General features: G+C 39.6%; 3 protein-coding genes across 4 annotated transcripts; all 3 read right to left on the bottom strand.

The window, feature by feature from the left end:
- Positions 1-12,484: 12,484 nt before the first annotated feature.
- Positions 12,485-16,517, bottom strand: LOC147487220 (O-methyltransferase family protein). The gene is made up of 3 exons (XM_086571465.1): positions 15,568-16,517; positions 15,404-15,468; positions 12,485-12,960 (listed from the first exon to the last, which is right to left on the bottom strand). The coding sequence occupies exons 1-3, from the start codon at positions 16,262-16,264 to the stop codon at positions 12,661-12,663; spliced, it is 1,062 nt and encodes a 353-aa protein (XP_086427591.1). The 5' UTR covers positions 16,265-16,517; the 3' UTR covers positions 12,485-12,660.
- A 3,860-nt stretch (positions 16,518-20,377) lies between these two features.
- On the bottom strand, positions 20,378-21,560 carry LOC147487219 (RING-H2 finger protein ATL57-like). Its single transcript, XM_086570500.1, has one exon. It carries the CDS (start codon positions 21,265-21,267, stop codon positions 20,476-20,478), a length of 792 nt encoding a protein of 263 aa, XP_086426626.1. The 5' UTR covers positions 21,268-21,560; the 3' UTR covers positions 20,378-20,475.
- Positions 21,561-22,296: 736 nt separating this feature from the next.
- LUT1 (Cytochrome P450 superfamily protein) lies at positions 22,297-35,555 on the bottom strand. 2 transcript variants are annotated; one of them, XM_086570499.1, is made up of 9 exons: positions 34,967-35,555; positions 33,438-33,734; positions 33,146-33,343; positions 27,386-27,487; positions 26,646-26,786; positions 26,443-26,550; positions 24,282-24,364; positions 22,952-23,114; positions 22,297-22,525 (listed from the first exon to the last, which is right to left on the bottom strand). In XM_086570499.1, exons 1-9 carry the CDS (start codon positions 35,507-35,509, stop codon positions 22,463-22,465), a joined length of 1,698 nt encoding a protein of 565 aa, XP_086426625.1. In that variant the 5' UTR covers positions 35,510-35,555; the 3' UTR covers positions 22,297-22,462. The 2 variants fall into 2 exon arrangements, with proteins under 2 accessions (XP_086426625.1, XP_086426624.1); XM_086570498.1 differs by having other exon boundaries at positions 26,646-26,768; positions 34,967-35,543.
- Positions 35,556-54,015: the final 18,460 nt, after the last annotated feature.

Raw genomic sequence — 54,015 nt, 5'->3', positions numbered from 1 at the left:
TTAAGTTGCGGAGAGTATGAGGACGAAGAAGCAGTAAGTATTGGCGTTGAGGCTGAGTTGGATGAGGAAGCTAGGGTAGATGAGGGAAATACCCGATCTAGGTCAGAAGGTGGTGTGGCCAATACGTCAGGTCGAGGGGAGATGTCGTCATCAAGTGACGTGCCCCTTAGAAGTGTAAACCGTCGTGCTGCAAACTTGTTCCCCGAACTGAGGGCAGCGTATGGGATTAATGTCCCCGACCTGGAGATATACGAACCACGGTTGAGTGAAAATGTTCGTAGTGAGGAGTACAACCTGCCGAATGGTGGAATAATAATCTGTGAGGGCCAGCTGAGAGCGCATATGCAAATACCGTTCTCGAAACTGGTATGTGACTTCTTGGCCCATTGTTGGAAGTCTCCATTGTCAGTTCGTGGGTAACACCTGGCGATTGTTTAAGGTGTTTGACCTGTTGAATGCGAGTGGGGAATACGATATAGGGGTAGCCGACATAGTTGAGCACTATGTTGTAAGGCGATCTGGTAATTTGAACTTTAGCTTGCAAACAATGACGACGCGTTCTGCTGTGATCGATGGTGTAAGCAACAAAGCCCGACAAAGAGGCCGTTGCCGCTAGTTGGCAACCATCGCGCTTAACGGGTGTAGATTGCAAACTAGGATTTGTAACATATCCGGTGGGTAGGAATATTTTTCTGTTGTTACTTTATTTAACGACTGATAGTTGTTCTAACAGGCCCTTGTCTTGCGTTGGCTGCAGAGTTTTCTGTGAAGAAGTGAACTGATCGTGGGGAGATAGAGAGGTTCGCTCGGCTGACGCGTGAAGAAAAACAAGTGAAGTTGCCTGAAGTTGCACATTTCTTTGTGGAGAAGGGTGGGCCTGCGATCCGGGAAAAAAGGAAGGCGCAAAAAGATCGAGCTCGAGGTCAAACAAGGGAAGAGGCGATGGAGGCGCGAACGAGTGACTTGGTAACGCGAGAAAAGAGGCAACGGGCGCATGGCGGCGAGGCCGCTAGAGGTGGTACCTCGTATCCTGGAGGATCGAAGCCCGCCCCGGCGGGGGTTCGATCGATGCGCTGGAGTTGGAAACGGTGGTTTTCAACCCTCGAGCGAAGAGCAGTGGAGGAGAAGAGGGTATGCTTATGCCTGGGACGATCTATTTGCTCGAAAGTTACGAAAAAGTAGCGCCGCACGCCTGGGAAAGCTCCAGCCGCCAGGGCGGTTCGGATAGTGGCTCGGCTGGGGCTATGGTTTCTCGCCGTAATGGAGCGGCCTGAGAAGGTTATGGACTTGGCCACTTTTGGGGCGGGGTCTAGCGCCTCGACGGGGTGTGTGTGAATCCGATCGGTTAAAGCGAAGCCCGTGTAAGGCGAAAGTGGAAAGGCCGTTGTGCGGGTGACGACGAGCTAGAAGAGGGACAATTTGTGTTCCTAGACGAGCATGGGGCACAACGAACTGTGAAGTGAAATGATTGTAGCTTCGTGATCGAGTAAGATATCGGGTTGCTCGTTAGAACAGATAGCTCACGGATGGCAACCGCAAGGAGCCGGATGAGAAATGGTCGGGCCGATAACTCGGAGGCTTAATGGAAATTGCACAATGTTTGGTACGCGATGTCTATCTTCGTTTGATGTATCTGTTGTGATACACACTATTATTTTGTGGCTATTAACCATGCGTGTGTTTTTGCAGCCTAGTAAGTGGGTTTCGAGAAATTGAAGGAGATTGCCCGCCGCGGAGGCAGATAGAGAAGCGGTGGTGAAGTCGCCCGATGAGTGAAGAACGCCCAAGAGGCCTCAAGATGGAACGCGGAGGAACCGGAAGATCGAAGAAAGCTCATCAAGTACCGAAGTCCGCCAAGATGTTGAAAGACACCGGCCCGAAGATCCGAGGCAAAAACTACAGGGAGAGGAAGATAACGTCTTAGCAGCGACTGTGGAAATTGGTAGGTTGAACGAGTATACCTTACACTGCAAGAAGGTTGCTCATGATGCTACCAAAGCCTATGACATTTTGGATGCAGACTTCGTTGAACTGGAGGCGGACTACAACGCTTTGAAGACAGATCATGCACCGTACATCGCATTGGGGGGGTAGAAAGTGTGCTTGGGAGAATTAGTAGCCCCGCCGCCGCAGGTCGATGCCGAGATTGCAATACCGCTGAACCGATGCCGCATACCGATGGGCGGGGATGAGCTTAGACTTGGATGGAGTATCTGTTATGGTGACTGGGAGGGATGCTGAGATTGATGAATCACTGGTGCCCGGAGAATTAATTGTTGAGCCCAGAGATGGCGATTTGTAAGTTTGTGATGTTATGCTGTCGGCTTATAAACTGTGATACAATAGAGCTGGTTTCCTGGGGTAACCCGGGCAGTTCGTCTTCTTAGTTGTATGTGCCAACACTGCGAGTGATCTAGTACCCCGTTCTGTTTTGGGGTATTCATGTGAGGTCGAATATTGTTTAGTCAGGTTGAATTTCCTGAGTAGTCTCAGCAACCCGGCGAACTGACTATATTTCCAGCTTATTAGGACAGGTCGTTGTTTGTGTGTATGCCACGCTTGTTGTTTGTTCCTCTATTATGTATGAATCGCTTGCTTGACTATACTGCGTAGAACAAAGCATGGTGGGTGCATTGCAGTGACAACGTCCCTGCACATGATGGGGAAGCTTGCATGAGCATCTTGTTGTTAAGTTGGTTGCAGCTGTGAGGTGGTGTTCGTAACGAGGCCACCAGGTCGCTGGATTCTGGTTCGTGAAGGAGGTCGAATCGTGTTGTGTTCAATGCCGCTAACGGCAGTGTGCCCTCGCGTGTGTGACACGTGGAGGGAGACGAGCGATTCAAGGAACATAATGATGGCGGGCAGATGGCGTTTGGCGTAAGGTAATTATGAGGCGTTTAGGAAAAGACGTTTCCTATTGAATAAAACCGCCATCAAAAATCAAAAAGTATTTGCTCGTCGTCGTGCCTAAGCTTAAGTCTGTCTTCTCGCTTTGCTCTTTTGCTGTGTATCACCATCGTTGCTGCTCGTTCAGGTAAGTTCATTCTCCTCTGAGAGTGTTATTTCGTCGAGAAGAGTTTGGAATACAACTGTAGCTCATGTGACAGTACCTTTGTTTGCTAGGTTTTATCATGGCAAGGTGTCGTCCATTCATGAGGGGAGAAAAAAGCATGAGAGAAACGTCTCCTCTGATAATGGAGAGGATGGAGTTTGAACCTCACATGCATGGTGATCGCGGGAAGAGGAAAGCTGCTGCTGTAGAGGCGAAGGGTCATAAACGACCTAGGAGGGCTGGATGTCCAGCTGGCGGCATTGTGTTTAGGTCACCGCAGCGGGTAGGCTTAATCGATCGCCATCGCCATTGGAGTGTAGCGACCTGAGGCAAGGTTGGCCAGTCGCTGGTGAGAGTTCGTCCCCGCGGTGTGGTGATGTGGGGAGCGAATTCTACTACATGGGGAAGACGGGGAAGAAGCGTATGGTGAAACTCTCAGACTATAGCTTCCACTCGGCGCCCATAGCGACCAGCGTTTTGAAGGGGATCATACTGGATGGTGATAAGGCAGAGGTGAAAGATGAGGACATGGATACGTTGCTGGGGACGATGGATATGGCTGCTTGTTTGGTAAGTTCAAGACACACTAGGTTGTTATGTCGGTTACCAAGGCAAACTGATTCTTTAACTTGCTTCGTGCAGTTTCTTGCAGGATATGATAAGTTGAAAGATGTTGTACAAAACACGGAGATGGATGACAACCCTCACGCCGAAGCTAGTGGTGTACGCGAGCCGCGTAGGGGCGCATAAGAGAAAACTGGAAGTGATGACTACCAAGTACCAGAACGTGATGGTTGAGAATGCTGCGTTAGTGACTGACGAGACGGAGTTAGAAAGGGAATTAGCTGTGGCTTATGCTAAGAAGTGTCAGAAGGTGACGCCAGTAAAAGCCGAAGAAGGCGATACCGAAGCCCTCAGATCGCTTACCGCTCTAGACGAGAAGTATGATGCACTGAAGAAAGCGATTGTGAGCGATGAACAAGGGCATGAGATGCGTGTGATGCTGAGGTCGGCCCTAAGATACCGCTCGACTAGCGACACCGTAAGATAAGCATGTCATGTTTAGATTTGATGACGGATCTACTTTTTCTGTCGACCATAAATTATAAGTTCTATTTACATTTCCCTCTATTATACCAGAGTTAACAATAGAGCTGTGTTTTTTCAGCTTGCCCGAAAGCAGTCCTTTTTCATGCAGAGAACCGGGTTTCCACGAAAGTGGCAGTTCGATACTAATTAATCTTGTAATGAGCACCGACCGGATTTTCCGGGTAATCCCCAGCCAGATCGGTGGATGTAGTTGTTATGACGAAAGTGGTCATATATTGTTATTGGTTATCTTTGTGCAGGCTTGCATGTTATCGTGTACTTGTGTGTAACTAACGTCCTGCTTATGATTCTATAAATAGACGTCCTGCTGTTTAGTCGACCCTAGAAATTTAGGTCCTCGACGTGACAGGGATTGGAGAGGTTATGTAGCCTGTGAGCTCCAGAGAGTTGTCTGCTCGCAAGGAGCGTTCTTGTTTAGTCGATCCTATAAATATAGGTCCTCGATGTGTCAAGAATTGGAGAGGCTATGTAGCCTGTAAGCTCCAGAGAGTCGCGCCGCCGCAGGAGCCGTTCTTCGTTTAGTCAATCCTAGAAATATAGGTCCTCGACGTGTCAAGAATTGGAGAGACTATGTAGCCTGTAAGCTCCAGAGAGTTGTCTGCTTGCAGGGAGCGTTCTTGTTTAATCGATCCTAGAAATATAGGTCCTCGACGTGTCAAGAATTGGAGAGGCTATGTAGCCTGTAAGCTCCAGAGAGCTGTCTGGTCGCAGGGAGCGTTCTCGTTTAGTCGATCCTAGAAATATAGGTCCTCGACGTGTCAAGAATTGGAGAGGCTATGTAACCTGTAAGCTCCAGAGAGCTGTCTGCTCGCAGGGAGCGTTCTCGTTTATGAGAGCGTATGGCGCGTTAAGCGTATGAGAGCGGGGAAGTAGACTGGTCGTGGGTCGGATGCGAGCTGGAGGACATTTGGATGCCAGTACATGGAATAGCTTATACTAGGTGACATAAAAATTAAGCTGAAACTTATCATGCTTAAAAAAAAACATAATATACAACAACAAAGGTTTTATTGATAAAAACGTTTCAGCAGATAAGTATTCCATGGGCGAGGTAACAATTTTCCTTCTTGAGTTTTTATCCAGTACGCTCCGTTGCCCACAACACGTTCTACTATGTACGGACCTTCCCAATTAGGGGCTAGTTTGGAATCGTCTTGCGTCTTTTTGAGCACTAGATCGCCAGGCTGGAATGATCGAGGATGCACTCGTTTATTGTAGAAGTTCTTCAGGGTTTGTTGATAAGATGCGACTCTGATGGTAGCTAAGTCACGCCGTTCTTCGAGCAAATCGATCTCTCGTGCTAAGACAGAATCATTATGTCCGGTTTCCACTAGCTCGGATCGAGTCGTAGTGACTGTCAGCTCGATGGGAATGACAGCTTCTGTGCCATAACACAAGGAGAATGGAGATTCACGCAGATCGACCGAAATTGTGTGGATGAGCCCACAAGATGTTCTCCAACTGGTTCGGCCATTGACTCTTGTTCTTTTCAATCTTTTTCTTCAAATTTTCTAAAATGGCCTTGTTGCTGGCTTCCGCTTGACCATTACTCTGAGCGTACTGTGGAGTAGAAAATGCATGAACTATCTTCCACTTTGCTAGAAAGTCTTTAACTGTTCGGCCTTTAAATTGGGGTCCATTGTCCATGACGAGTGTATGTGGCAACCCAAATCGGGTGATGATATGAGTCCAGATGAAATTGCGGACATGCGATTCTTTGACATGTGCTAAAGGAATGGCCTCGACCCACTTGGTGAAATAGTCAGTTGCCGCTAAGACGAACCGAAAAACCGATTGCTTTTCCGGGGACGAATGGTCCCATAATGTCCATGCCCCACATGTGAAATGGCCATGGGCTTGCTATATTAATCAGCTCGCGTCCGGGCTGAATGATGTTGTGGCCGAATGTTTAACATTTTAAGCACTTGAGAACGTATGCTTTGGCATCGGTCCGCATCACGCAGGCCGAAGTAGCCTGGGAAATTGTCTTGTGGGCTAAAGAACGACCTCCGGCATGGTTTCCACATTCTCCCTCATGGATTTCGGCAAATATCAATTGTCCCTGCTCTGGAGTAATACATCGCAAGTGCGGTCCACCAGCAGATTTTCTAAACAACTTATCATGTAACACGCAATAACGACGCGCTTGATATTGGATTTGCCTGGCTTTGGCACGCTCTACAGGGAGCGTGCCCTGTTGGATGTAGTCCATGAGGGGTTGCATCCAGGTCTGGCGCAACTGATCGGCGGAGAGAGGGAACAGATCGGCTATAACTAGGGTATGTTCGACCTGGTATGCAGGTCGGTCGACTACCTCAATGAGGAGTTGTCGTGGAGCACAACTCGGTGTTTGAGTGGCTAGGTAAGCTAGGTTGTCTGTGTGACGGTTCTCATCACACAAAAAATGGTGTATGGTAGAATTCTTAAAAGAAGGCAATAAATGATGAACGACCTGAAGATACTTTGAAAGGTTACCTTCCTAAGTAGTGTACTCATTAGCAATCGGGCTGGCGAATCCACGGGCCAGGAGTCACTAAAGACTTGGAGCTCTTGCGACACCGAAATCAGAAGCCATACACGAAGGCCCATGATCGGTAACCGTGCTTAGCCCGTTATTGGAAGATGCTAAGTCGAAGTCGAACCGATTTTTCAACCATAACTCCTTCGGGGGACACTAAGACGACCCGATGCCACTCCCTCGGGATTGCTAGAGCCATCTACAAAAAGAGAGACCAGATCGATTTGACACGCTCTTTGACAACAGCGAGCTCCATCTCTGACTGCCAGTGTGGGTCCTTAACAGGAAATCGGCGAGGAAATCGGCAACGACTTGACCTTTCTGAGAGGTACGAGGTACAAACTCCATGTGGTGTTCTCCGAGCTCCTCGGCCCATACAGCCATACGAGTAGTTTTGTTTTCTTTGTGAAGGAGTTTCTTCAGTGGCAGGTCGGTCAGTACGTTGATCGGATGTGCTTGAAAGTATGGCCTGAATTTCCGTGCCGAATACACCAAAGCAAGTACGGCTCATTCAAGGAAAGAATAATTCTTCTCAGCTAGCATGAGCGTCTTACTTGTGAAGTAGATCGGCTTTTCTGAGTTGTTCTCCTCTTTAAAGAGAACTGAGCTGATTGCGAAATCTGATACTGCCAGGTAGAGCCCCAGTGTCTCTCCATCTACTGGTGTGGCTAAAACGGGAGGCGTGGTGAGGTATTCTTTGAGGGTGGCGAATGCGTGATGGCATTGATCGTTCCATGAGAACTGCTCGCCTTTCTTGAGGAGTTGTAGGAACGGACGACACTTGTCTGACGCCCTGGATATGAATCGATTAAGTGCAACGACCATACCTTACAATTTCTGTATTTGCTTCTTTGTCTGTGGATCAGGCATGTCTAAGAACGCTCTGATTTGGTCTGGATTCGCTTCGATCCCACGCTGTGACACCTGATATCTGAGGAATTTACCAGAGGACGCTCCAAAAAGGCATTTCTCTGGGTTCAACTTCATTCGAAAGCGCGCTTAACTGGAGAACGCTTGCTCAAGGTGAGTAATATGGTCGACTGCTTTTTTGCTCTTGACGACCATGTCGTCGATATAAACCTCCATGGTCTCTCCTAACATGTCCTGAAATATGTCGGGTTACTGTGACCGATATATCGCTCCGGCGTTCTTAAGGCTGAACGGGAGGACGTTATAACAATAAATTCCTTGTTCGATAATGAACGAGGTCTTCTCTTGATCTTCCTCAGCGAGTGGGATTTGATTGTATCCGATGCACACATCCATAAAGGAAAGAAGTTCATGTCCGCGAAGTCCGGCGACACAAGTCGGTCAACGCGTGGTAGGGAAAACTATCTTTCGGTGTTTCTTGATTGACATTCGCGGAAATCGACGCAGAGGCTTAATCGCGCCATTCTTTTTGGGGACCGCGACGATGTTAGCTTAATCAATCGGGTATTCCACCTTCGATGAAACCGATTTGATTGAGTTTGTCGACTTCGCCATTAATGGCTTTCTCAAAGCCAGCAGAGATAACCGGCGAGGTCGCCGGGCTTAACCGGCTTTAGCATTAGGATTTATATTTAATCGATAACAGATTACACTAGGGTCTATACCGCATAACATCGATATACCACCAGCGAAAACATCTTTATTCATAGTTTAAAGTTTACAAGTTGGGCCTTAAGTGTGGGGTCAAGGTTAGCCCCTACATATACAAACTTAGGGTCATTATCGCCTTAAGTTGACCTCTCTCTGTCGACTGTTGGGGGGTGCCGGGGTGGCGGCGCTTCTTCTGATGGAGGCACCGCGAACGCCCCGGTGGAGAGTGCATCTATTCACTGGATCGATCGGCACCGTGGTGACGAGAACAGGAACTGGAATGGCTTCTGTGGGCATACTAAGAGGAGCTGGAGTAACTGTCGGCAGGAAAACTTGAGGTGTAACACGTGTCTGTGAATCTATTGGAGCGGCAACGGCCGGCTGGAGTGTAAGTGGACGACTTCCTCTTCTTACTGGAGCCCCCAGCGTGCTGCTTGGATGTGTTGACTCTGACCTTTGCAACCAGGTCTTTGGCCATGGTATAACTGATGGGTTCGCTACTTGTGTGGAGTGGTGTACTGTCGGTCTTTCCGGCTGACAAGATTTGGTTACAATGATATGCTTCATTGATTGCTTCGGCTCCATCAATCCCGGGGCCCGGAAACGAGAACTTGATGCAACGCCGAAGGTACAAACTTTGCATTTGGTGGATCCATCGCCGCCCTAATATGGCATTATAGGACGATCGATGTCCAAGAAGACTTATTTGCCGCCAGATTGCGGTACCGACTTTGTCCTCTTTAGAACCCACTGAGACGGGAAGGATGATATCACCGACTAGGTCGGCTCTGGAACCATTGAAACCATAAAGAGGGGCAATCGGGTCTATCAGAACTGACTTGGGTAAACTCATTTCTTGAAGAGTGTGGTAAAATAAAATGTCGCAGGAACTCCCCGGGTCTATCAAGACACGCTTCACTGTCCAGTCGCTGATCTCGACGTGGACGACTAATGCATCATTGTGAGGAAGGCAGACCTTGTTGAGGTCGGCCTCTGTGAAAATGATATCTCTTGAATGGCGGCCTGAGCGACGCGGAGCATGTTCTGCTTGGGAAGTAAAGTGATATACTTCGCGGAAGAGCCAACACGACGCGTTTTTCTCTCTTGATGAGGTAACTGAATCATCGGGGAAAGTAATCATGTGAATTGTGCGAGCATTGTCCCGATCTGAAGAGTATTGTCTGCGCTCGTGATGAGAACGCTCTTGGGGACGTCCTCGACGGTGGGGACGAGCTTGGAAGTCTTGATGATGACGGTGAGGGGGAGAGCGACTGCGCACTCGGCGAGGTGGAGATCGGCTGTGCACGCGGCGAGCCATGAGCTTATGACGCAAATCACCGTCAGGAATGTTGGTGTACTGTTTAATGTGACCAGCTTCGACAAGGTCTTGAAGATAGTGTTTAAGCCCCCCAAGACGCATTCGTGTCATGACATTTGGCTCTATGGAAGGCGCAATATGGCTTGCCAGGTCGATCTGCTGGTTGCTTCACGTCTAGGCGGAAGTACGAGGCTCGCCGGATCTTGTCGAGGATGTAACTAGGAGAGCGAGTCAAGACAAAATAATTCTCTGTTGTTATCTTGGCGGGTCCCAGCCTTAGGTGCCAGCGACCTGGATCGCTGTTTGGTACGCGGGGTATGATCAGAGATCGCTGCTACCTCCTGGTTCTCGGCTAAACCACTGGACTTCAAACTTTCTTGCAACTTGATATACTTGTCAACACGGGCGTACAGTTCGGATAGCATTTCTGGGCGTTCCTTCATGAGCGATCTGGAGAGGTCGGTATTACGCACTCGACAAGCATTAGAAAATGCCAGTGTGGCAAAAGACTCTTTTAGTCCGCTTTCCATATACAACAAATTCAGCTTTGAACCGCCCTAAGAATCGGGCGAATGGTTTCATCCTCGGAATGATAACCGGAACAAATAATCGAGATCCGCCTTCTTACGCCCTCGGTATGCACGTATTAGCTAGCAAATAGGTCGAAGAAGTCGCTCAAAAGTTTTAATAGAATCGGGTTCGAGAGAAGAACCAATCAAGTCGTCATCCCGGACCGGGCCGGAAATAATCGGCGGTGAAGATAATCATACTCGGAAAAGAACGTAGAGGGCTAAACTCAATGTATCGAGCCACATGTTGGATCGACAGTCCGCAATCATACATGGGGAAACATGGTGGATAAAATCTTGAGGAGAGGATTTCATCGAGAACATCGCGTGATGAACGGGGGACGCGGTATGTCTTGAGCATTTTTGAACAATTTGGGTTCAAGCGTCTTTTCGGACCGCGACTTTGGCCTATCCTATGTGACAATTCGTTAATCTGGGATTAACCTCGTTGATGTCATTTTCAAAGAACATTACCGGACCGGGTTCTTTGTTGATAAGCGTCGACTTTGGCCCTTAAAGTAGCATTTTCTTGCATGAGCAAGGAAATGCTTTCATTTGTTACACCCAATTGTTCTAGAAGGTGTTGAACCTGAGTTTCGAGGCTGACCATGCTTCGTGGGCTTGAGAATTGGAGAGTTGGTAGTTAGGGTAACGTGATTTCTCAAGTAATCGAAACCACAGACGGCGCCAATGTAAAGGAGCGTTTTGGTTTTCCTTAGTGTTTGCGATGGGAGAGGGAAGAGGGTTGAGATTTTCTGGAGGGACCGAGTTCGCTTGTGAGCGAGCTACCTACGTATCCTCTTTTTGGTATTTTCTCTTTTCCGATAGAGAGGAATCAGGTCCGACGTAGTTCAAATAGGTGGTATTTATAGGCTTGAGGAAATGTCAATCTGGGGGACACGTGTGTCTTGTGCACACGTGTAAGGTGGAGATCGTGAATGAGTGTTGGGCTGGTTGTATTAGAAGTCATGTGCTGATTGGGAGTTGGCGCGGTTGTCCCTATTTTCCGATGGTGGGAAATACAAGTAAGATTTTGGTAATGATTACCCCTGGTGGTCATCTTATCCGAGGCGTTCTGTCTCTTGCAATGCATTCGTACTGAGACATCTTTGTTCGTACCACCTACCTGAAAGGAACTGCTCACAGATCGGTCTTGGAGGTTGATGTCCTAAGTTCGCTCATGCTGCGCACATGTGTGTTCACAAGGGAGCTGCTCACAGGTCGGTCTCGGAGGTTGATGTCCTGAATTCGCTTATGCTCCACACGTGCATGATAACTTTATGAGGATATCACTCCCCTACAAAAACTAAATGATGTTACCTACTACGAAGCACTCATTTATCTGGTGCAACAATTTTCTGGTTCTCTATGCTTTACTGAGAACAGACATGTTATCTGGGCAGCATTTTCAGTTAATTGAAGGAAATGCTTAACGAAGAAAAAATAGAGCAACCCAGCCCAATTCTAACAAACCCAATTAATATTAGAGTCCAAGGAGGCAAGGTCCAAGAATAAAGATCATCCATCCGAATTCATGCATTCATATACAATACAATTGATGTAAATGATGGATTAAACTAGTTTCTTTTGTTTATAACTTTGTATATTGTATACCTGTACCACAATTTTGCTTCTCTGGATTGAAACCGTTGGTCATGGAGGAGGAGGTTTGGGATAAACCGTCAGTGATGTCTCCAGCCCGGTGCTGGAATAATATGTCTCTGTACGTGGGAACCGTATATATCGTTGGTGCCATTGTGGGTGGCATCAAGGGGCGGTTCTTCATTAGTGTATTTAAGTATTCTGGATAGTTTGCTAATTTAGGTGGTATCTATGGGGGATTAGAGGGCCTAGTTTATGGATTGAGAGGAACAAATCCTGATGTTGAAGATGTGATTAACTACTCCTTAGCTGGGTTGGGCACGGGTGCATTCTACATTTATACCATTCTGGTGGTCCAAAACCTGTTACTGTTGCTGCGTCCATTGGAGCATTAATTGCTGCTGGTGTTGTTGCTGTTTACAACAAAGCCAAACTGAAATCTTCTGACTAGAGCAGCATTCGGCAAACTGCGTTGGCTGAACACTCTAAGCGATCATCTGATTGACTAACGAATAGGATAATGTTGGGAGCTTGCAAAATTCTTTGGAAGTGCTGGACACATATTTCGTTTTTTGCTATGTACATCAGTCTCATTCACGCACAAACCACTTACTGATGTGGGTAAAATTTGTTTCCTGATATGATATGTAACTCAGGTCTGTCAGTAGAGTCGGCTAACATCATTGTATTATTGCTTAGATTTGCCGGATAAATCATGCGTGCATGAAGACAAAGATGGGAAGATCCTTTTATTTCATTGTGCTACAAAACAATAACGTGTCCCTAATATAAAATCACATACCTTATTTTTGCTTGACAAAAAAAAGAAATTCTTTCCATACCAAACATCATCAGGTAAACTGACTGAAAACCACAGGGGACTTCGCATGGTCTTGAGCCTTTGATCATATTATTTCAGGAATTCTAAAACAGTGTAAAAATGGTCAATATAAATAGCTCGAAAATTGGTGAACCCCGTTGACAAACCAAGTTGTCGAAATTCTTCCTCTGTTCGATGCTTCCCTTTAGCCCTATAGATAGTCATTACAAAGATATCACCTTCGAGAAGAGCCCGCGTCCTATGGCTGTTGTCTGACTCATGAGGCAGCACTGGCTCACAGGCTATAAGTTTCCCTCCTTTTGGTAGTGCCTCGTAACAGTTCTTCATGATGACTTTGCATTCGTCATCCGTCCAGGTCGTCAAAATCCACTAGTGTAGAGTATACAAACAACACGAGTCATTAATACATCATTATTTATCAACCAAAAAGAAAACAAAAAGGAAAAGAAAAGGAACAAAATGATATATATTATTAAACCAATACATTCAATTAGGAATTTTAGACACATATTGAGGTCCAAAAATTCACCGGCTGGTCGTATGTCACTGGCACCTGTAGACAGTAGTCTAGTGTATAAAGGACCTAAAATCAAGGAGTAACGCAGTCTATAACATATGCTGGTTTCATACAAGGGATTAAACCATCACAAGATAGTATATCTGAAATATATACATTTTTTATGACAGAAATTTCCAATATATACTTTCTGAAGAGAAACTATCTAAAAAAGAACAATATGATTTGGAGAACTTTCACAAATAAAAGTGCAACTAACAAAGCTTTCCAGTCTCAAAGGAGTATCTATGCAAAGGTATTGTCCCTAATATTCCCCTAATGTGCATGCATCATCAGTTAGACTAAAACGTCGTCCATATTTTAGAAATTCATGTGAAAATTTATGGGACGACTTACTTCTGGTAAGAAAAATGATGATGACTAAGTAAGGGTCTCTAAAATCAAGAGGCCAGGTCGAGGATTCCAAACTCTCTACAAATGTTGCCACAAAAATAGGAAAAAAGAAATTTTTTATAAATTCCTAAACAAGACACTATCACGTATTAGATTGGTATACAAAGCACATGGTGTGTATATATATATATATATATATATATAGGGGAGGGATAGAGGCACATTCTTATGCGCACATTATAGCCACATTGTAAATTAATCCAAGCAAAATCATGGACTTAAAAGTTGAATTAAGGGCTGATTTTTTGTAGATATAATCTCTCTACCATGGAGAACATGCTCACAAAAATTCAGCTTATTCAAAGAAGTCTAACATTAGAACATGCTTACAAAACTTTTTATATATATACGAGCAGGTTCCGTTTACCACACTTTTTATACCATAGTTTATACCACCCCCCTACAAAATGAGTTAAGGGCTAATAATTTGTGGATATGATCTACTAATCATAGATAGCATCTACACAAAAATTCATCTCATATATATAGATGCGAACTTTCACTTTTACCTCTCATAATTGTTTGGAACGGATATTTCATACTTTTATTATGGGGTTCCCGTAGAGACAAAATTAACCAAGGTAATTTAGCTCTACCCTTTCCTATTTATGGTTGTGCTTCGAAGACTTAAAACTTGTGAGTGGAATAATTCTGAAGGTAATAAACTTATGATATGTTGTTACAGGTTTGAAGAGATAAAGAAGAAGTGGACATGTAAAAAGATGTACAATAGCATACTTAAAACTGGTGAGTAGTCGTTACCTGACTACGCTTTTTCTGATCACTCATTTTTCATTTCTTTTCCTTAAGCTTCCATCAAGTCAATCCATAGTAGTATGACATGGCAACTCCATGTGGCGCCTAGATGGACTGCCAAGTGGTGCCTCGATGGCATGACATGTGGTCTTTAGGTGGCTTGGCAAGCGGCCAAGCGCATGTGATCAAGATTGTCAAGTCATGTCTATGTGGATTGACATGTGGCAGGGACAGCCACCTAATATCCACGTCATCCTTGATTATGATACACATGTCCAATTGTTAGTGTTTGTGATATTTGCTGCTACAACTGCTCGATTGCTTATTCTACTGCAGTACTTAGTACACTACTGTACTACTACTAAAATTACACTCACATTGCCCTTTCTCAATATGTTAAACTTGTTTGAACCGATGAGAGTATACAAAATAGAGATTGTCACAATCATACTCTCTCTTGGAGTAATTTTGCACTATTGACGAGTAGATCCACTAGCACCATGAACTCTGCACTAGTACTTAAATCACAACCTCCAGAACTCACATAAGCCATCTCAGATTTTTACTATTTCGGATTAGGGAAATAATGAGATGTAGTAGCAAATATCACAAATACTAACAACTGAACATGTCAAGGATAAAACCAAATTCAAGTGAACCAATTATGGGCCGTAAATTGAAATGCCATGCCATTGTACAACTTGGTTTTTGATGTCTCCTGCACCTCCCCAATTATTAAAAGATGGGCATCCAACTTAAAACCAAACCAATTGGGGATAAATGGAGAGGCCCCAAGCTTTATATATTTGAACACAAAGCTTTAGGCACCCGATATGGGATTATAAATTTTTCTAATAAATCCCCTTGTCCAATCTTTTTTTGAGTCACAGAAAAATGAGGGGACCATCTAGATAATTAAATTAGTGTGATGTAGTCCTCTAGAGCGTGGATAAAAGAGGGGCTGCATGAAACAGTGACCAATTCAAAATATTAGACCATTTCTCCAATAAAACCATTTATGCAAATCAGGTGGGGCAGTATCTAAAGATTTAAAGACACAGAAAAAATCCATAGTTATCACTCTACCTTCATGAAGACAGTGTCACCCTTTGGAATCTCTTCAAACATATTCCCACCCACGTGCGTCACACCTACATTTTCCAAAAACAAAAAACAAACACGTCCATTTCTATCACTATTCAGCGCTACACTAAAAAATGACCAAAACACTCTTCTCAGTTCTGACTGACCTGTGATCTTTGGTGCCTTCGCCACTACTTCTGGCAAGTCGAAATTAATCCCTTCAAGTACATGAGGATATTTAAGTAAAATCATCCTCAAACAATCACCTGCACTGCCACCTACATCAACTAACTTACTAACGCCTTTAAACCCATCATACCCATCCAAAATAGCTTTCATGAACGGCACAGATACACCCGACATAGCTTTTTGCATCAACTCATTCATTTCATTATTCTCACCATAATATCCATAAGCAGATTCACCATTTGCTTTCACAAATGGTTCCACCGTTGGATCCAACACAGCTTCATGCAAAAACGGCCAAGATTTAACCAACTCATCTTGATGATGTTGTAGTACGTACGGCGCATATGATAAACCTTCTTGATCAGTCACCAACGTTTGACCAACATCAGTTAACGAGTACTTTCTTTCGTTGTTGATCACATGCTCTGTGAAGACGTTGTAGCTAGTTAGCATACGGAGAATGCGTTGGAGATTTTCTGAATCAGCAGTGGGTTTGTTAACACGTGTTAAGATTTGGGATGGGGTGAGTGGAGTGTTGGAACCTGATTGCCAGATGGCATCAGGAACATTGAGACGTATGATTGCGTTGAGTGACATGGGTACACTTATCATGTTGGCTAGTTCTAAGATTGCTAATCTAGCATTGTTTCGACTTTCTGATGTTTCGTCTGCCATGGCTTCTTTTTTTAGATGGCCGTTGTTGATGTGGGGAATGACTCAAATCAGGCTTTGTTAGCAACTACAGTTGTGCAGTTAATGGTGTGGTATTCAGAAAAGTCAATGTTTTGCAGCGGATAGTGTTCCGTTTTTAGGGGTGTCAAAATCGGCTTCAGCGTTCAGCCCAGGCCCGACTCTCATAAGCCTGGCCTACATGGATTTGAGAATTGGACCGAAGTTTCATTATTTGGCCTTAATTAAGTCCTCAACAATTTCCCCTGCTAATTTGCTAAACCTAAATGACTACGGCTGAATGCCTAAATTGGTTGGTATAATGGTATGGACTACGGCCATGGGTCAGTGGGGTTTTATCGAACATAGGAAGGTGGGCTCGGTGTTTGTCTTTGCGATGTAGGTACTTAGGCTGAGTCCAATGGCTCTCTATTCCTTTAAAAATAGTGTTAAAATCAATAAAGTAGGAAATTTAAAGTCAAATAAAAATTTAAAGTCAACATATTTTACTCTATTATTATTTTTCATGTATATGATTTATATATCTCTATTTTAATCCCTCAGAAGTAAAATAGATATAAGAAAAAATTAATGAAAAAATTAATGAGAAGTAAAATCTATTGACTTTAGCTCTACTTTTAAAGGGATAGGGAGCCATTGGACTCAGCCTTAGAACATCTTTAGCAGTGCAACCAAAAAAACACTAAAATTTTGAACAAAAAAAAACCAAGCAACTTCAGGAGTAACATCAAAAAAACACCAAGCAACTATGCGGTTTTGCTAAAACCGCTTCAATCGGGTTCCCAACCGACAAAGCCCAAGCCCACAGCGTTTTGTTAAAACCGCTAGCGGTGTTCAGAACACCGCGTGCTACTTCTATATAAGCAGCTCCAAAGCCGCGCGGTTCAGTCATTTTCACCTCTTCTCACAATCATAAAACCCTCTCCTTAGTTAAAAAAAAAACAAAAACAAAAACCTACCTAAACTCTTGAAATTTTATATGGATCCCTTTGAACCTTTCGATGATGATAATTGGCAGTACACACATGACATTGGTGATGGGGGAGAAGACAGTGGGGGAGAAGAACCCGAGGATGTCGCGCCGACTGATAGACATCCGTACGTACTGGAGTATCAGATAAACGATTTCGATTGGCAATTTACACCTGGAGAAGCACTTGATATGGAAGTTGTGTCTTCTACACGTGATACAAAACACGTGTCGAGTGCAGTGGCTAATACTCAGGTAATTAATTAGTTTTGATTAAATATTTTGAATATTAATTAGTTGAGTTGGACCAATTAATTATTTATCTTATACGCATTTTTTTTTTTTATAATATCAACATGTTGTTGACTACCGAGTTAGATCGCCTTTACTTGGTGTTAGAGAGTGGTGGAAGGTTATTAGGAATTTGGATGAGTTTGTATATATTAGAGATAGTATTTTGTATACACCTTTGGGTATTTCGATTGATACGGATTATGAGAAGGTCGCCGGCAAGGCGCTGATCATAGCTTTAGTAGAAAGATGGTGGAGTAGAACTCATACATTTCATTTTTCTTGTGCGGAGTTAGAGTTCACATCACTAGACTTCACTATGATTTCTGGGTTGAGTATCGGTATAGGCCAACCGATACCTTTTCATACACATTATGAGAATATGGATAGTATGCTTATGAAGTTTTCCTCGTTTGGGTCGCGGATGTTTATGATTTTTCCGGGATTAAGCTATCTCATATTAAGATCGCGATATATGGAACCCTATTGCATCCCCGATACACGAGCGGAGTTAGCTTTGATCGTTTCTAGGGTAGTGAGAGTGTTGATCAAGATGTTAAGGCTTTTTGATGTTTTTATTGGGCATGTTTTGTTTTCCAATGGTCATTCTGATGCGATGCATTTGGGATATTATGCTTATGTATCCGATTTGCATACTATGATGGATTATGACCGGGTAGCTCAAGATATGCCACATTGATATCGGCGTTAGATAAAGCTTCAAAGACATTCGAAAGTAGAAGTCCCTCGATTGCGGATTCACGGGACTTTTAGAGATTTGGTTTTATGAGTACTTTTCGATGTCTTTGTCCTAACATAGACATGATTTGCCGATACGCCGCCCTAGATTTGCTAGTTGGTCGGGGGCCACTTGACTCGAAGCGAGAGGGCATATTAGGAATAATATATGTATGGCTCGTGCTCAAATTGATATTAGATCATTGTCATCTATCGAGTGGAGACCTTGGCGTTTGTTCATCGCCTTTGACGATCCAAATTGCATAACATGCTTGTGTGTTGTCACATCACAGAGTTGTTTTTACCGCGACGCGGATCGGGTTTGGTCGCGGGCGGCGGATGTTGGAGGCGATGATTTGGACGTTATGGAGTTCCATGTGCTCCCATGCCAGATGTTAGTGATGCAAAGTCGTGGAGTAGAATTCAAGTTCATGAAGTTCATGCCAGTGGTGGTCCTTGGCCAGATGCGTCTTCTTTTGTTGTTGAGCAGACTGCTTATCAATATTATAGATGGTGGAACCGTGTCTCCATGGGTCCGTTGTTGCCTCCTATTGGTCGGGCTAGCAACTTCGAGTTTGTGGGCCTGGAAGGGATGAGACGTGAGCTACGTATTCCTCATCCGCCACAGCCTGTTTACAACCCACAATCTCTGAATGCATATCAACCAGCTCCTGTGTCTGCCAGTAATCCTAGATGTTTGCCGTGTGTGGACCTGATGGGGAGCCTACTTATATTTCCATTCTTGACGTGCCTCATGATCGTTTCTCTGAGTTAGAGCCGCATATTGATTAGTATACCATGGTGAGTTTAATTGTTTTATTTATCTTCTTCATTATATATATAATATGTACTCACACTGTATTTTCTTGGATTTTCAGGCTGAGGTTTGGGAAAGATATGAGAACCAGGTTCTCATGTTTGATGGGATGAGGACTCCCTTGTATCATTATAGCCAAGAAAGAGAGGAGGCATATTCTCAGACATATCGACAATCCCCAGGCGTGATGACGAGACTTCGGAAAGCGTATGAGGATATCACGACAAGTGTACACGCAGCAACATCGGGATATGAGAAACTTCAGTCAAGTAGTTAACCTCCCGCGCATTGAGAAGATCATCATCTCTCGATTAGGAACTTAGAGGAGCGGCGGAACGTCCAAATAGAGAGGAGAGGGATCGAGTGGTGGGGCGAAGAAGAGAGCTAAATAAATTTGATATAATATGATAGGTTTTGGATTATTTTAGATATTATATGATTATATCATAATCATAGATTTTTTTTGCATAATCATAATCATAATCATAGGTTTTAATTTATTTAATTTTTTCGATTTTGAATTACAATTTTAATTTCTTCAATTGCACAATTGTTAATTTCTTAACTTCTATGCACAACTCATAATTTTTCAAGTTCTATGCACCATAGTTCTAATTTTCGTGAAAAAACGACGCGGTTTTGGCAAAACCGCCCATTGATCAGTTCAGAAGCCCATGCGGTTTTGCCAAAACCGCGTTATAGAAGCCCATTTAGTAGCCCAAGTCCACGTGGTTTTGCCAAAACCGCGCAGTGTTTCTCAAACAGCGTGAGTGATTTGATACGACATCAAATTTGGAACTAAATATTGGTCGATTTGGTGTTTGGTTTGGTGTTTTTTTAGTATTTTTATCAACATGTAGTACTGCTCAAGTTGAAAAAACACCAAATTCTTGAGAATTTAGTGTTTGATGCTAGGTTGATATCACTACTAAAGATGCTCTTGAGTAGTCTAATGGCTTCTTATTCCTGCAAAAGTAGAATCCAAAGTAGAATCGAAACTGGCAGATTTGACTCCCTATCTCAATTTTACTCTCTCAATATAGAGAGAAATATTAAATAATAGAGAATGTGTCTAAGTGTGTAAAATGTCTATTCTAAACCATTGGATCCAATTTCGTACTCTTTATCGGTTTATCCTTCAAACAACGTTTGTTTTCCAGTTTTATAGAGATAGAGTTTGGACCATTGGACTCAGCCTTAGAAAAAGGATGTACATTCAATCCTCGGTCTGCTACGTACAGGATAATGCCAGAAACGGCTGCATGCAAGTTGACATGTCATGTCTATGTAAACTATTATTAAACTCGTTAAAGTCTAAACCACAAATCACAAATCCAGCCACTGTAAGCTCAACCTACAAGCCTACAATGAACCTACAATTTACAAGCTCAAGCTCCTCTGTAAACAAACTCTATCACCAAAACTACTACACCAGCTACCTGTCCTTCTCATTCTCCACAATTCGTCACTTTGTCCCTCACCCGAGGTGTCACCATTCTCCACCGTTGATCTCTCTTCTATCACCACATTCATAGTCAAGCTGCTTATTTCACTCTTGTTCATCACTGTACTCAAACCAAGTAAATCAGTGGACCTACAAAGTGGACACGAAGCATGAGACGCTAACCATCTGTCAATACACTCTGGATGAAACACTTGCCCACAACACGTAACCATCTTCACACTCTCTCTTTCCTCAAACTCACTCAAACAAACCGCGCAATCCAATGGCTCTTTTACATTCTCATCATTGTAAATGAACAACGGTAGTGATTTAACAATCATAGGGTCTACACCACGACAGGATCCACCTGATAACCTCGACCGCGACAACGATGAAGTTGCTGCTGATGATGATGAAGAAGGCGTTCGTCGTCTTTGGTTTCTTCTTCTACGGGGGCGTGAAAATTCTATGGGGCTATCGCCTCCGTAACGACGAAGGTAAACGGAGAAAAAGCCCATGAAGAAAAGAGCTGTGAGAATAACTAAGACTGTTAAAGCCATTGATGTATCGAAATTCGATAACGTTCTTTTTGGTAACGTTGAGTTGGCGTTAGTGGTAGCGGTGGGAGAATTATTAGGTACAAGAAACTCTTTGGGATGTGAAGATGATGATGATGATCCGATGGTGTGAGGTGTATCATCATCTTGTAGTAACTTTCGGTTGTTCATATGGAATTGAGAAGTGAAGGTGACAGAAAATGGAGGCGGTCAGAAATTTAAGATGGTAATGAAATATGATGGAGAAGTGAAACGGATAAACGAGGGGAAGACTGAAGAGTGTGGAGTGGGCCCAGCTAGAGTGTGTTTTTGGTAAACTTTTTACATGTGGTTTGGTTTGTAACGAGCGGGTAACACGCTGCAAGAGATTAAGGTGATTCACTTGTCTCGAGATTCATCCTTCATGTGTCATCCAATATTTCTCTAAGAAGAAATGAAGAATATCAGATGGCAATTTACATATTTCTTTATATTCATTTTGTTAATAAAATGGTACTCGGCGCTCAAGCCTGCCCTTATCTCTCTTGAGGGTTGAGTGGCACGTAAAGACTTCCAGATTGATGCATTGGCCCGACCCTCAAAACACGAGGGCTTCGTTGTTCGAGAACCAGGCCAAAGCGGCCTGGCCCATTTGACACCCCTAGATGCAAACAACAAGTAGTCGGATAAAGTTGTAAAAACTGTGATTTGTGTCGCAAACCTGGGTAAAACACTAATAAGACATGGACCCTGGCTGCTCGAAGGAAAAAGGACTGAAAACTCTCCCAAGCAGCTCCCATTCCTCCCAATGATGGAGTGTGATTGGCTAGTAGGGCACTGGACAGTGTATGTAATCTTCCATCTCTAGTGTCCTATTCTACCGTGTTGGAGACTCTTCCGTATGAAATAGAGAACTATGGTCACCATTCAACCGGTTTCTGTCTCACACTCTTATTATTTGTAAGTGGCAGATTCATAGTTCATTTGAGCTCATTGGACATTTGACCGGACACTATACAAGCAGTATGGTTGCGCTTTAAACTTAAAAATGAAAGTATCGACTTGTTAGCATTTCAGTGGGCAACTTAAATAGAAAACAACATATTTCATGTTTTCTAGAGGAATGCAATTAGATCATGAGATCCACAATTCCACACTAGAAACTCTTTCTTGTAATTTTGTGAACATTGAATACGTGGAGGTGAAAACTAATAAGAGAGATCCACATTGAACATGAATTTGATTCACAGTTAATGAAGAATCTATTTCGTTTCTGTTTTAAATATTACATATACAGCTGAGAGATCATTACATGTTCTGTAATTATCTGCTAGCATTACAATATGTTTTTTAGAAGAAAATTTGATTGAAAAAAAAATTACATCACTCACATAGAAGATGAAGCAAACGAAAATTGAGCACTTCGCTGACTCAGTTTCATGTACAAGCCCTGCAACATAGCATATAATGTTCAGAAATGATCAAATACATAACTTTTAGCACCATTTACATGCGCATGCCAGGCAACTTCAAAAGGTTCCAATTACAAATGGCATGAATATGAAATGGACTCAGTAAGTTACTCATGTTGGGGGCACACGATATCCTTTCAGTTTACCGTACCCCTCTCTACTGTTATATACATATACATCTCATTTAGGGTGAATAAAAACACCTCTGGCTAATAATTATCCGCAATCAGAATTCAGAGTCACTATCAAGGTTCTGTTGTACTAGAATTTAAGTGAAACTTTGAAGCTGACTAGCTGTATGTAGGATCAGTCCAACAGTGAAAGGATTTGACAAGTGTTGGGTGGGTGAGCTAACATGAATTTGGCTGTGGGTGCAAGCAGTGTATACAGTAAGATAGACTTACATTTGTTGTATGGATAGTGGCTCCAGTAGTCATGCTGATTGTTTGATCACGAACAAGCTCAAAGTTCATGTGCTGCAAAAAAATTGCCAGCGCAACAATAGCTTCCAACATAGCAAACTGATCACCGACACACTTTCTAGGTCCTCCACTGAATGGAATATATCTGTAGCACATGATTTCATTAAAACATGATTTCATTAGAAACGCATTAAAACATTAAACAAGAATGCATCAATGTGAACCATGAGCAATAAATAGGGTATTATAGAGCACCAGAAATAATTCGCCTTCTGTCACAAACGTCTCAGGGTATCAATCTTCTCAATGAGAAAGAAATGAGATTATTGTGATAAAAAAAGAAAAAGAAAAGATACTAGAAACAGTAACTGATGCTCTTTTAGTCATAGTTTATTTATTTCGAAAGAGTAGTGTTCCAATACGAAAACCACCCCTTTTCGTACACACTAAAGGGATACCGCGGCATGCCTTGATTGGTGTCTTTGGCAGTTTAGTCACATTCTTGGAAATTGTGAACATTAACTTAAAAAAGTTGTCTTTTCCCATGACTACCACTCAAACACACTAATTAAAACATGTCAGGCTGCTGGGATCATCCCTCATTTCAAACTACAATCAACAGCACCAATTAATTTATAGAAGCTGGATTTCAATATTAGGTATAAGGTGCAAATTTTTTTATCCTATCGGCTCTTGCATCGTATAAGTTCTGCAACAAATCAGAATGCACTTACGAGTTGCCATTTACAGTAAATAAATGTTAATCTTTAAACAAGAATAAAAACAAAGAGAAAAAACAAAAAAACAAATGGTACGAGCATATTTGCATAAATATGAATTCCGCAATAGAGGAAAATGCACTTGTTAGCTAGGCATAAACAGCACCAAGTAAATGCTAAATTTCAAATCAGAAAGCCAGATTTGCCCAAGGTACTGTAAAAAGGCTCAGAAAGTGGGCACTCAAAGGTTATTTTCTTTTCTTTTCTTTCTCTGAAAAAAAGGTGAATGAAATAAACAAGACCCACAAATTGAAATGGTTGTGAGATGCTCTTAATGGCATAACTATAAGTTCTGGAACTCGGGTGAAAGAGAAGATGCCTATGAAAAAATGAAAATACACCTGGCAGTAGGAACTTGTGCTAAGTAAATGATAAACATTGCTTTCTAACAAGAAAGAACTATTTGGCCCAAGTTGCAGCCAAAGGAGGCACTGCAAAATTATGAACTACCGCAAGAAACTTGCTACTGAGGATGATGTTTGCCAGCCTACATCGTTCAGAAAAAATTAAAAAGATCAACAGAGAAAATTCACCTGAAATCAGTGTTTGTCTCGTTAGGTACTGGTGCTTCCAAGTCGAATCGTTCAGGCACAAATTCTTCTGCTCTCTCCCAAACCTTGGTTAACAGAAACAACAAGAGTAGAGTAGAGAAGTAGGGCCCGTTTGGAAAATTTGTTTGTAGAATGAATTAAATTCTAAAAGCCTATTATGCCAATACTACATTGTCATAATAGCAAACAATATAACAGCCTAACATGGGAAATTTCAAAGGACTCATTTCCCACACCTTCTATATGAAATCACAAATTTCCTGGAAGGTTAAATCTTACTGCGTCTTAGAGTTTTTCTCCAACAGTGAGTGATGTTTTCAATAAATGCAGCAAATTGCTCTGTTGCAGTTGCAACAATAGTTGGATAACGTTCTCAGTTTGTACTAGTTCTTTAATCGACTTTGAATTGACACTTATCCAAGTATTCAGATCAACCATCTCTACACTAATATCTACATTGTTACATACGAATTGTTTTCATTTCGGCTAGTTGTTAAAAGACCAATTCTTAAGCACGTGTTGTACACCCTGCAGCCTAGTACTTGATAGGGTGTACTGTGCGAGAAGGGCTAGCTAGGATGATAGTGATGCTTCACTATGTGTAAGTAAAAGGATTTATAGGAATAGAGTAGGCAGAGTATAGGCAAAGTAACAAGTTCTAATGGAGACCATGCCGACTTATAGGCTACAACGAGCTGACTCTACATGAGTTGTTTTGGGGTTTATGTTTGACATTTGTTACTTAATATATTACACTTATCCCTAATACCTATTTAATTGTACAAGACTTGTATACACATGTCACTAGTACTTCTACACTCTTTAATTAATTATTTCTAAACTATTCTACTAGATATTTATAGTATTCACAATTTCACATGTCCTTACCATATGTAGAAAAATGTGGAAAAAACTTGAAGTGCATTAATTTTAACACTCCTCCTTAATGCACTTTTGTGTTACTCCAAACATGTTACTAAGTATCTCAAATTTAGGTCTTGCTAATGCTTTGGTGGAGATATCTGCAACTTGCTCGTATGTCTTGTAGTACTTAAGCTCGATCTTTTATTTGACTGATACTTCACATATGAAGTCATATTTGATAGCAATGTGGCTAAGAAGAAATTTCAAGGACATAGGCGAGCGCCAAAATGAAGCTATGTGATAACAAGTCAGCTATCGCAATAGTGAAAAATTCAGTGTCTCATAACATGAAAAAACACATTGCTATCAAACATATATCATTTCATACGTGAAGTATCAGTCAAAGGGAAGATCGAACTTAAGCACTGCAAGACAGATGAGTAAGTTACCGATATCTTCACTAGGGCATTAGCGAGATCTAAATTTGTTATACTCTGTAACATGCTTGGAGTAACACCAAAGTGCATTAAGGAGGAGTGTTCAACATTAATGCACTTCTAGATTTACCCACTTTGTTTTATATGTGGTAAGGACATGTGAATACTAGAAATATCTAGTAGAATAGTCTAGAAATAATTAACAAGTGTACAAGTACTAGTGACATGTGTACACAACCTAGTACAAGTGTTGTAAATTTAAATAGGTACTAGGACAAGCGTAACACATTAAGTAACAAATGTCAAACATGAACCAAAACAACTCTTGTAAAGTCGGTTCATTGTAGCCTATAAATAGGCATGGTCTCCATCACTTTGTACTCAAGCCAATTAGCTTCAAGTTAATAAAACTTTTTACTTTGCCTATATTCTACCTACTCCATTCCTATAATACCTTCTTACACATAGTGAAACACCACTATCATCCTAGCTAGCCCTTCTCACCTAGTACACCCTTTCAACATGCAATAGAGTGCTCCATTAAGATGGTATTTTTATTTCATTTACATTCTGCTCTTGTTCTATCTGTTAGTGGTGGAATATAAAAAGATTGGGTTCTTCTAGCTGGTGCAAATACAGCAGCGACTTGATGAATCTCAACCTCTTCAACTGTCAAGAATAAGTACCAGTAGAGTAGGGACAGTATTCTTGAAGCCATTAAAGAGAATGCCAAGTCAAATTATTTCATACACAAGAACACAAAATCCATCGACTTTGAAAGTTCAAATATCAATCGGGGAAAATGATTACAGATAAGAATAGAGAAAGAAAACGACAGATACCTGAGAAGAACGATGGATATTGTAAACTGAAATCATTATATCTTGACCAGAATTAACCTTGTAATTTCCTGGAAGCATGTCAGGGGCTTGAGCTCTCCTAATTAACACCTACACATTAACATAAGGGAACCAAAAATACTCATTTCACTAACAAAAGAATCAGTAACTTCAACAAAAGAAGATAAAATCTGTTCTCAACCTACAGGAGGATGTGGATAGAGACGCATCGACTCATTTATGCAACGAGTTAAGTACTTTAGTTGTTTTATGTCCTCGTAAGTAGGAAGCCTGCCTTGTAGAACTCTGTCAACTTCTTCTTGAGCACGCTTCAAAGAGGATGAATTCTAGAAATGAGGAATAAGTAAATATGATTGATTTCAGCAGATTGCAGAGATAGCATATAAAGAATCTAGAAATATCTAAAAGTCTAGAGCTGATAAAAAACCTGCCTAATGCAAAGTTAAGATGATGGATTCAAAGTTTAAACGACGAAAATAAGAGATTAAATATCTTGTGTGAATATGTATTAAACTGAGTCATATACTGAGACCGTCATCTAATTAAGATGATCGGATCACATCTTTGCATACCCCTAAATGATAAAGAACTAGATGAGGTTTCTTTTGTTCAACTCAAGCATTGGGCTCAAGGAAACAAATCCGCTAACAGCAAAGCTTATGCTCAGTTGCACACTAGTGGTATTCCTGTATTGGTTTAGTCTGATCCTGAATGTGACAAAGTACAAACTGATGCCGAGATGATCCACAATTATTTTTCCCTTAACAAAAGATGTCTAAAAGTTTGAATAGCATTTTTACACAGAATGTGGTAAAGGATGGCCTTCAACATTTAGGATGTTACTTGGCTTGGGATCATAATCCTGTGGACTACCAAAGTGGTCGAAAAATCAATTATAAATGAATTTACACGAAAGGACTTATACCTTACTTAGAAGATATAGCGTCCATGTCAACACGGAACCAGTTGTCTCATGACCGGCAACTAGCATTGATAGAAGGTCATCTCTTAACTGTAAACTTGAAACCTATAAAAACAATTTCATTTAATAATGAATCTGCATGTATACAAATATCCTCACATCATACATGAATACATGATTAAATAAAAAAATCAAGCTACATGAATTCTAAACCTAATGAAAACCATATATAAAGGCTAAACCTAAGTCCTAATTAGAACAATTAGTAAAATTCCCTAATCAATAGTTATAATACCCCTAATACTCCTAACAGTCCCCCTTAAGCTCAAGTTTGCCAACACGAAAACCAAAAATAAAACGAACACTGTAAATGTGCTACTGTCAATGTATTGGTACAGACACTGTTTTCCTTGCGAATTGATACTACTGCCAACTGCCATTGCCATTTCCATTGGTACAATGTTATGCAATGCACTGATACCATGTAATATAAGAGTAGAATTCTATCATTCACTTCCTTGAGAACATAATTACAACCATAAATAAACCTATACCAGAATGAAAATCAATTAATAAATCACCCAAAACAATAGGAGTAATGCCCTAACTAAATTTGGTTTAGGAAATGGTCAGACCGCAGGATATTCAATGGCGATCCACTCTCAATATGGCTATCAGATAACCACTTGCACTATATTTCTTCAATTTCAGACAGGGTTTCCTTGATCCCAAAAAGTTTTTCTAGCAAATTCACCCGAACATGTTCATTTTCAGAAGAGGAAACGGCTTATTGCGCACATGTGTGTGGTGATCATATCAGTTATTTGTAAGGAAAGATACAATAGAATCTTTTATTCATCTGTAGACACACCGATGAGGCACTTTTAATGTAAAGGCACTTCTTTTCAGGTAGACATGAGGCAGCCTTATGTTGTCGAATTACCAATTTGGGTACTTTGTGTCTAATTGAAATGTCCTAGTTGTGTAGCTTTGTGCTCTTTTTGTATCGAAGTTATTATATTTATCTAGTGCCCACACAACTAGGCAGTACCTGGGTAATGGACTCATCATTTGTCTTGTGTGTATCCTGACCTATATTATACTCTTTGGACTTAGAGCATGGTTAGATCTTGGACTGTCCTTGGAGATGCATGGCTAGGCTCACAAATCTGATAGGTTTGCATTCGCCAAGGAGTGCTTTTTGGGTTGGACTTGTATATAAACTGTACAAGAAGAAAACTAGACGTGGACGACCAAATACATAGATGGGTATGCGAATTCAGGAATACTGTATATAGTGTCAAGGACTCAAGAATATTGTGAATTGGTTTGAGGAAAACCTAACTCAGAGAGAATCCCACGAAGCCAGACCACTTCTGAGCAGAGGACTGACATGGCCCGATATTCAGCTTCAGTAGATGATTTTGACACACAATCTTGTTTCTTACATTTCCATGAAATAAGCGAATCACCAAAAAAAACGCACCATCCAGTTGTAGATCGCCGAGAATCTGGACATCCTGCCCAATCAGCATCACTGTATGATACTAGATTGAGTGCTTTGCCATGTGGAAAAAATAATCCCCGATGGGGAGTCCCCAAAAGATACCGTACAATCCGACGAACAGCTACCATGTGAAGATGTCGTGGTGAAGCCATAAACCTGCTAACAGTATGAACTGCATAAGAAATGTCAGGTCTAGTAATAGTGAGATAAATTAGACTCCCTACTAATTGTCGATATAAGGTAGGATCATCAAGAAGGTCACCCTCATCCTTTCTTAATTTTACATTCACTTCAAGAGGAGTATCAACTGAAGTGGTGTCTTCCAGCCGTGCAAGGTGGACTAGATCTTGTGTATACTTGTGCTGATTAAGAAACAACCCATGTGGTTGAGAGCGAATCTCTAAACCAAGAAAATAAGTGAGTGCCCCAAGATCTTTCATCTGAAATACTGTATGTAAATGTTGTTGCAGCTTTGTAATAAATGTCACATCTGAACCCGAGATGATAATATCATCCACATACACCAATAGAAAGACCATGCCATCTTTACTCTTGTGAAAAAATAAGGATGCATCATATTGACTTTGGGTAAATGAAAACCCGAGTAGTGTGCTGCGAAACTTTTCAAACCATGCCCTGGGAGCCTGCTTAAGACCATACAAAGAACGTTTCAGCTTACAAACGGAGTTAGGGGTAGGAAGTGTCATACCAGAAGGAAGTTTCATGTAAATCTCTTCCTTAAGATCCCCATGCAAGAAAGCATTCTTAACATCCATTTGGTGTAACTGCCAAGAATGTGAGGCAGCCAAGGCAAGAAGAACCCGAACTGTAGTCATCTTGGCAACAGGGGCAAATGTCTCATCATAATCTATGCCATACTCTTGTCGGTTGCCCAGGGCTACTAATCGAGCTTTGTAACGTTCCAAAGAACCATCAGAGCGAAGCTTAACAGAAAACACCCACTTACTACCAATAGGATTCACCAAGGAAGGACAAGGTACTACATCCCATGTTTGATTTTGCTCAAGTGCATCGAGTTCAGCCTGCATGGCCTGTTGCCAACATTCATGTGCCACAGCCTGTTTATAAGAATTAGGAATGGAAATAGAGGAGAGAGTGGCAGTCATGGAAATATGTGAGGAAAAACCATACCAATTAGGAGAATGAGAAACTCGGGTAGATCGTCTAGGAACAACTGCCAGAGAGGGTGCCGGATCAATCGTCACAGGAGGGTCCAGAGAAGGAGTAACCAAGGGGCGAGAGCGTCTAGTATAAACTAGACCTGGCTGAAATCGATTTGTAGGTTTAGCAGGGGTGGAAAAATCAGGAAGAATAGAATATATAGAAGGCGCAGAATCCGTATGAGAGAGAAAAAACTTTTGATTTTCAAAGAAAACAACATGTCGTGAAATGCGTAAACGATGAGCGTCGGGGATCATAACATAAAAACCTTTCGATGAGAACTATAACCAAGAAATGCACATTTCACGATTGAAAGCGAAAGCTTAGTTCTTTCATGCGGGGAAGATGAACAAAACAAACAAACAACCAAATGTATGCAGATTAGAATAACGAGGATGATTCCCAAATAAAGCGAAAATATGGTGAAACATTATCAAGCCACAGGCAGTCTATTTATGAGATTGGTAGATAAAGTTTCACACCAAAAACGAGGAGGAACAGAGGATTCTAGAAGTAAAACCCGAACCATGTCAAGAAGATGTCTGTTCTTACGTTCAGCCACTCCATTTTGTTGTGGAGTAGCTGGACAAGATCGTTGAGAAAGAATGCCTCGTTCTTGAAGAAAGTGTTGAAACTCATTTGATGGATATTAAGCCTCTGAATCAGATCGAAGACTCTTGATAGAGGAATTGAATTGATTGTTAATGAGTGCAAGATAATTTTTAAAGATTGAGAAAACCTCGCTTTTAGCACGCAAGAAATAAATCCAAGTAAACCTACTATAGTCATCAATGAAGGTTACAAAATATTTGTATTGTGCATAAGAGATGACAGGAGAAATCCCCATACATCACTATGCACAATATCATCAAAATTTGAGAAGCATGTGAACCCGGTGAGAAAAGGTAGACTTTTGCTCTTAGCTAGTTTACAAGAAGAACAATCAAAAGACAACGAATCAAGGGAAACGAGTTTTTATTGTATAGAAAACCAGATTGAAACAATGTATGAAGTACCCGAGGATTAGGATTACCGATGCCAATCCTCGGGGACGCAAATTAGAACTAGTACAAAAAGAAGACCATGAGAAATGAAAGAACTAGATTGGGGATGTATGACCCAATGGAAAGTCGCCCTCCAGGACCCTTCACAATTGTCTTCGTGACATTTGATCTGCACCACACAACCAGACGAAGAAAAAATCACATTACAATTATTATCAACAAAGTCAACCAACGTAAATCAAATTAAGTAGATAATTGGGGAGAAACCAAGACATTTTTATAATGGGAGAAATGTCACCCACAGCAGTAATAGGTAGAGAGCTACCATTTGCCGTGTGAATTTTAAGAGGACCAACATAGGATTTGAGATTCTGAAGAGAAGTTGAATTATTTGTCATATGATTGGAAGCCCCCGAGTCGAGATACCAAGGTTGAGAGGATGATTTTTTGTTACCTGAGAAGCCTAAAGCCGAGAGTGCAGAAACAATTTGGTGTAACATGTCCTGAGAGAGAGGTGAGGATGTGGCAGCATGAGCATGAACAATAGGAGCAGGGGAACCAGAATTAGCAACCGCAGAAGAAGCAGTACCCTTCCTTCTTGGTGGCCGAATCCGACACTCACTGATGATGTGACCAGACTCCTTACAATAGTTGCAAAACTTCTTAGTGCAATTTTTGGCTATGTGGCCAAAATCCTTACAGCTGAAGCATTGAGTAGTGGCTGGATCCCATCTCTTGGATCGATGTTGAGCACTATAGGCGACCTGAGGAGTGACAGCAGCCTGCTGTTCCATAGAGGCTCGAGTGAGTAGTCTCTGTTCTTCACGAAATAGATCCCCCAAACACACAACCAAAGAAGGAACGGGATCTCTGTTCATTAATGCGAGACCTCACAGTTCAAATTCGACCTAAGTTTCATAAGTGATCCCTTTTGCTAATCTCATGTACTTGTTGAACAATATCCAACCCATTAGTAGGAAGAGTCGCGAAATAATATCGAATATTACGCCCACAAATTGGAAAAACGAATAAAATTCTTCAATGGACAACGCACCTTGAGAGTAGTTACCCATTTCAAATTCAAAAGTTTGAAACCGGCCAGGCATATTAGGACCGATGGTAGATGGTCTTCAAGTAAGTCCACATTGCATGAAAAGCCGTCTTGTAGGGGCGCGGAGGTTCGGGAGAATCTGGGTTCCCGCATCCAAGGATCCAAGACATAATTTTGGCATCTTTGGTATCCCAAGAAGTGAATTTGGCCGGTTCTTTCACAGCATCAGGGGCAGCAGTAGTGCCATCCAGATGGCCAAGAAGCTCCTTTCCCTTTACAAATAACGCGAATTGAAAGGTCCAGGCAGAATAGTTCTTCCCAGTGAGCCGAATGCAAATAAAATCACTTTTCTCACAAGACATATTGAGAAAATACAATAACGCCAAGAAAACGAAACCCCTAGACTGTCGTGAAAGGCTCAACCACAATACCAAGAAAACGAAACCACGCAACGCTAAGAAAACGAAAACAAGAAAAAATGCCTTTTTTTTTTTTTTTTTTTAAAACAAGGGCTCCGATACCATGTCAAGGACTCAAGAATATTGTGAATTGGTATTCTCCTTGAGATACCTATGTCCCTTTTTATAGAATAGCAAATGATATTTACAAGATATTACAATATATCTTCTAGGATATTTACAAGATATTCTCTAGGTTATTTTGGAATGGAATACAAACAAATCTAGAGAATCTAGGGATATGCTGGCAGGTGTGCTATATTTAGAAGAACCCCCTTTGATATATAGGAGATACGTAAACAGAATATTGGTCATGAAACTGCATGCACAAAGCAAATAGACATGAAAAAAATGATAAAACATACTTACGTGTCAAGACTAGAGTCAAGATGTAAAAAAATTATCACAAATTTGACATGAATTCACTTATTAACCTTAAAGCTGCATAATTCGTTTTAAAGAAAACCATCAAAGTTGAGATAATGGTAATTATATAGCAAAATTTCCACAAGAACATAGAATAGGAATAGCATTAGTTCAAATAGAATTGAAGAGACCGACCTCTTCTCTACTAGCAAGCAAGAAGCGAAGTATACTTGGATCTGCATCATTGACATAATCTTCCCCATCAATCTGTTCACCCTCAGCCTCAACAATCTCTTTGCACTTGGTGATAAGTTCTTCAACAGTTCTCCTAATTACTACAACTGATTTTTCTGCTTTTATTTGTCGTGGAATTATCTTGCACAGAAGATTAATCTGCATTGAACAGACCAACAGCAAAAAATAAATTTCTGCGTCAACAGCAAAAAATCAACAGGAACAACAGAAATGAATTGATGTAACCACCTGCCTTCCAATATGGTAAAAGATCTGTTGAACGAGCCTCAGCCTCTTTCAATGCAGTATAAACTGCGTCAATAACAGGACTATCCGTATTAAGTGAATCAAAATTGTAATTGAACAGCGACAAACCTATAACATCTAAAGTTAACTGAGAAAACTTTGCCTCCATATTAACTGGAGCACCACTCACAGCATCTGATTTAAGCTTCTCCACCAACCTCACAGCACACTTGCAGAAAACACGATCAACTATAACGGACAAATACTTCTTGTGAAGAGAAGGAACCACAGCCCTGCGCCTTACCTGTCATAAATCAGAAATCCACTAAAGAGAAGGATGGCATGGATTCAAAAGAAACAAACAAATTTTGACAATGAATCTGATTTAAAACAAGGGTAATCAGGGATATTGAGAAAACAAAACACTTTGCGACAGAAATCTGATGTAACTCTTGATTTCAAAGTCAATTGAATTGAGACACAAACTAAACGGTTTCAGTAGACATCTTCGACGTGGTGCATACTGCAAACTATAAATAAATAACAAATGCATGGGAAAGGACAACAAAGAAAACAGTTGAAATTTAGAAGGTATAATGAACAATAAACTAACAACAACATCGTGTTCTATTTTTTTTTTTGGCTCAGCCTATTTAATTCTGCTTGTCTATTTAGCTCTATGCAATGCCAACCTTGCCATAGTCTTCTAGAAAAAATTGGTCTAGCTATCTCTAATCAGGATTCTAATATTTATCCCGTGTATATCAGACAACAGTATCCAAGTTTCCTTCCAAATGGATGTTATATCCCTATTTGAACGTTAAAGTGACATGCACTATGTAAATTTCCTTGTTAATGAGATGCCATGTCAAAGAGTTGTCCTACCAGATAGTTATAGAAATAAACAGTGGAAAAGAAAAACTCAAATCATTCCAAACACCCCTCCCTTTCTCCTTAATTCATGGAAATCCTCCTGTACATGCAAATCTAGGGTTCCCTCAACAAAGCACAATAATTTGTAAGCATGACCAGTCCCCAACAAGAGGAAGCCATATTGATAAGTTCATAACTAAGATGTTGACGTGTTGTCATTTGTCAGTATATCATTTTCAGGAAACCATGATGCATAGACAAGGTCTGATAGATTATAAAGTGCTTTAAATGGGGAATTGGGGGTTAAAAACTCAATTGCACTTGTACTTCTGTTTCCATAGAAGCATACGAACAAACACTGACAGTTGATTGACTGAATAATACTAAAAGACTAAACTAAACATTTCCTACATACTTGCCCTCTTGCTAGACCCTTCAAATCTTTTCATACCCAATCTCGATTATCTCCGCCACATTATTATCACACAGCACTTACATTAGTCCACATGATTAACATGAACAGGTAGAGTGTAACACAATTCCATAAAATTAAACACATAATTCATACAATACAATACCATACAATATAATGCATTATAATCAAATTAATACATCATTGCAACATAGAAGTATGTCATAACTAAACAAGATGAGGGGCATTACCGTCCAAAGTTGACCTTCAGCAATAGCAAAACCAGACCCAAACAAGAACTCAGAGACCTCAGCAACAAGACCTTTCGCATACTTGCCATAATTTCTCAAAACATGTTTAGCAATAGCCGGGTCACTAACAACAACAAAATTCCTGGGCCCAGCTGCAAGACGATAAATAGGTCCATACTCATTCATCCATTTAAACAATGGTAGAAAAAGTGCACCACCCAAAAGATCAGAAACATCATCTAGTTTAGCACTTGCTACTGGTATACCCGAATCATCATTATTACCCATTACATTTGTTAATGAACTGGTTATGGATGTTAGCCAGTCTGGGCTCACCCATGACCCATTACTACTAGTACTACTACTACCACTGGTCAGGTTCACTTTTTTACTATCTGTAGTTTTAGAAGAGTTGCTATTGGTGTTGTTGTCATTTTTTAAAGTGGACTTGATGGAAAGGTAATGAGAGTTTCTTGGATGGTGAAAAATGGGTTTGTGAATGATTTGGTTGAAGTGAGAAAGAGAGAGTGATGGAGATGTCATAGTGGAAGTGAGGGAGTGTAACGGTTGGCTTCAGTTGGTTGGTTATAATGATGATGTTTGTGTTTGACGACTTTGTTGGATACTGGGCCTAGTTACCTTATGGACCCAAGCCCATGACAATTGTTTGCAAATATGGGTTGAGTAAAAGTCCTATGGAATGCTCTTTTAGTCGAGCAATGAGTAATCCAAGTCCACTGACCACTCTCTTAACGTTAAGCTCCATTTTTGTTTTGTTTCAACTTTCAATAGTGGCAACGATCAAATACCAGGACAAGTGTTGATTCAAGTATCAACAACAATAGTGATAGCTGGACGTACTTGAATATTTTGAATATTGAAAGAGCAACTTCAAACTTAAAAGAAACAAACCTGAGGACCTTGACTCATAGTTCGTGAGCAGAGCGAACATTTTGGGAGAAGGGGTTATGTGGACAAAAACCAACTCGGTTGGTTTCTGTCTGTCTGTCCTCATCTCTTCCCTTCTGTTTTTTCTCTTCGTCTCTCTCACTCTCCCTTTTCCTCTCCCTCTCCAGACACTCTAAATCTCCACTCCTCCTTCTCCATCTCCACTCCTCTATTTTTCTCTCCCACTCCGCTCACCCCCACTGCTTAGCAGTATACTAGTAAATACTTTGGGCCGGAGTCCACTCATAATTATCGTTTTTTGGGCTTTGTATAAGGGACAAGCCCATGGAAGTCCATGCATTATGATATGAAAAGCATTTATGAGGGGATCTCAACTTAAATAGTAGTCTAGTAGCTAGACAGTGATACTTTTATGCTGATGCAGCCTTGCACGTTGCACAGGTCACAGGGTATGTTGTTTAATCGTCGCGCTGAATTGTTTCTGCCTTTTTTATGTGGGTTAATAAGTTAAATAGTGTTCAGTTTTGCATATGAAAAAGAAAACCTCATAGTGAAGATCAAAGATACAATCATAACATTTGTCATAAACCAAAATTAATGAGTCGATGTGGAAACAGCATTTATGTACGATCCAGCTGTTGTGTTCACATATGAAGAAGGCTGGGCCCACCCATCTTCTACTGTCGAGATCTCTGATTCTTAATGGGTCAGTCTTGTTGAATTTATGTAACCCTTATATTTTGAATTGGCTATTGTCTTAATTAATCTATATCAATCGAACTTTCTAATAGATTCATGCATTGAAGGGGTTGATTATTATTATTATTATTAATCAGAAGAATAGATTGCATGGTTGACGAATTCATTCCCAAAGGTTTAGTATTTCGTCTTGTGGCCCCTATCTGGTGTTTCCATTAAGCGTCAATCGTTTAGGGACATGCAACTACTAACTGCATTGACCCCAGACTCTACGTACACGGTACACAGGGATTCATAGTTCGCAATTGGGTGCCCTTTTATGGCCTGAGACTCACAGTCGACATGAATTCTGTACGTCTAATATCTTTCAAGTAAAAACAACTTGGTATAGTGACTGGTGAAACTAGCTGTGGTCCATCTAGGCCCTTTTCGCCAGCAATAGGCTTGCATGGGCATACAACAATGCCATATATATTCATCGAGTCTTAGTATAAATGGTAACGCAGAAAAAATTGTTTAGTTGTGATTTGTGTACGTGTTGTCGTGTATGAAACGTAGCAAATTAAGGTGACCAGGTCAGTTCAGTCAGAATCAAAGTATGTGGGCTTCGTCGGGTCAATTACATATTTACGTGTCTTGATCATAACTAATCAACCACCCACACCATTCCTCGATAGCAAGTTCTCGCAAAATTTTAGCTGCATATTGTCATGATAGTCCATTATAATGACTAAGCTAATTAAGAACCTTCTTCTTCGGTCTTCTTCTTTTTTTTGGCAGGGAGCTGGCCGGCTGGGCAATAATGTTACAATTCAACGAATGATTCATTCATTCAGTATGTTCATATTTATCTGCTTCAGAATATTATTACAAGAAATTGGTCCCAAGGCCCAATTTCGATTCAAAACAATTCTAAAGGACATAGTGTTTTTATAATCACTCACAAGGACAAATATCGGGTGAAAATAACTCTGAAAACCAATTTTCGAGTGAAAATAACCCTCAAGGACAAATAACCCGGATTTGAAATAAATATTTTTCGATTTTACCCTTTCTGTCGTTTTACTATGAATAATGAGTGTTCATACCTTATACTGATTGTTCATATATCCAAATAGGTGAACGTACCTTATACAATATATTAATGTATGAATAACGATTGTTCATAGCTCATGTTGAGATATAAACATTGATTATTCATACTCCAATAGATATTCTCATTGATAATATATTATGTTAAGGTATGAACATTGATTGTTCATACCCCAAATAGGTATCAACAATAAGAACAATTATTGTTCATACCCGAAATAGGTATAAACAATGATTGTTGATTGTTCATACTCCAATAAGTGTTCTTATTGATCATACATTATATTGAGGTATAAACATTGATTGTTCATATCTCAAATAAGTATGAACAATAATTATTTTTTCATATATGAACAATCATTGGTATGAACAATGATTGTTTATACCCCAAATAGGTATGAACAATCATTGTTCGGTATAAACAATTATTGTTCATACTCCAATAAATGTTCTTATTGATCATATATTATGTTGAGGTATGAACAATCAGTGTTCATATCCAAATAGATATGAACAATAATTTTTCATAGCTCATGTTGATGTATAAACAATAATTGTTCATACTCCAATATGTGTTTTTACTGATCATACATTATGTTGAGGTATGAATAGTGATTGCTCATACCCCAAATAGGTATGAACAATCAACAATGATTGTTTATATGAACAATGAGTGTTCATAGCTCATGTTAATGTATGAACAGTGATTGTTTATATCCCAAATAGGTATAAACAATCATTGTTCATACTATATACACCGGGTCATTTCGGTTGGGCCGGACCGTTTATTATATCATACTAGGGGTATACTTGACATTTCATCTACCCGAGCCATTTTTAATTTCGCGTCAAGGGTATACTTGACCTTTCATTTACTCAGTCCTTGTGAGTGATTAAAAAAAAAAGGTGTCCTCTCGAGTTACTTCTTCTCGCGATTTGTCCTCTAGAGTTACTCCCTCCTGATATTATTAACAGTAAAAACCAGTGAATAGGATAATGATGTGTTTATCGTTAAATGGCTATATATGCTTATTTAGAAGGGTTAGTCCATTTTTAAAAATATTAGTGATACCCACCCACCAGTTGTGAGATCCAACTGCTGTAAGATGATTATTTTTTTTCACATGACGAAGCATGGGGGGATCTAACCCAATTTAGAACCATTGTTTCATCAATTAGCTAAATATTTAATAACACGTACAATTATGTTTTGGATTTGCTATACAATGGGGAGGGGGGATCTAACCCTATTTAGAACCATTGTTTCATCAATTAGCTAAATATTTAATAACACAGTTTTGTTTTGGATTTGCGATACAATGTACATATAGAAGTCGCAAATGGATATAACATGTAAATAAAATTTGTCAATGATATGATCTATACTCAAGAACAATAAGTAGGAAAAACGGATGTTACAAAAGAAAGTGACGCATTGAGACCACGATGCTTTGTAGACCTAGTTTCATTGTAGTCTCAACCTTAGAAAGTTCGTGATAATGCTCCAGATGGACCTGCCCTTGGCAACCCAGGTGAAGGTGTCATATTCGATTAGAGGCGACAATGCAGTGTAGCTGGGAGTACTAGCACACGGAATGGGGATGACTACGAGTGATGTTTGATGACTTCTTTCGTGTGTACACAATTTTGATCATATACACGCTAAGACAGGAATCAATAAATTACCTAACTCACGTGTATGTTGGAATACACTACGATTAAGGGAATCGTTCCATGCCTAAAGTCTAGAACCCTTGTTATACTTTACTTCACTAGAATTACTTCCTAGGGAACTTATGAGAATGATTTTTTATGTGATTCTGCGAATTACACTACGATGTTACTTAGAATTCAAGTTACAACAACTTTCAAAAGCGGATTTTCTTAACAAGAAAAAGATATAGAGACAGAAAGGTGGAGAGTTGATTCGACTCATGTTAGGTTTAATTATTAAATGATTTTTATTAATGCATCTTTTAATCCAATTTTTAGGTTCATAGACAAACCCATAAACAGATTATAGTCTCGATCCCTAACAAAATGAACTCATCTATGAGAACACTCTGCTAGCATATATAAGGAGTTGAACCAGTACTTCATCTCTGAACGTACCATTCAACTCCTAGCTTAACCTGACACCAGCCATCCAAACCTTACAGTCTGATTCCACCAAGTCCCAGTGTCACCTGGGTCGTGTGCATGAGTCTATCTTGGGGTTCGAGCTCTAAACTTGGCCGGACACTACCAATTTTGGGTAGGATGTCAAGGCAAGCTTAAAAGTCCTATTGCTAGTGACTGAACCATTTAACAACTATGATTTTTCATATGAGCTTCATCAACCCTCCACAATGGAGGGTTTAGCTCATGTTCATAATCAAGAAATCTAATATAGAATGATACACTACAAGAAATGGGACTTTTTGCTACAAAACATTTTGGTACGCCCTAATATTTGTAGCAAATGTTAACCTTTTTCTACGCTACATAGCGTTGCCAATCTTGTCTAGTAGTACAAATTATTTGCTAGTTTTGACTACACTTATTGGCGTTGCTAAAGTTATTTTACATTAAAAACAAAACAAAAATTGTTTTTATATTCCATTAAATCTCATCAGCTACGCCTTTGAGCATAGCAAATACTTATTTTTTCTTGCTATGCTTTCAAGTGTTGCTAATACAGTCATCACCCACGCTTTCTAGGGTAGCAAATACTGGCTAGTTTTTGCTATGGCAATAAGCGTTGCTGATACTTTGAGGAAAATGTGATTATGCATTTTATGAGCCACCATTGCCTGCTGCAAGTTAGAACCCATTTTCTACTGCGCCCTATTATACTTGGTGTTGATTTTTCAGCGACCCTCCCATATTTTTCATGAAAAATTAGAATCAACCGCCCAAAATTTCATGGAAAAAAAAAACAATAAAACAAACAAACCCAGAAAAAAAGAAAAGAAAAAGAAAGCCCTTTGTTCTGCCTCTAACATCGGCTCCCTTCTCTCTTTCTCTCTACTCGAAAGGCAAATTGACATATTTCACCCTCGAACTTGTCAAGTTTTACCGCTTACCCCCCTAAAGTTCAGTTTAGGCAATTTTAACCCTGTACTTGTAAAACGTATTCACCTCCATATTTCCGGTTTATTTCCAGCACCTGAAGAGTGACGTGGATTAATTTTTTTCTTACGTGGAATTTCTAATTTTGAAATGTATCAAATTCTTGCACACTCAGCACACTCCTAGTCAAGTCAAGACAACAAAGACATGAGAAAATCACGTGACCTACCAACAAAACCACTTCACGCGCGCACAAAATATCATTCCCTCTCGTATTTTCTATCCCCAAATCCCCAAATACCTAATTTGAAACCCTAATTCGTAAATGTTCAAATTAAAACCATGGAAAATCTAAATTGAAACCCTAGTTCACTGTTGTTGCTCAAACTCATCATTTTTGCTGAAACTCTTCATTGTTGCTGCTCAAATTCTAGATTGATTTGTTGAATACGACCTGAAGTAAGTAAATTCATTATGAATTTGATTCTATGATATGTTAATAGTAATTTGCGTTATATAAATGTTAATTGTGCATTTTCTGATGTTAATTTCATTACTTAAATGCAGTGGATTTTTTTTTTTTTTTTTTTTTTTTATCTTAAGCATACATCATGGTGGGACTTTTGTGCGTAGCCCCAATTTGCAGTATGATGGGGGAGAAATGAATTGTTCTTATGAAGATATGGATGCTAAAATGACATACCTTTATCTCAGAAATATGGTAAAGGATTTTGGTTATCCTCCTAGAAGTATAGTTGAAATTTTATTTAACACTCCTGAGGTGGAATTAGAAAATGGGTTAAGGCCACTTAGGACTAATAGTGATGTAAGCTCAAAGGTGAAAGAGGCTGATGTATTTGGGAACATAGAAGTTTATATTATACACAAGCAATCTGATGAACATGACAGTGATGCTAGTGATGATAGTGCTTCTCAGAGTGATGTTGAAAGTGAAGTTGGTAGTATAGACAATGTGAGTGATGAAGAGTTACTCGAGGTTAGGCATATGAGGGTTGAAATGAAGAAGTGTAAGCAGAACTTAGATGAAAATGGTGAAGGGGCTAGTCAAATTGCTGCAGATGATATAAATGGTGAAGGGACTAGTGCTCCTCCTGATGTGGTATTGTCTGAAGAAACAGAGCACACTGGGTATGACAGTGAGTATGGAGAAGATGGAGATTACAGTCCAGCAGAGAGTGATGAAGAAGATGAAGCAGTAGAACCAGAGGTTTGTAGAAAGAAAAAGAAGAGTTGGCCCACATTTAATACAAAGACAAATATGTTTACAATTGAACTTGCTTTGGGTATGAGGTTTACAAGTAAAGATGAGTTCAAGGACTATCTAAGAGATTATGGAGTGACAAATGGTTACCCAATTAAATTTATAAAGAATGAATCAAACAGGGTAACTGCTATTTGTGGTGAAAGATGTAAATGGAGATGTCATGCCAGTCCAATGCAAGTTGAGTGTAGCTGGCAGATTAAATCACTAAATGATTTGCATGAATGTAATAGGGATTTCAATGCCAAATTTTGTAATGTTAGATGGCTTTCTAAGAAGTACAAGACTCAAATCATTGTCAACCCTAGGTGGAAGCTAGATGACTTTGTAGCTTCTATTTTGCATACATATGCAATCAATGTTTCAGTGAATCAATGTTCCAGAGCTAAGAAGTTTGCATTGGGGGAGAGGGATTCAATTATGATAGATCACTATGCCAAGGTTTATGATTATGCTCATGAGTTGATGACAAGAAATCCAGGTAGTACTGTTAGAGGGCAGGGTGAAAGTGTTACAAATGAGCCTAATTCATCAAAATATTTTAGAAGGTTTTATGTATGCCTAGATGCTCTGAAAAAGGGATGGGTGCATTGTAGACCTGTGATAGGGTTGGATGGTTGTTTTTTGAAGGGTTATATAAAGGGTGAATTGCTGATAGCTGTGGATAGGGATGTGAATAATCAAATGTATCAAATTGCATAGGTTGTAGTTGAGGGTGAAAACAACGATTCTTGGTTCTGGTTTGTGAATTTGTTGGTTCATGACATTTGGTGTGGTAGATGGGTTTGGGTGGACTATTATATCAGACAAACAGAAGGGGTTGGTTGATGCAGTGCACACACTTTTGCCATTGATAGAACATAGGTGTTATGGAAGGCATGTATATGCCAATTTTAGGAAGAGATTTAATGGTTCTATGTTAAAATTACTTTTTTGGATGACTGCTAGAAGTACCACCATTTTAGTTTATGAGAGGAACATGAAAATGATTGAATTAGTGTCAGCTAATGCAGCAGAGTACTTGAGGACCAAACAAAATCTAGAACAGTGGTGTAAAGCTTTTCAGTTGGATACATCGTCTTGTGATGCAGTTGAGAACAATATGAGTGAGTGTTTTAATAGTTGTATTATTAGAGCAAGGTTCAAGCCCTAAATTCATATGTTGGAGGACATCAGGATTTATATAGTAACCAGGATGCAAAAAAAGAGGGAAGCAATGCAGAAGTGGACTGATGTGTTTGCTCTAAGAATTAGGAAAACCATTGAAGAAAACAAGATGGCAAGTAGAGACTAGTTGTGCATATACCATGAGGCTAAAGATTTTCAGGTTATTAATGAGAATGATGGATATTCAGTTGACCTAAGAAAGAGGATTTGCAATTGCAGAGAGTGGATTCTTACTGGGATTCCATGTTGTCATGCAATTTCTGCCATCTTTAAAGCTACCAAGAGGGTGGACAATTTTGTGCAGTCATGGTATAAGCTTGAGACAGTTAAGCATGCTTATGAAGAACATATAAAACCTTTGAATGGAGAAGTATAATGGGTGAAGACCAAATGTGTAAATTTGTTGCCTCCAAAGGCAAAAAGAATGCCTGGTAGACCCAAAAGAAATAGGAGGAAGGACCCACATGAGTCACCAAAGAAGGGACCACAAATTTCAAGGAGAGGGAAGCATATGAGGTGCTCTAACTGTAAGGAGATGGGGCATAACAAGAAAGGATGCAAAGAACCTATTGCACCAACTCAAAGGCAACCCAAATTGACTGTAAGTGGTTATTTTATTATTTCTATTTTTATTTTGGATATTTACATTATTGACTTATATTGTTGTTTGGGTTATTTTGGATATTTATATCTACTCGAAGGTGAAAAGAGAAAACAAAGAGGGGAGCATAACTGCACCACCACAAAAGAGATCAAAGAAGAAACATGTATCAATAATGTCATTCTTATCTTTAAATATATGATGTTTGTTTACTTTTGGGTCAATAATGCCTTTTTTGTAGGCCCCAAGTACTGCAGCTCCAAGTACTGCATCTCCAAGTGCAACAACTCCACCTTTAAGTGCCCCCACAAGTATGGCAGTTCCACCTCCAAGTGCCCCCACAAGTACAGCAGCTCCACCTCCAAGTGCCCCCACAAGTACAACAGCTCCACCTCCAAGTGCCCCCACAAGTACAACAGCTCCACCTCCAAGTACCCCCACAAGTACAACAGCTCCACCTCCAAGTACCCCCACAAGTACATCAGCTCCAAGTAATGCACATCCAAGTACAATAGCTCCACCTCGAAGTAAAACAAAGCCTAAAAGCAGATCCAAAAATGATATGGTATTGCTCTATTTCTAGTAGTATCATGTACTTCCTTTATTTGTCTTTGTGTACACTTCTTCATCTCCTTTACAACTTCTTAGTACTTCATTTACAACTCCTTTATTTGTCTCGGCTTCACTGTGTACTGCCATATATAGCCTAACTTGCTATGTGTAGAAAATTAAAGTTTGCTAGAAATCAGAAATTCATAACTTGTTTAAGAGAAAGCAGAGACTTAAAAAGTAAAGAGGCTTGGAGCTTTTAAAAATGAAAGCTGATAACACTACATTTATAAGAGACTTAAAAATATAAGAGAATGTGGTATGGTATTGCTCTGTTTAGTGGTAAATATGGTATTGCTCTGTTTATTGGTTTTGTTTTTTATTTGTATACTTCATACATATACACACATGTCATATTTGTAGGTCCCAACTATGACAGAACCATCAAATCCAATTGTTGCTTCACAATCTGCATCATCTACACCCAGAGGTCAACAACCTAAAGGCAAAGCTGTGATTCTTGCTACAAGTCCTGCCAAGAATACAAGGTCATCAACTGCTCTTACTGAGACACAAGCATCAGCTGCACCCAAAGGTAAACAACCCAAAGGCAAAGCTATGATTTTGGATACAAGTCCAGCCAAGACTGCACCTAAAGCCCCTAAAGCCTCTACCATAAAAACATCAGCTGCACCTACAGGGACAGAAGCATTAGCTACACCTAAAGCCCCTACTAGAAAAGCTGCATCAACTCCAGCTGTGATTCTTGATTCAGGTCCATCTAAGAATACAAGATCAACAAAGACTTTGGGTATTAAGCCTCAGGGTACGACCTATAAGACCAAGACCAAGACCAATTGGAGGATATAACACCTCTATTTAATTTGTTATGTCAGTAGGCATTGTCAGTATTGTCAGTAGGAATTGTCAGTATTTTGGTTCTGTATTTTGGAACAAAGCTGTTTGATGTTGCTATGTTGATGTTGCTCTATATTTTGGAACAAAGCTATTTTATGTTACTCTGTTGGAACAATTGTCAGTATTTTGGTTATGTATTATGTTGCTCTGTTGTTCTGTGCCTTTAAGTTATGTTGCTCTAGAAAAGATTACCATTCAATTTGCTTAGTTCTAAGTTTATAATGTGGAATGTGATGTCTATCTCATTTGACCAGCAGGAGGCACAAATTTGGTTTGTTTTTTCATTCAGAACAAATTGATAAATTATCTATAGCTTGTTTCATTCAGAACAAATTGTTTCCTTCAGAACAAACATACACTACCGACTCTAATGCTCTCTACTCAGCAATTGTTCACATCGACATATCATCTAAAAACTCAACGAGTAAGGTTTGCATAAAACATACTTCCAAAGACATCTCAAAAATCACAGTTAATACATTCAAACTCAACCAGTCAATACATTCAATCTTTAAAGTCGATACAATTCACTTCAACCAGGACAATAACAAGTAAGCAAAAACAAACAATATAATCCATTTCTTCTTCTCGTTCTTCTTCTTCAGTTCTGCAATTTCAGCTCTCAGTTCTCAGTTCTGCAATAATCACTTCATGATCATTCCCCACCGGTGGATCAACCCAGACAAAGAATAAACACCTTTCTGGGTGTGGAAACTTTCTACACCCAACAAATCTTCTTTCGGGGTTCGTTGGCGTCTGAGAAATCCATAACTTGGGTTCAAGTCCACAATAGCAAACGGTTTAGAATTGGGAGTTGCCTTGAGAGTTCATAGATGTGGTAGAATTAGACACAGGCATCTAGAATTTGAGCAGCAATAATGAAGAGTTAGAGCAGAAATGATGAGTTTGAGCAACAACAGTGAACTAGGGTTTCAATTTAGATTTTCCATGGTTTCAATTTGAATATTTGCGAGTTAGGGTTTCAAATTAGGTATTTGTGGATAGAAAATATGAGAGGGAATGATTTTTTGTGTGCGCGTGAAGTGGTTTTGTTGGTAGGTCACGTGATTTTCTCGTGTCTTTGTTGACTTGACTTGACCAGGAGTGTGCTGAGTGTGCAAGAATTTGATACATCTCAAAATTAGAAATTCCACATAAGAAAAAAATTAATCCACGTCACTCTTTAGGTGTTAGAAATGAACCGGAAATATGGAGTTGGATACGTTTTACAAGTACAGGGTTAAAATTGCCTAAACTGAACTTTAGGGGGGTAAGTGGTAAAACTTGAAAAGTTCGAGGGTGAAATATGCCAATTTGCCCTACCCGAAATCTAAACCCAAATCCTCCCACGCGTACGTCTCTCTTGGTAAGTGAAGTATCTCCCTTTCTCTTTGCTCTAAATTTCCCCATTTCTCTCATTGTTGTGTGGGGATTTGTTAGATGAATTTTGTTTTGTTTACATTATTGGGGTTTGGATTCAGGAATAGGATTGATGTTGACTTATGTTACCAGATTTGGGGATTTGATTGTGGCTCGAGAAGTTACAAGGATGGTTAGTTTTTTCCTTAACTTTTTTCTTAAATTCAATTACAAGCTAATTTGGGGTTGGATTATTAGTTTTCTTGTGGGGGTTTGCCTGTGGGTTTGTTTGCTGATTTGTTTTGTTACAAAAGCTCTACTTTTGTTTTGTTTTAATAGAATCAAATTGATTTGTTTTGTTTTAAAAGCTCATATTTTGTATACTTTGTACAAATTAGATGGTATAGCCATATTCCGTTGTTTGCCTGTACTATTGGACTTTTTACTACCACATCACTATTTTTGTCTTCTTTAAGCAGGATGCAGGAGCTATTCGGGGCACCTTATAAATTGAGAATGGTTTGAGAAATCTTTGGGATCAAACTAGGAAGGTACTCGACACTAGCAATCCATTTTATTTAGATGCTAATATCTAACTATATTGTTTTTAGGCTGTTTACACAGACTTGGTATTGTTCGGCAAATGTTAGTAGTTGAACCAGCTAAAGGAAACAACTATTCAATTGTATGTGTTCTCTTGAACTAATTAAACTTTAGGTTGTGTTTGTTTTTTTCTGTTTGGAAATATATTTTTGTGCTACGACTTGCTATTGTTTATGCTTTGCTAAAAAAGGCTTGATGTAATGCAACATATATGAAGATTGGAATTGGATGCACTATCACTATAACTGCTTTTAATTAATGTGACATAGTTCTATGAAGATTGGATGCACTATCACCGACACTGTGAGTCTGCGACACGATTGTACATGTTCTAATTAGTAACATATTATTCTGCTCGCTATGCATAGATGTTAGTGTTTTCTATAGGTCTATCAGTTGAAGAATAAATCTTGTAAGCTTTTTAGAGGTGTTAGTTATGTTGTGAGTAGGTTAAATACGTTGTTAGTTTTATGATCAAGATTCGTGAACTTGCTTGGAAGACCATTCAGAAGCACGTCAAGATTCAAAATATTTTTACAATTACTTAGTTTTTGGTCAGGTTGTTTTTGCGGTGTAGTTTCATAGTATATGCGATTTAGGTCATGTAATTGTAATAGAAATATGCCATGTCTGGGATCTTGTCCTCTCATATTGTAATTCACATTATTCTAGTACTACTTAATGTTACATTATATATCATTGTGTGTCCAAAGAAATCTGATGGCAATGGAAGTAACTAGGTTCAGAATTGGATCAAACTAGAAAACCAAAGTTGTAATGAAGGTACTTTGCACAACTTGCACTAATGTAGTATATATCTAATCATATTAAACATTGATGGGGCCGTGTAATTACCTTGTGTGGAAATGCTTGGACTTGGCAGAAGTTAGAATATGGGGTTATATAAGGATGGATATTGGATCTGTATGTGGGTGCTTTGGTTGATCTTGGAGTGTTCTGTAAAACCCCAAATTTTGGGATTTGTTTGGGTCGGATTGAGTTGGGCCTCTACTTTTAATAATGGGTCTATGGTGGACTAATGCATGGTAAGTGAAATAACCCATGAGATTGTGCTGGAAAAGAAAACATACGTTCTTTCTCGAGAACTCTCTGTTCGGTTCTCTCTACGTATCATGAAAAAGTCCAAAACATGAGGTTTGTACTTGACTTTTAGTTTTAGTTTGTATTTGGATTATGTTTCTTAGTTCATTTGTAAACCAGGTGAATAAGGATTGGGCAAATATATTTCTTTTGTTCAAGTTGTAGGTTAGAATGTCATACAAGGGTTGTGTAGATGATACTTTTTTTTGTTATAATGATAAATAGACTCTATTGAAAGAGTAGTGCAAACCACAAAATTGCAAAAAGAGGTATATAATGATTGAATTCGATCTTATGATGTTGTTTAATGTAGGAAAAGGATGTGCTAGTCATGTAGCTGAGATGGTTATGTCTCGATCATGTGGCTAAAGATAGTTTTGTCTCGGTTGTTTACAACGTGCTGAAGAGCTCACTGCTTGTTTACATGATACTGATATTAGGGTTGAGGAGCTGCAGAGATGGAAAAGTTCTTCTGAAGCAAAATTGGATTTTCTTATGTCGTAGTGCGCCGGTGTTCATGTGGTATGAATTTACCTATTGTATATTTTACCATCCATATTTTATGAAATTACAAATGGAATACTAAAGCTTAAATTCCTAGTCTTGGAGCCGTTATGGCTTTAGGTGTCCTGGTCACACTAAGGTGTGCCATCATACTCTTAGAATGATATCACTTGGACCTTTGTTAATTGAGGTAAGGTATCGCTGATAGGAATTAGCTCAAAGAAGCAAATTAGTAGCCAGTGATGAGGTTTGGGGCCTACGAAAGGTGACCAAACATTGCCCTTGAAGGCACCATCGGATGTTAGGAACACAAAAAAAATTAAACAGTTGGTTGTATGCCCCCAATTTGCCATATTATTTTATGCATTTGTATACAATGGTTTCCAAGCTCGTATAGCTAGTGATAAGGAATGTTACATGGACACACTTGTTTTCTTGCTTTTGTTCTTCTCTCCGTTCTTGAGTTCGACTTGGTGTTTGGTGACATATTTCAACACAAGGTCATGACTTAACTATGATAACTTTTGTGTGTGTGGGTGGGGTGTGGTTGTTGGCGGTCTAGTTCACTGCCGGCCTTCATGCTCTATGATACATAACTCCTAACTTAACTAAGTGATCATGATACCTTGATGGTCTAGCTCACTAACTTCATACTTTATGACACCTTCATGCTCTCTGGCAATGTGACGTTGCTGCTAACCTTTTTGTTTTGGTCTGTTGGTCTTATTTGCCTTTGACAAATTGTTTATGTCAATGTCTTTTTTTATGATTACACTAGCGTCAATTGTCGTAGGCACCCTATTTTTGACCTGCAGATGCAATAGCCTTGTAACTTTGCTTGGGCAGGGAGATCAAAGGAGTTTCCATTAACATGGCCAACTTTGTTACCTACACTAATACATATATACCCGGTCTATTCATTCTAGGTTCTTATATATATTTCATATTCATTTATCATATTATTGCCACACTTTCTCAAAAGTCATAAGAAATTTCTTATGTATAATAATATGTCCATGCATGCCTATTACCTGATTATCGTGTAAATGTGTATTGTGCATCTACTCTCTATTTCATATTTAGTTATAAGAATCTCACTATATTTTTTCAATTGTAGAATTCAAGTGGGCTATAATATGTTAAAGATGTGGGGGAAATGTTCTAGGTTTTCTTGAAGTGCAAATGCTACAAATTGGTCAAAATGTCTGCAAGCAGTACATTTTGTATGTAGTTGATCGTTTTGTATGATATGACGATGTATTTTGGACAAGTTTTTTTGTACTCAAATTTAGACAAGTTTTTTTTGTTGGATTTGATCTGTTTTGATGGTTTATTATCTTGTGTTGTTTAGCTATTACCAATATTGAAGCAGGTCACATTTAAAACAATACAAAATTATAAAAGTTTTTATTGCGCTAAGAGTGTGACCAATAAGAAAAGCAATAACTAGTAGACCACTTTTAGCCATGTTTGAAAGCGTTTCCAAAGCTTGAATGCTTGATACTGAATTGAATCTTCTACCATCTTTTGCTATAGCCAAAAGCGTTGCCAAAACTAAACTAAACATGAACCTAAACCAACTTACTGCTACGCCTGCAAGTGTAGCTAAATGTGATATTATCAGCAATGAAAATTGAAGTGTGGCAATTGCTCTCTTTTTGCTACACTTTTGCTGTAGCTAATTCCTTTTTCATAAGTTATTATATATTTTAGAAAAGAGAACTCAAAATATTACTTGCTACACTTTTAGAACTTTCAGCGATGCTTCTTCGAGTGGTAATAATTAAGAATATTAGCAACACTTTTAGCGTTGCCTATTCTCTTTTGCTTCGCCATTACCTGCAACGCTTCTAAAAGAGTGGCAAAAGAGTTTTTGCCACGGTTTTGCTATTTTTAGCTACGCTTTTAAGTGTTGCTAAAAGCCTCATTTCTTGTAGTGATATGAAGTAGCAGAGAGAAAGAGAATTCTAATTTATACTTAAAAAGAAATTTTATTAATCATTAGTGTTAATATCTTACAAGCTTAACTTACAAAACAAAAGAAACTAAAATGTAAACTTTGAACTCTAGAGCAAAAGTGAAAAACTTATACTTGGGAGTAAAGTTGTCTTTGCCTGGAAGACCCTCTCTATTTATGTATATAAGAGTGCTTAAATTTTCCTTCATCCCATGTGATTCAACTACTCATTTTAATGCTAATCAAGACTTTGTATCTTTGTGTGCCACCTAATCAAAGTTTTGCATCAAAACTTTGTATCCATCAAGACTTTGTGCCACCAAGTCAATTTCCACCTACTCAAGCAAGACTTGTTTGCCACCTAATCACATTTTATGAGTTTGTGCAAACCAAATAAGACTTGTGCCAAAGTTATGCACAAAAGTCTTTCATAGTTTTATTGCAGCTTGACTTGTGTGGAAGCTTGACGTGTGAGCTTGATTAACCAAATTCTGTGGGTCCATGACACACGCTCCTTTTTATGTTTATGAGATGGTAGATAGATGATGTAGATGGATGATGTAGATGGATGATGGTCGTTGAACAAAATAGAAGTGTATCAAAACCTAATTATCCCTCAATAAGTAAAGGATGAGTAGGGTATTGTTCCACTTTTAAATGTATCTTATGTGAAGGACAAGACTGGAAAGGGGGTTTGAGGGATTAAAAACTATGATTGTAGAGATTTTAGATTCTAATGCTAAACTAAACTAAACTAACTAAACTATTGAGAATTTATAGGAGAGGGAATTCAAAAGATTAGAATCCACTGATACTTTTGATTCAATGACCTTTTGCTTCATGATTGTTCTCACAAGTAGACTACAATTAGGCAATCGAGCGAGTGCCGATGCCCTCTTGGACGAAACATCATTAACAATAACTCTACTTAAAGTTGTTCCTATATTTATGCTATTAATATCTTCTTTCCTTTTAGGTGAGCTTGGGCAGCTATTCAATGAATCACCATCTAAGGCAAACACAAGGGATACTTCCCTTACTCTAAAAAACTATACTACTAGAAGAAAAGTAAAGAACACTAGCATGATATTAATATTGCAAAATATAAACCGTATTCTATACTTCTATCCCCTGGTGTGGGTAATGAAACTAATAACTAAAAACATAAAGAACTAACCTCATTGGAGAATATCATGAACTAAATGAATCAACGAACCCTAAGCACCGGCTTCATCTTCTCCCTTGAAGGAGAAGATTAGCCTTCCATAAAGAAGGAATAACACGAAGAACGACAAGAAGAAGAGTCGAAGAACATAAGACTAGAAAGACTAATTTATTAAGACTCGACTAGTGAAAACTGAACCTTTTATTATTAATCTCTCTTTGCCTCAAGTTCTGGAGACAAGAGTATAAGTGAATTGGCGAGTTACATGAGGCACTTAGGTCTTCTATTTATAGGGGTTACAATGAGTTCTAGAAGCATTCCAAACCGAGATTTGTTTTCTGATACAAATCAACTTCTTTTAGAGTTCAACTTTGTCTCCAAAACTGAGAAGGAAGTGGCTACAGTGTCGTTTCATGCGTCTGGACGCACGATCCTTGCGTCCCAGACGCGAAAGTATATTTTACCTCTTTTGCTCTATCCTTATATCCTCTTTTGCGGGCTTTGGTCCAAGCAACAAATCTTTTTGCCTTGGGCTTCCAAATAGGCTTTAAAATAGGTCTAAGTCGTATATTTAATAGCTTCAATTCCTTGGCATTCTCCACGATTGTCCACGGGCTTCCCATGTGATCCTTAATGCTTTGAATTGCTCCGTTTTACCCTTTTTTCTCTAATATTCCCTAAAACTCTCTCTTTCACCAGTAGAATCATAAAACATAACTTACACACACTATTAGTCCACTAAGATGGCTAAACAAGAGGCATAATCGATGGTTAAATTGCACTTTTTGAGCACTTATCACAACTCCCAACTAGCCTTTTGCTAGTCTCTTAGCAAATAAGATAAAAAAAATAGATAAGTGATCAAAATCACATCCTAATAACAAAAATAAAATCCTAACTCACTTTCGCAGGCATCATGATTGTATTTACCATATGCAACAAGGCTTTAAACCTTTAAGCTCCCCAAAAAGGACGAGTTATAGTCTCGTGAGGGTTTTCAGGTGATATACCCACAAAATCAATCAATAGCATGTTCAAGAATGATAGTATTTTTCAGAGAGAGAAATTCCTTACCCACTTAGTGCTTACTCCAATAGACGGTCTCCATTGCTAACTACATTGCTGCAAAGACTCATAGACTATGATGGGAGATAGTAAAAATTGACAAAATTATCAATCAAGGCTTATGTGTGTATTTAGTTAATCTCCTATACTCTCCTATCCAAGAAACGAAATCCTTAATTTACCTTTAGACAGATAATCTTGACTTTCAATCCTCACCAGTCATACTCTCAGAAAAGAATCTCTCAAAAGATGGTATACTATTTTACCTCATGTATGTGGGGAAAAGAATAATGAATACGAACATTCCACATAGTACCTTGAAAAACAGACTTCTAGATGACAGTAGTCTCATGGAAAGAATGTCAATCACTTATAAAGTGTTGGGTCTTTCACTTTAGCATCCTCTCACCTATTCTAGACTTCATACCATACTGTAGTGATAAGTCATGGGTTGTAACTTGGCTTGGGTATTGATTTATAAAGGAAAGGTAAAAAGGATTCAAGTGTTGTTTTTGAAAAACACTAAGGGTTTTGCTTCATTATTTGGAAGATTTCTTCAAATTCTGTATTGCAGAGAAAATTCTTCTTTTGTCTTAGCTTTTCCATCCATTCTGTTCAACTTATTTTTATTTTTTTATTTTTTTAAAGCTCAGTGGTATATCCTTGATTAGTACTGGATATGCTTATTTTCCACTAGCTTTTTTCACTTTGAACAGAATGATGGTCTTCATTGTATCTCTATGATATTTCCTTGTAATCTTCCTTTTGTACTATTTCTTCCTCCTTGTTCCCCTCGTATTCTCAGAAACATATGGGTATGGCTGATAAAGGTTTTTGGCTATACTCCTTGTCTGGAGTTGGGTAAAGGGTAAAGGGTTTTATGAAAGAAAATGGCTTATTGTAAGGCTCAAAAGGGTTTAACATGATGGTCCTACTAGGTGGGATAAATGCTGAATAGGTTCACTACTTGACTTATCAGTATGATACTCTGTTCCGAATAGACTACAAGACCTAATGGCTATCTCAC

The sequence above is a fragment of the Coptis chinensis genome, chromosome 7 (assembly GCF_015680905.1).
Source record: "Coptis chinensis isolate HL-2020 chromosome 7, ASM1568090v1, whole genome shotgun sequence".
Classification (NCBI taxonomy): Eukaryota; Viridiplantae; Streptophyta; class Magnoliopsida; order Ranunculales; family Ranunculaceae; genus Coptis; species Coptis chinensis.
The sequence above is the reverse complement of the archived record's forward strand: the minus strand, read 5'-3'. Positions and strand labels throughout refer to the sequence as shown.

Coding starts and splice junctions, on each gene's coding strand:
- LOC147487220 (XM_086571465.1), bottom strand. CDS start 16,264: ATGGCAGACGAAACATCAGAAAGTCGAAACAATGCTAGATTAGCAATC. Junction 15,469..15,567: donor GAAGGCACCAAAGATCACAG/GTCAGTCAGAAC, acceptor TGGAAAATGTAG/GTGTGACGCACGTGGGTGGG. Junction 12,961..15,403: donor GTGACACTGTCTTCATGAAG/GTAGAGTGATAA, acceptor ACTCTACACTAG/TGGATTTTGACGACCTGGAC.
- LOC147487219 (XM_086570500.1), bottom strand. CDS start 21,267: ATGAACAACCGAAAGTTACTACAAGATGATGATACACCTCACACCATC.
- LUT1 (XM_086570499.1), bottom strand. CDS start 35,509: ATGACATCTCCATCACTCTCTCTTTCTCACTTCAACCAAATCATTCAC. Junction 33,735..34,966: donor CTGAAGGTCAACTTTGGACG/GTAATGCCCCTC, acceptor GATTTATGACAG/GTAAGGCGCAGGGCTGTGGT. Junction 26,551..26,645: donor GTCTCTATCCACATCCTCCT/GTAGGTTGAGAA, acceptor GTTAATGTGTAG/GTGTTAATTAGGAGAGCTCA.